The sequence below is a fragment of the Spea bombifrons genome, chromosome 2 (genome assembly GCF_027358695.1).
Source record: "Spea bombifrons isolate aSpeBom1 chromosome 2, aSpeBom1.2.pri, whole genome shotgun sequence".
Classification (NCBI taxonomy): domain Eukaryota; kingdom Metazoa; phylum Chordata; class Amphibia; order Anura; family Pelobatidae; genus Spea; species Spea bombifrons.
Window position 1 is genome coordinate 78,501,344 of NC_071088.1, and position 63,017 is coordinate 78,564,360.

General features: G+C 40.0%; 2 protein-coding genes across 3 annotated transcripts; one reads left to right on the forward strand and one right to left on the reverse strand.

Annotated features, from left to right (window-relative positions):
• The first annotated feature begins 4,343 nt into the window (after nucleotides 1–4,343).
• On the forward strand, nucleotides 4,344–18,035 carry LIG3 (DNA ligase 3). 2 transcript variants are annotated; one of them, XM_053454888.1, is made up of 21 exons: nucleotides 4,344–4,494; nucleotides 5,987–6,450; nucleotides 6,722–6,859; nucleotides 7,168–7,368; nucleotides 7,900–8,051; nucleotides 8,351–8,517; nucleotides 8,889–8,966; nucleotides 9,354–9,513; nucleotides 9,960–10,115; nucleotides 10,215–10,346; nucleotides 10,541–10,620; nucleotides 10,697–10,784; nucleotides 10,864–10,941; nucleotides 11,023–11,146; nucleotides 11,257–11,399; nucleotides 12,109–12,183; nucleotides 12,711–12,857; nucleotides 14,480–14,666; nucleotides 14,965–15,056; nucleotides 16,103–16,168; nucleotides 16,859–18,035. In XM_053454888.1, exons 2-21 carry the CDS (start codon nucleotides 5,994–5,996, stop codon nucleotides 17,093–17,095), a joined length of 2,958 nt encoding a protein of 985 aa, XP_053310863.1. In that variant the 5' UTR covers nucleotides 4,344–4,494; nucleotides 5,987–5,993; the 3' UTR covers nucleotides 17,096–18,035. The 2 variants fall into 2 exon arrangements, with proteins under 2 accessions (XP_053310863.1, XP_053310864.1); XM_053454889.1 differs by having other exon boundaries at nucleotides 4,360–4,557.
• A 4,289-nt stretch (nucleotides 18,036–22,324) lies between these two features.
• On the reverse strand, nucleotides 22,325–45,154 carry RFFL (ring finger and FYVE like domain containing E3 ubiquitin protein ligase). Its single transcript, XM_053454890.1, has 7 exons — nucleotides 45,036–45,154; nucleotides 28,623–28,798; nucleotides 25,716–26,036; nucleotides 25,260–25,319; nucleotides 24,319–24,529; nucleotides 23,587–23,607; nucleotides 22,325–22,876 (listed from the first exon to the last, which is right to left on the reverse strand). Exons 2-7 carry the CDS (start codon nucleotides 28,788–28,790, stop codon nucleotides 22,698–22,700), a joined length of 960 nt encoding a protein of 319 aa, XP_053310865.1. The 5' UTR covers nucleotides 28,791–28,798; nucleotides 45,036–45,154; the 3' UTR covers nucleotides 22,325–22,697.
• Nucleotides 45,155–63,017: the final 17,863 nt, after the last annotated feature.

The window sequence follows — 63,017 nt, forward strand, 5'->3', positions numbered from 1 at the left end:
TTTTCTATAGTCTCCCTCTAAAGGTGCAGGTGCTAAGCCCTTCTCACACTCTGCAGTGACAACTACAAACCAAAGGAATATATCAAAAAATAAAAAATAAATACACACACACTTAAAAAATTCATTTTATTTCCATAAAAGATTAAAAAGTTATTTAATGTGCCACATCAAGTCACTTGCCATTGGCTCAGCAAGACTCCATTTGTGATCGTGTGTAGCATTTTCCATACTTCCGTTACCTCCAAACTGGGATAGCAAACTTCACTGAGCTGTTAATGTGACAAAATAGACAAGGCAATTCATGCAGGACACACTGCTTGTCATATCCCACAGGTCTGTGCCGGTAGCTCACGTGGGGGTGTTTTGTGGCCATCAACTTGGAGCAGAAAAACACCACTTTACTACCAACAACAAGAATGGGTACTGCCTCTATCTTCTCCTTCCAACCATTTCACTATCCCTGCTCCCTGAAAATCAAATCTAGCATTTTAGCTTTTGTAACATTTTTACTCATGGTACGTAGACAGTGGAGGACCAACTTATAACATGCTTTCCTGACAAGCATAATGCGGTTCATAGATGCTTTTCTCATCCAGCTCCTCATCAATCTGTGAGTTGCCAAAGGATTTCAAGCAGGTTCTCCAGGGCACAACAGTTGTTCCAAATCGACGTAGCAGCTCATCCTGCATTGACCTCGAAAGAGGAAAATAGAAATAAGGGTAAGCACAAAAGGGAAGCCACATTCCAGTAAGATTTGAATAGCCCCAACCACCCTGAAGGCCTGATTCCAAGTTATGAGGGGTGCATGGTTTCATTGGCTGATGCTGGCAGAGTGACCCAAATCCCTTTGATGAAATCATGCAATTTTAATGCATGAACTGGCTATTACACATGCACTACTAAACACTTAGTAAGGTGTTTTCAAGGTCACCAGGCAGCTAGCTGTGATGTATCCCTTTAAAATGTATTCCAAAGTGGAGGGGGCTTATCCATGGTGAATGGTTTGCAGGAAACCATTTACTACAAACACTAAATACATATACCTTATAGGAGAGAGAAGGTGTGATAGAAAAATTGAAATACTTCAAAGGATTTAACAAAGTACAGGATGGAGGGGTTTTTAATTTTTTCAAAAGAGGAGAAATGTGTGAACAAGAGGTCATAATCGAAGAGAAAGAACTTGGAGGTTTAGACGTAATAAAAGAAAGTTAATTTTAATCAGAGGATGGAAATCAATGTAACATCCGGCCAGCAAAAGTGGCAGAGGCTAAAACAGTGGGGGAGCTTAATCATGCACGGGTCAGGCACAAAGCCATCTCCACTCTAAGACGAGATCAAGGACTTGATTAAGGTCAGAGTCTTTACATCAGGACAAATGGGCAGACTAGATGGGCCGAATGGTTCTTATGGAATCCAAGTTTTTAACAACAAGGGCAAGGGGCCTGACAATTTTAGGCTGGTGGTGCATTTAGCTGTAACATGGCCACTGAGATTAGAAGGTTAAGGGAAGATATAATGAATAGAGGGGAAAAATGTTACTAAATTGGCAATGCAATGTTAAATAAGGAGGGGAGAATGGGCAAGGGGCGGTCAGTATGGGTTGTTAAAAGTAATGCTTGGCAAAACAAGTGGCGAAGGGGAGTATCTTCCTTATAACTTCCAGGCAGGGAGGTATTGGAGGACTGAACCAGATTGGGTGAAGGATTGGTGCGGAAATAAGCAGAGAGAAAAGCATGCAAAAGGGGAATGAAACGGGGAGGCAAAGAAGACTGCACTTTTTCCCCCCACATAGTCTCCGAATATAGGCCGCACCCCCACTTTAAGTGTTTAAAGTGGGGGTGCGGCCTATATTCGGGGTTTAGCACAGGAATGCGCAATTCGTATCGCCCGACGCCCGGGACATGCAGTTCTGGGCGCCGGGCAGGCAGCAGGGTTAGGATACAGATCCCCTGCAGCGCTGCAGGGGACCTGCATCCTACTCTCTGATACGCTCAGACAGCCTCCCCTGCCAGCACTTTCCACGGGGAGAAGTGCCGGCACGGAAGATTGTGTAAGCGCATCTCGCAGACGCTCACCGGCTGCTGCGATGCGCGTTAACAACCTCCGCTGGCGGCACGTCTGCTCAATGTGCTTTAACAAGCTCCCTTGCCGGGAATTCCCACGGGGGGAGTCCCGGCAAGAGAGATTGTTAAAGCACATCTGCTTCTCATCATTGCCAGGGTCTCTGCCACATCTATGTGGAATCAACAGAGTCCACCACTGTCGCTTGTAAAGCAGAAAAAAGAAAACAAGTTAATGAGCCACCTTAAAAGGCCGCACACACTATTGAGGCAAGCAATTTGCCTTACCACAGAGCCCTCTTTTACCCAATAGTGCACTGACCCAGACAACAGCCCTATGCATAGATGACCATCAGCCTCACCTCCAGCCCAGTATCTGGTTGTTGTTTTTGCTTCGGGATGTGTTGTGATCATATGCCTGATTCCCTGGACTTTGACCTCTGCCTTGATACACCATTTGTGAACCCTGTCTGCCTGCCCTGACCTCTGCTTACGTTTGACTCTGCTTCTGGATATCCTGTACCCTGTATGTACCGCGTACCTATTTTGCCCCCGTGCACACGCTCACTGCTTGAGTAATTCCTCCATACTGTCACTCTGAGCAGTGTTATTTTGCAAGGGTGTACGCCATCTCCCGCAACTGGGCTCCAGCTCCTGGTAAATCCTGACATTGGGTGTCGGTGTGACAGAGCCTGTCCTGGTGTGTGTGTGTGTTTGGTGTGTCAGAGCCTGTCCTGATGTGTGTTTGGGTGTTGGTGGGGCAGAACCTGTCCTGGTGTATGTGTTTGGGTGTCGGTGTGGCAGAGGCTGTCCTGGTGTGTGTGTGTTTGGGTGTTGGTGTGACGGAGCATGTCCCGGTGTGTGTGTGTTTGGGTGTCAGTGTGGCAGAGCCTATCCTGGTGTGTGTGCTTGGGTGTTGGTGTGGCAGAGCCTGTCCTGGTGTGTGTGTTTGGGTGTTGGTTTGACAGAGCATGTCCCGGTGCGTGTGTGTGTGTGTGTGTTTGGGTGTCAGCGTGGCAGAGCCTGTCCTGGTGTGTGTGTTTGGTGGACGGTGTGGTAGAGCCTGTCCTGGTGTGTATTTGAGTGTCGGTGTGGCAGAGCCTGCCCTAGTGTGTGTTTGGGTGTCGGTGTGGCAGAGCCTGTCCCGGTGTATGTGTGTTTGAGTGTCGGTGTGGTCGAGCCTGTCCTGGTGTGTGTTTGGGTGTCGGTGTGGCAGAGCCTGTCCTGGTGTGTGTGTGTTTGAGTGTCGGTGTGGCAGAGCCTTGGCCTGGTGTGTGTGTTTGGGGGTCGGTGCACTGATTTATCTGCCAAGCATTGATGTCATCTTTATCAAGTACACATCGATGCCGAGGAGTTTAAATTCTGCCTTTATTTCAATAAAATGGCCACCAAAATCCTCAGCACCAGACCCATGATGCTCTTAATCCGGCCCTGCCTCCAGTGTGCATTAGCTACGGTGCGTTCCCACGGTGTGCTCCAGCCTTGTGCAGTTTTATTTGGCAAAACTTGTTTTAAATGGTTTGTGGACTGACTTTGTTTTACTGTTTAAGTAATTCAGTATTGATAGAACGACATTGCGGATCAAAGTTGATCAAAACAACGTTTCCACTGCTTTTTTCATTATCACCAAATTTACCCTGTATTAATATGCATTATAAAGCTAAGGCCATATCTCAGAGAAAAATTAGTGCGGCCCACGCACATATACATTTCCAAAGAAGTGGCCCACTGCAGAAAAAAACTGTACTGGACCTGACCACTAGGGGGCCAAAGGTCATTTTGCAGGATAGAAAATAGCTCACACACATTAAGCAAGCTATTTACAGTCACTGGAAAGGACTTGGCCCTTTTACCGGACAAGAACTAGAGGAACCATAAAAAATGAGAGGAAGGAAATTATGATTGGAAACGAGATAGCAAACGTGCAAAAACCCTTCATTCCTTAAGTTTAGGAAAAAAGCCTTAGTCCTTAAGAGGTTAAACATCGATCTCCGAACAAAATACTGTTACCAACATGCTTTTAATACTCCCCTCCATGCCCTTACATACTATACATCACTATACATACACATTGCAGGGCTGAGCTTTCAGTACTAAAAGATCATTTCAAGCCATTCCCTTAACATGTTAAAAGCCAGTACGGCTTTAGAGCTCATGAGCCACGCAGTGTTGCAAGGAAACACGGATAACGGAGTGTATCACTCCGCGGCGTCGACAATGTAAGCGCTGTTTCTCTCTTATTTGCCCTCCTATAATATATTCCACAAAACGAGTCTTTAACCGTGACGTCAGCTCCCCTGCTGGTTTACCGCCTCGCGCAGGGATCTTTCCTTTTGAGCACGGGCGCCTGGATTTAAAGGGAAAGTCAGCGCCGTTCACGGCGTTATAGGCCGCCCCAAACACCAGGACTTTTCCTAAAGGCGCCGACATTAGGGTGAGCATGCACTCTCTATTATAAGAGGGAGGGAAGTGAGCCACAGTGGAGAGGGCAGAAATGGTATGTATTGCCATGTATTCGCCATGGTTTTCGCTCCGTATTGTGAGCGCTGCATGGCCGGCTCGCAGCATTAGGCAGTGCCTGAGGTAATTAAGCCAGCGCCGTGAAGGAGCTGCAGTTGGTTCATACTGAAGGGGTGAGACGTGTCCTCATGTTCGGTTGTTGTGCAGTTCCCTGTAAACCTTACTCCCAAGTGTTTTGGAGGCATAGTCCCTTCTCGAGACCCAATTCCTTCGCTCCTTCCCTCACCCAATGGGACTCGTCTCTAGTGTTTAGAAGGCTTGCTAAGTGTTGGTGCTCTACTGTCCTAAAAGTAACAAATATGTATAAAAACGGAAAATGTCTTTATAAATTACATTGCGTGACTAAAATCTATTAACTTTTAAAAAATAGCTCTCAATCGGTCACATAAGTGTTGGTAAAGGCCTTCTCGCCGATACCCCCCCCCCCCCCGATTTCTGTTAACCTATATTATCAATTTATGATGCTTTTCCCCTTTAATGTGTTTAAAAGGTGGCACCTTAAATCCTCAGCACCTTAACAGTTGATCTAGAAACTGTGTGTATGCCACATCATTATGCAAATACACCGTCTATCTACAGGATGTTTTGATATATATCAGGCTTTTACTCTAAGATTATTGACATGAGTATGTTGTGGAAATCAGGCCTGTTACTCTTGACTATTACTGCAGGTTAACACTTAAATGTAAGCAACATGTAAAAAACATTGTGAATCTGTCCAGCAGCCATCTACAAGGTAATCATGTTGAGCCGAACTGTGTGATTGTGAGGGGGCCATGTGGACAAGGTAAAAGGATCATCACTATTCTCCTTAGCCAGCCCATTAACACTATGGAGGACTGTGCCGTGCATCCTTAAGAAGTGACGTCAGATGCGTGAAGGGGCAGCTGTTGGTTTCTGCCTTGCGTTGTGCTATAGATATATACACCACTGATGGGTATATATGTAACAATGTTAGAAAACAATGTGTAGAACAAATTATTTTGGTTATTCTAATTACTTAGTAGCAAAGAATTTAAGAACTCTTTCTCATGGTTATGTCGCATAATATTGTGCTTTGTAACTTTTTGAAATGCTCTAAATGTTATGTTTCTGAACATAGTGTTAGAGCTGCTGAAAATATGACCCAAGTGCGCTTTATAGAACAAACTTTATTGTAATAAAGTAGTGCATTCCCAGGAAAAACGGGAAAGTGTAACCAGTAACCCATAATAATTAGCGTTAACTGTGTGGCCTGCTTGTGGTCAAAAGTTGTTGTCTTAGAATTGTGGACTGAAATAGTGTCAATGCCAACTGGATATAAGATGAAACCATATAAGATTTTTTTTTTTTTTTTTTTTTTGTCCTTTTTTGACTGTGTCTTTTTTGTGGTCTGCAATAAAACATTTCTAACATTTTCTCCTCAGAATTTTTATGAAAGCTTCCTTTAAGTTCCTAATTCTTCAGACAGCACGGACATTTTATCAGCTGTCAGCAAAGGCGCCTACGAAATTTTCTGTTCCGCTTCACTTTCCAAGACATCCAGTTCTTCATCAGGGCATCGGTCGCTTAAATTGTGCTGTGAGGGTCTGCAACTGTCACAGTATGGCAGAGCAGCGGTACTTGGTAGAGTATGCCAAACGTGGCACTGCTGGTTGCAAAAAATGCAAGGAGAAGATTGGCAAGGGATTGGTACGCATAGGCAAAGTGGTTCCAAACCCTTTCAGCGAGTCTGCTGGGGACATGAAAGAGTGGTACCATGTCAAGTGCATGTTTGAGAAACTTGAGCGAGCAAGGGCAACCACCAAGAAGATTGATGATCTTACTGAACTGGAAGGATGGCAAGAGCTTCAAGACCCTGAGAGAGATCTGATTACTCAGCACATCAAAGGTGATTTTTATTATTATTTTGCTTTTCCTTGTCCTGGTGTGTTGTGGCTGATTAGCTGTGTCACGGTTGAAATACCACTCATTTGTGTTAGTAGTCCTTTCATATTGATGCAACTCACCCACCACCACTTGTGAAGGACTATTTTGGAGATGAAAATGCTGCCAGTGTGGTCCTTCCATGATACTAAGTCAATTTGCTGGGCATTTTATATTTAGTACACTTTTAGCATGTCTATTTAAAAATCTTTTGCAACTGTCTATTTTGTTTCCAGAACTTGCTGCCAAAGCAGGAGCCACACCTCGAAAAAAGACCCCATCGAAGGCAAACCAGTCTCCAGCAGCACAGGCATCGGCAACCAATAAAGCGCCAGCAACGAGCCCTTCCCCTCTCAAATTTTCAGGATTCTCTGGTAAAGCCTTATTTTACACAGTACACACATGGTTATTCCTATATCTTACTGGGCCATATGGTATAGGCCAATGCAAACGACTATGTATTGCCCCAGACCCTCAGCCTGTCCTTTAAAATCTTTGAAAGCTTTGGGTCACAATAAGTGGACCAGGTCTAGACCCACTAAGGAAATGTCCTGTGAATAAGAGTGGATGTACTTTTATATATTTGATGCAATAAATCTCAAAACGTGTTTTTGAAATATAAATTCATGTCTACTTTTTTTTTTTTTTTTTTATTTCCTCCGGTTAATTGTCCTCCTTACAGCAAAATCACCCCAGGCTCCAGCTCCACCCATACCCAGTTCTAGTAGCGGTTCAAGTCTTTCAACGGCAAAGTGTGACCCCAAACATAAAGACTGCCTTCTGCGTGAGTTTCGTAAGCTCTGTGCGATGGTTGCTGAGCAGTCAAGCTACAACACCAAGACACAGATCATCCATGACTTCCTCACCAAGGGCACCAGTGGTGGTATGTTGACAAAAGACACAAGCTATAATTATTGGATCTTGTACTAAAGGGGAAAGAAAGAAACCAAGTTCTAGAAAGCAATTAGAAATAGCATCTAGTTGAGCGAAACCTGGTGAATTTCAAAAAATCTGATGATTGAAAATAGCTTCATAGCAATGTTTAAAAGGACCAGATTGTGGCATTTATTTAGGTTCTTTTATCTTCAAAAGTTAACAAATTCAGTTTCGAGAGCGTGATTAAGAAAACAGTCCCGCTCGGGCTCTAGTGTGATCTAATTACAAAACCTTGTGTAAATCAGAACGGCATACGAGCTACCAATGGTTGTCTGTGTGATATAGAGACATTTACAAGCTTCACGTATGGCTTTTTAGCTCATGTAACATACAACAGCAGATGTCTCTGTATGTTATATTTTTTCTTCTGTGCAAAATGTACAGCATTACAAATGTGAGACCAAACCTAATATCTTGATAAAATAGATAATGCACATCTCTAAAGTGTTCATGGTGGCTTTTTTCCCATTTGGTGCAGATGGTTTCCATGGCGATACGTACCTGACAGTAAAGCTGTTATTACCGGGAGTCATTAAGAGTGTGTACAACCTGAACGATAAGCAGATTGTCAAGCTCTTCAGCCGTATTTTTAACTGCAACCAAGATGACATGGTTCGGGATCTTGAACAGGTATGTCACAAAACATGAAGGAATGCTTTTAATCTTGTGCAAGGCAGTAAACCAGCAATGAAGACATCTGGGTTGTTTGACACCTTGCAGCGGTCAAAAAGACAAAAATAGAAATGTGTGTGTGAACATTTTTTACCGTTTTTATATCTCCGTTCACACCTGCACTGATTTTGTTGGTCGTTTTTCTAATCAGTAAGTATTCATTGAAGTAGTGGAGGAAGAGCTTCTTTGCACCAGCCATGCCACAGAAGTTTTTTTTTTTTTAATTTCCTAATACTATATTTTGCTTTTATGATTAGGGAGATGTCTCAGAGACTGTTCGTATTTTCTTTGAAGACAGCAAACATTTCCCTCCAGCCGCTAAAAGTCTTTTAACGATTCACGATGTGGACGATATGCTCACCCAGCTCTCCAAGATGACCAAAGAAGAGGACCAACAGAAAGTCCTGGAAGACATTGCCAGCAGGTGCAATGTTACTGTGTAGTAGAGATTTGTATAAATGTTTGTTTAAAATATTTTTATGTAAACGTACATCAAGGTTAGTTTTAAAGCATCAAGCAGTAAAGCGATAAACGGTGAATGGGGGAAGACTTGATGATAAAAAATTATCTAGCATTCTAAGATTATACAATATTAACTGTACTGGAGTTTTTTTATTCTGTGTTTCAATTTCTGTAATTTTGGTTTTATTTTTACTTTTCATTGTATTGTCCCAAACAACTAATGCTGAAAAACCTTTGCCAGCAGGGTTCATGGTTTGCCTTGATAGGCATAGTTTTAGTTTACAGAATAATTTGTTGGTGAACCAGTGCACTTACAAAAAATTTTTTGTACAGGTGTACCAGCAATGACCTGAAATGTATCATCCGTCTCATCAAACATGACCTGAAAATGAATTCTGGTGCTAAGCATGTGTAAGTAATTTTGTTTGGTACTCCTCTAGATAGGTGTTGTGTGGATTTGTTCCTTCATCCATCTTGACCTGTGTAATTCTTTCAGCCCATTAATACATTCGGCAGGAGTTGAATATATCAGTTTTGTAATTAAATGTAGTGTTTGAGTGTATATTTCTCATTGTACTACTGTAACTTGAACCACAACCATAATAAACTTTATTATTATGAAAACGTCATAAAAAGTGAGTTGGAGAGGCAAGAGGTCAAAACTTGTCTACAGGGGACGGTTTATTCCAAAAATTCTGGATTTGAAAAAAATCCTTCTTGTGACTCGTTGCTGTAATCAAGCAAAAATGCCACCCTAATCATACATAACATAAACATCAGCTATGTTTTCCCTTTCAGATTGGATGCTCTTGATCCCAATGCATATGATGCATTTAAAGCTTCTCGCAATCTGGGGGATGTTGTGGAGAGAGTTTTACGCAACCAACAGGAAGCACCAGGAATGAAACGCACACTTAGCGTTCAGGCTTCCCTGATGACCCCTGTTCAACCCATGCTGGTGAGGAGCCCGCTGTTGCTATGATAACGTTAACCCATGAATAACTTACCAGGTGTTTAGTGCATTCATTTGTATATCAGTTAACATTTGTGTTTGAACTAAGTGCAGACATACCCAAAGGATAGCAATCAGCCTGATTTGGAATAGAAGCTTCTATGATTTTGATCTGTTTTTTTATTAAGTCTTTCACAATCACGTGTTTTCTAATAAATTAAGATTTAGTGTGCCAGCTGTTTGATTACATTTCTTCTATAAAACACTGGTTGTGCATCTGATAAAATAGCAACAGAATGTGTTTATTTTTTTTTTTGTTTTAAGCAGCATGGATTTCTACTGCTCTCTCATACAAAGCTTATACATTCTTTATTATGTATAGCTTTCTTGTGTATTAAACTGTTTTTTGGAGTGTTTTCACTTTTCACTTTTTCTCCTCCCCCGCACCATAGGCTGAGGCCTGCAAATCTATAGAGTACGCCATGAAGAAATGCCCAAATGGAATGTATGCCGAAATAAAGTATGATGGGGAGAGAGTTCAAGTACACAAAAGTGGTGATCACTTCAGCTACTTCAGCCGTAGCCTTAAGCCTGTTCTTCCCCATAAGGCAAGGTTTTTAGTTTGCAGTGTTTGTCTTAACTAATACACACATTTACATAATACTTTTTTTCATAAAAGCAAAACTCTTTAATTGTTTTTATTCTAGGTTGCTCATTTCAAGGATTATATTCCTAAAGCTTTTCCTGGCGGGAACAGCATAATCTTGGATGCTGAAGTTCTTCTGATTGATACCAATACAGGCAAGCCCCTGCCCTTTGGAACGCTGGGTGTTCACAAGGTACAGTTTGGATTCTAAACTCTTCTAGCCTTTTTCTCTATCGCTTTCTTTCCAAATGGAATGCTTCAGTAACACCTGTAACTATAGGAGGAGATGCAGGATGTTAACTGTATGTTTCACTTAATACTTTACATTAACGGCAATACAAACACCATGTATTTGGATATTTAAATAAGTTTTGTTTTCTTTTGCAGAAAGCGGCTTTCAAGGATGCAAATGTGTGCCTTTTTGTCTTCGACTGCATCTACTTTAACGGAGTTAGCTTAATGGACAGGTATTTGGGACAGGGTGCTAATCTGATAATAAAGCACTCTTCTGTACCTACCTCTGACCAGTATGTTCTTTCACAGGCCACTTTGCGAGCGGCGGAAGTTTATGCGTGATAATATGGTGGAGATTGCCAACCACGTTATGTTCTCTGAGATGAAACATGTCACAGTGAGTTACTCACCTTAAGTGCTTTTTGCTGTTAATTTTTTTTGGTCTGTATAGCTAACAAATACACTTGATTTTCTAGAAAGCTACAGATCTGGCTGACATGATCACTCGTGTAATCAGAGAGGGTTTGGAAGGACTTGTCTTAAAGGATTTAAAGGTAAGCATTACAGAAGAGGATATTTTAAACTGCGTGGACATAATTAGCACCGTCTTATGATGCTTTTGTTTTTGATAACAGGGGATCTATGAGCCAGGCAAACGCCACTGGTTAAAAGTGAAGAAGGACTACTTAAATGAAGGTGCAATGGCAGACACTGCTGACTTGGCTGTCTTGGGTGCATATTATGGAAAGGGAGCAAATGGTAAGTGTATTTGGAAATCTGAGTCTGTGCAATAGTGAAAGCATCTGTGTTCTAAAATGACAGGCAGTGTTCTATAATTCTAATTGTTACTACTTTCACCCTCATGTTAGGTGGCATGATGTCAATCTTCCTTATGGGCTGTTATGACCCACAAAGCCAGAAGTGGTGTACTGTGACCAAGTGCTCAAGTGGTTATGATGATGCTACACTTGCACGTCTTCAGAAGGAGCTGGACATGGTGAAGATCAGCAAAGTGAGATTTTTCAATTTTTTTTTTTTTTTTTTTAAGTTTCTTATAACTTTGTGATCATACTTTGGGTTAAGAAGTTTTTAAATCAAATTAATGTGTAGGCATCACCAAGTAACAAACTTCTTCGGTTTACATGAACATAAAGATTTCAGGACTGGATTTATTTTTTATGTCCAAAAGATTTTTTTAAACCATGATTTCCCTTTTCCATATTTGTACCCACACAAATTATATATAGTTTTTTTCAGGTTAAGTAGGACACCGTAGGCTCCACGCTAACCAATGACATAATTTACGTTGGTCAGCATCCCCTAATTAGTCACACCTCACATTCCTTTTTTTATGTTGAAGAGGGCCACGTCCATACTTTACTTAATGCCCTGTATTATATACTTAATAGTGCAGGGTCGTACCGAGCACTTTTATACTTGATCAGTTGGCAGTAAGCTAGCAATGCTGGCTCCAGGTTGTCAATGGACAGCCTGATTTTCTTTGTAGTGGCAGGGAGACGGGGAGACCTGTACGTCCATATGGGAGTGCTAAAGGTGTATGGTTTTAGGATTGTGCATGCCTTGGTATATATTACTACTACCACTACTACTATTCATGTAGCCTGACATTGTGTTCCTCAAAAAGATGAAAGGAACCATGGAAAGGTTGAAATCCTTTAAAGGGAGACACTTCAGAAATCATATGTAATCTTCCTTCATAGGATCCATCCAAACTACCTGTATGGCTGAAGATCAACAAGAATTACTACCCGGATTTTATTATACGGGATCCTGAGGTAATACAGTGAAATGTTTTAATAGCATTAAGTAATATTTCCAAAGTGATGTTTCATCGGTCAAGTATATTGCTGAGAAGCATTCATCAAAGTATTGTTGACAAAGTCAGTAATGTGTTATTCTTTGTCAAAGCTTAGATTGGGGATATTGGCCTAAGATTGCCGGTAAGCAATAGTTTTTGCACCCCTGAATCTCATTAATTTTTGTATTCAAGCAGGGATTTTGGATTTGGTCTTTCTTTACCAATATGTTTTACATTGCAAAAAAATGTGATGGTATTATATAAATCAATAGCTTGGGGGGGGGGGGAGTTTTGTGTTGGAAGGACGTATATTAACTCTACTATAAAATGCTTTAATACCGTAATCCTTCCAATTCAGTTTACAGATGCATAATTAACAAAATATGTAATGTTTTCTATGTACTTTGTGGAAACAAATTTAGGGGATGTTTGTGTATTAAGTTCTTTATCGGTATGTTATACAACAATGTTCTTTTTATTTTATTTTTTGTCATTCTGCTGCAGAAAGCTCCCATTTGGGAAATAACTGGAGCAGAGTTCTCTAAAGCAGAGGCCCACACGGCAGGTGGTCTCTCTATTCGGTTTCCGCGCTGCACCCGTTTCCGTGATGACAAAGACTGGAAAAGTGCAACGACCCTCCAACAGCTAAAGGTAGGGCTATGGCCCTCATTTATTTTGGTAGTTTAGGAAGATTTACAAAATACAGGTAAACAAGATTCAAATGTTGTGACAGCTATGGTGGAGAACACATAATAGCTCACTAATCATTTTATTGCATGGCATAAGGTTGTTAAGGTTACATTATTAGAGGGCTGCACAAAAGGTATATGTTTATGCATGATTAACTGTCACAGAAGGAATCATTACCACTGAAAAACAAAATCAGGCTTTTTTCTTTGATTATACTAAACATGTTATAGTGAACATCTGATTTTGTAGAAGTGTGGTATTGTGTGTGTGTGTGTGTGTGTGCTGTGCTGTGAACATTTTACCCCTTTAAAATATAGGCATTCTGAACTTTGTTTTTTAGCGGTTTTAAAGCTATGGAGACCACCTCTTATCCTTTAGGAACATATGTAGCTTTAACTAAACCTAGTAAACTCATTTGCATTCGATATCTCAAGAACATATAATAAGCCCTTAAATTTAAGCACATTCCATCATTCTTACTTTCTTAAGATTGTAACTGTAGCTGCTGTGCAATTACTTATCTAAATTTCAAGGCTGTTTGTTCACATCCAAATTACATGCTGTGAAATGCTTTTGAATGTTTTATGTAGGATGATTGAACTGTTTTGGAAAGCACATTTCCATTTGTGTTATGGTTGGTGTTCATGTATGTACAGGTTTTATTGATTTCACATTTGTTGTAATAAAAGCCATGCAGACAAACTTATGACAACAAAGGGATGCATGAATTAATGTAGGCTGATATTCTGCTTGCCATCGATCAATTATAATTATGGTAAAATAATGAAACAAGGGTATGTTTGTTTTTTTTCAAGGGGCTCATCAGCCAACACACTTGGTGTGTTTGATAGCAGAGTGTCACTTTTAAAAGACAAGTTTTTTATATTCTTATTTGTCTTGTAATACAACCTCAAGTAGAGGACTGACTATAAGGACTATGCTTGCAGACAACCTCTGCTGCTGCTCCCAGGGCTTCTATGACAGAGCACCTGCATGAAATGATCTTCCGGCACTTCGCCATATAAGCCCCGGCAGCAGTGGAGGTTGTCTACATGCATCATGCAGATGTCTACCGGCTTCCCCCACTAGAGATCAGGGAGTGCAGGGGGCGGCAGAGTGGGGCAGATGTGCATAACTTGGGGACAGGTTGGCAAATAAAAACAAGAAATGCATTTTTCTCAAAAATTTACATGTGAATTAATATTTTCTAGTTAACCCTTTTAATTATTGGGTAGTCTTATATTCAGGTTTCCTTTTTTTCTAAATTAATATTAAAATTTTAGAGGGTTGTGTAATTGAACAAATACGGTACATAAAATTCCCCCCCTTTGAAAATACATGGAGGCATTCAGATGCATCCTATACATGAACACACTTTCCCCACCCCCAACCATCTCCTTGGCATGCAGGAGATGTGTTCGGTCAAACATCTTTCCAGCTTGCTACTGCTTATGTGCCTTTACTCTCCATCAGCCAGCTCTCACGTGTGCAAGAGTTGCAGGGGGCTAAGGAGATACAATGTTGTGGTGATCATCTGGGTCAGTTTAACAACTCTGCCTTGTATAAACGTCTGTTTGTTTTAGGAGCTTTATCGTTTGTCTAAAGAGAAATCAGACTTCAGCATTGCAGCTACATCGTCTCAGGATGAGGGAGGGTCATCTGAGAGCAGCAGCCGTGAAAATGATGGCAATTCAAGGCCACCCTCTCCTAGTGGCAAAACTCCAAAAGCTGCTACTTCTAAATCCCCTGCCAGAGAAAAAAAGCAAGATAGTAAGTGGCTTATGTTTGATTTCTGTTGGCGTATTGGGCTAGCAGTTCCTACTTGACAAATGGGAACTTCACAAGGTCATACAAAAATAAAACTGATGTTAAATCGCTAAAATAACTCCTCGGCTTAATAGAGAAAGATACTTGGCAGGACTAACCAACAAATTGAATTGGTGGCTGTTTTAAAGCTTCATTGTTCCTTAGCTTGTCTGTACTGGGATGATCAGAGTTCTAGCTCTGTGGGTTGGTGCTTTACGGAATATAGCTTCTGTTGGTTATTTTTCTTTTTTGTTTCCGTTAGGTAAAAAACCACCTCCACCACAGAAAAAGGAAGAGCCACCCAAAGCAGAGAAGCGTAAATTAGAACCTCCAGTTTCTGTGCAGAGTAAAAAGGTTAGTAATTGACATATATATGTATAATATACATACATACCAAAAAGTATATGAACCCTTTGGGAATTACTTGGTTTTCTGCATTAATTGTTCACAAAACAAGTATACACAAATACAATGTGCTTAAGGTAATAACACGCAAACAGATTAATCTTTCATGTCTTTATTTAACACACCCATTAAACAGTCATTCTGACCCTATCCTGTATTATATCTTGATAAACTTGGGGCTGTACAGGCCCCAAATTGGCAAAGCATGTGGGGACTAAATATCAGTCAATGCTGTGCTCCAATGGAACATCAGCATTGAAAGCGTTAAAAAAATAAATAAAAATAAAATAAAAAAAACAACAAAAACCATCACTGACCTGAAAGTCCAGGGTGCTTCCAGGTCAAATGCTGTGAGTTTAGAAAGTGGGCTGATAATGATAAAAAAAAAAAAAAATTTTTAGCTGGTGCCTAGATTCACAACAAATTTGCCAAGCCCTGCTCTAGGGTGTTTTTTTTCTTACTATTTAGAGAGTAGCCACAGTACTAGATCATCTCCATTTATAAAGTTTCTCTGTGGACTGATAAATATGTAAGCATTTTTGAGATTACTTTGTAACACTTTTGGTTGTAGGTCTTCTGGGGCATGTCAGCAGAAGTTTGTTTTGGGGTTTTTGTACGTCAAAGTAGCTCTAAAATTCACCTCCAATCCAGTTTTCATTAACTCTAGATACGTTAGCTTATGTTGAAGTGATTAGCTTCAGGGTTCCCATACTTCTTCCAACCCACACTGTTTGAATTCAATATCAACACGAACAATACAATAACTTGTATGTTGGTTAAAACAGGCTTTGTTGTAACTTAGATGAGGATCATATCTCTTTACGTAAGACTGAAAAGTGAAAATCAACGGAAGTCAATTCTGCCTGCATTAATGGTTCAACTGGGAAATATTTTATTTAATTTCTTTCTGCTTTGTGAGGAAATAGGAACAAAAAATGTGTAAGTTCAAAAAGAACCACATTGTGCTTATTAAATATGTTTGCATTTCTCCACAGTCCAAAAGCTTAGAAGCTAGTCATAGCAATGGACACGGCGTGGCCCAGTTACAGTCTGCTTCCAAGGTATGAAACTATGTAATGTCAGCCCTAAATCCTTTAGGCATGTCCACTGTTACATATTTAGCTATATATAATGTGTCTGGAAGTGTCTCACTTTTAGCTTTATGTTACAGGGAAAGAGAGAGGTGTGAACAGCAGAGGCGAGGTAGATAATGCTTTATAAGAGTTAATAAACTTCAATTAGATCATATATTGTCATTTGATTTCTATCTTGACACTGTCTGGGGCAAGTCTCACTGCTCTTAATAGAATGTGATGAGACAGCTTGGTTTCTTTTTAGTGTTTGAGGCGGATGAGGACATTGGGACAAAACCCTCACAACAGACTTTAACTTCTGTGTTTGTGTCTTAAGTGATTGATAGCCTTGTTGTGGAGCTCTGCGTAACCGTATTATCTATTTAACCCCTTAAAGACAATGGGCGGTCCCTAAACCCATTGAAAACAATGCATTTTGAGCCTGTACATGTACGGGCTTTGTCATTAAGGGGTTAAGTTTTACTCTGAATGTAGTAAATGCACTAAATGTTTACAACATTAAGTTTCTACAAAACCCTGTGTTGGCCAAAGGAGTTCAGATATGCTGGCCATACTTGAAACAGATCATATTGCAAGTGCTTACCAGGAGAGTACTAATGTGCTATTTTGTTTTCAGACCCTTGTGACATTAATGTATAATTTTTAATCTTCTGTTAGACCCTCCTGGATATATTCACTGGTGTAAAGCTATATCTACCTTCCTCAATGGATGATTTTGCCAAGCTCCGTCGCTACTTTGTTGCCTATGATGGAGACCTTGTACCGGAATTTGATGCTCCTTCGGCCACACATGTAATGGGTGACATAGCGGAGAGTTCTCCAGATGCCAAACACGTAACACCACGTTGGATTTGGGAGTGCATCAGGCGCAGACGATTAGTTGCACCATGCTGATGCACATTAGACTTCTGGCCAGATATGACAGTTTGTCTACATTTTGATGTTTACAACAGTGGCATAGGAATAATTGAAAATGTTTTATGCACATGCTCTATCGTGTTGTTGGAGTCACTAGCTGGTATGTTTGTCGGTGATAGAAAAGGCGTAGCCAAAAGAGAAAAAAACACATTCTCTGGATTACGAAGACTGAACCTTACATCTGCAGTTTCATAGTACATAGCCCCTTCCCATTTACCCAAATTAACTTGGGTATAGAAATTTGCTTCTTTTTTCTGTGCCACCGACAACTGGACTGATGCGGCTCTTTGCCGCAGTTCTAAATGTGCTTTTTTTTTTTTTGTAATATATATGCCGGCAGAGGGTATTGACATGAAAGATTACTTTGCATTATTTTCAAAGCACATGTTTGATTGTGACATTTTATATTTCAACAAGGTTGTCTGTGTGGACTTTTAAAATCATTCTTAAATCGAAAAATGAATGGAAAAGCATGAATGTTGCTGAGGCCCCCAACAGTGGAATGGCCATCTGTTTCCTAAGCTGTAACAGGGTGCCCTTACTATTGAGTGATTTATAATTGGTTAAATTTAGCTCTGCAGTCCAATTTGTTAAATGTTAATGCCTATATATGACTGCATTCACAAAGCCATTTAATGAAATTCTGATTATGAGCTCGTGGGTATTTTAGATTTGGCCAGATGAGTTGAATGGCTGCTCTACCCCACTGGTTAACCTAATGTACTATATTAAGCCAATTCATATGGTATTTCAGTTTCTGTCTTTACTTTAAAATGCTTCTTCGTTCAGCAAATCAACGAAGACTGGTTAATCTGAATCGATCAAGGGCCTTTTCGCAACGATAGCATTTTTATACCCCAAAACACTGTAGCATTGTTTTGTTTGCTTCTGTTGAACAGGACCTGTCTGAAAAACACATCGTGTCTGTATTACTTCTTTGTTCAGCAAACCTATTGTATAGGTTTTTGTTTTTTTACTTTGGAGCATATAGGTGGGACACAGATGTCTTTTAGCTGATATTAATATATATATTTAGTTTTTTTTGGGAGGGACCACATAGTACCAGGAAGCGCATGCTAGAGGGGCAGACACTTAAAACTGTGGGATCACTGACAATATCTTCTGAAATGGGAAATCTGCAGTTCTCCCTAAAATTTGCTATAATTGGCGCTTCATAATTTACAGCAAATTGAGGTGAAATTACCTTCCAACAACTTTGTGAAAGTTCCTAAAATTGTAGTGTGTGTGTGTGTTTTTCCTAACCATGATTGGCACACACCCACTCCCATAACCTACCACAAATTCCCCAATTTCTTCTGGTGACACAACAAACCAAGCTGGTAAGGAACTGTATCACACGGAATAGGAAAAAAGCAAAAAAAAAACCAAACAAAAAAACAAATAAGCCCTCTCCTTCTATACCACCAAATGAATAGAAAGCATTAACTGGTGCTACTGGCTGCTTAATAGGTAAGTGGAAACACTTTTGTGCCATGGCAAAAGGCTAGTGCTGTCAGGCTTTATACGGCAAAGCCAGGTGTAAAAGAAAGTAAAGAACCATCAGAGGAAATGTGAAATTAAATTGTCTAAATATATATGTTAATACGCACAGAAAAATCTTGGCTGGTGCTTATTTAAACCTCAGAATCATTGTGCTGCTGTACAAATACACATAAAACATCTGAGAGAGATTTACTTTATTTGTAGCATGTACTGGCGGTATTAGCGTTCAACAAAGCAAGTTAATTTTTATGATTGCAATGTCTGTTTCTGACATCTATGTCTGTGGAGGATTTTTCCGTGGCAAAGAATTCTCACTAATGATCAATCTGTTGGTTTCTCTGATCCGTTGATCTGTTTTTTTTTTTTAAATCACTCCGTAAAGGAACCATGGCAAAAACTATTAAAAATTCCCGAAAAGGAGAAAAGTTATAATTAACTACCAAAGTGATACGTAATCACTGTTTAACTTTCCGTTAATGGATTATTGATGCACAAATGTCTTCACACAAATTTGAAGCTAATCATACCCCTGGAGAGTGTGACTGAGCTTGCTGCTTTTAACATGCTTTTAAAGTAAATAAAAAAAAAAAAAAAAAAAAAAGCTTAGACAGTGCTGATATTATGTCATAAATATTGTCAGCAGGTCACCTCACCTATCTAGGCAAAAGCATTATGAACTCCTGTAAATAATTGCAGATGCTTTTGGGTCATATTGTTATATAAAGACTGGAGCTTACTGCTGGAATTTGGTGAAGCCAAACATATCTGAGTCATTCTGGTGGCTTGAGTACTAATTTATAAAAGGTCTCCAGTCCACCATTGCCAACTGGTTTTATTTGATCATTTATTAAAACGCCATTAATAAGCGGAAGAGGATTCATTTTCCAGTAGGACAACCATCTCAATGACATCTGTCCTTGCTGAAGTCCAAAGAAGAGCAAAGAGTGGTAATTTGCATCGCTTTCCTACCACGATCACTGGACCCTTGCCCCACTGAACAATTTTAGGGTCATTTGAAAATGGAAAAAGCAAAGCGGACTACCATCTGACGATACTCTGGGATGCCGTAAAGGAGAGCTGCAATAACATGGATTGTGAAATTTTACACAAACTTGTAGTAGCAATGCCAGATGGTGTTAAAGTAGTCATTAAGGCAAATGGTAGCCATACCAAATATTGTGAAACTTATATCTTCAGTATGTACAAACATACTTGTGTTTATTTTTATTAGAGAAAATGATGCTAGTTTTGTCAAATTCAATTCTCAGAAATGCTGAAATAAAAGCAAGTTCAAGTCGCCCCCCTCCCCAAAAAAAATTCTTTACTAACACCATAATTATATAAAATTTGTGATTTCATTATGCAAATCCTCAGTGTGCTCTTTATGATCACCAGCTGATGCACCCATGAAGACAGCTTACGAAGGGCTGTGTTGGCAGGACTTATTTCACTATACAAATAAATATGTGGGTATTTCATGGATATCAATTCAAGTACATCTTATAAAAATAATAGAGGTGGTCAGCAGCACCAAACAATCAACAGGTGCAAGAGCCGGGCTCCCTTAACAACAAATAAACAGACCTAGAGGTCTAGGTGTGTGTTGCTTAACACATGGATGCATTTCAGAGTGGGCTATTTAAAAGATATATAAATATATATTATATTAATAATATAGTGTATTATAGATTTGCTACCATTCTTAATCACAAGTGCCAGCAGTTTTACGTTCTGAAAAACAAACTGGAATACCTATAGTACTCATTATTAGTAATTTCCATTTCTGTATTGCAAAAAAAAAAAAAAAGAGCCATTGCTACATTTATTGTAATGTTTCAAACAGCTGGAATGTTATACTGCTTGCCATGAAGGCAATGCTAGTTTGAAAACTTAGCACCAAAATTGCATTTTTAAAATAACCCCATATGTCTCTATTCAGCCAATAAATAAAGGCTACAATAAAACAAGATTTTTCCACATGCGGATATTCCAACCCATCCTAAAATAAAACAAATTTAAAATACCACTCAGACGCCATATTTTTTACAATCAGCTTATAAATTTATTAAACAAAATAAAGCATAACTCTTTTTTAAAAAATATCCCACAACACCTGTAGCGGGTTTAATAAAACTATTTATCTTGCAGAGCTTTATTTATATTTAGAGGCACCGAAGACCATGGTATCACTGCCCACGGAGGACCAACACATTTAGTTCAGTTGAGAATCTAGCCCTTTAATATCGAGTACATCACAGGTAGCAGCTTGGAACATCAAACATATCTTTAAAGTGACTGGCACATCAGATTTTACAATACGAGCATAAAAAAAATGGATTAAGCACTGCATTCACAGGATAAGTCATTACTCCGGAATATTTTATGCTTTAGTATAGTGTTGACTATTACAGTCAACACTATACAAAAGCATAAAATATTCCCGCAGAGAAACAGCATCCACAGCTATCGGATTTCCCAAACCACGTCCCCAGTTACTCAACCATAAAACCTGCCACAATGCAGTTGCTAGTTTCTCTCCAGTTTAGTAAGCAGCACACAATGTAGCGGTAAAATCCATTTAAAGTTATACATTGAGGCATCTCAAGTAGACAGGCCTTGTTCCCCTCAGATCCAACAATTGGGTTTTTGTTCACCTGTTGTAAATAAATTAATTTAAAAAGTACCGTATTGCAGCTCAGGCTTATTTTACCACCACATTTAATACTACACAGTATGTAAAAGAACGGTATTATTTATGACTATACCAAGATGGCATCTCATTGGCCATCTTTAGTGCCCCAATTCACAGGGTAATGATAAGACTTTGGTGATGTTGGAACTTAATGTGTTAGTAAAATAATTCCTGTACCATTGCTACATACAAGAATGGGAATGTTAAGGCAAATACCCGCATTACTAGAAATCTATACAATAAATACATAAAAAACAAAAAATTATCTAAAAGAGTAAGTAATCTAAGAAAGATATTGATGGGTTTAGGACCACCTCACTTTACACACCTGAGTGTTCATACTGCTTTTGTAAAGGGGTGAAGCACTGTGAATGTTGTCTATAAAAAGAGTTATACAAGTTTTGTGCAAAGTGATTAGATTGGTGAATTCACTTTAATAAGAAATTCTGCTTATGATAAGACCCCGTTTCATTCATTTCCCTGTCTTTACACGTTTTTGAATTGCCAATATAATTACAGAATGTTAAAAGATAGGAATATTCTTAAAATATGCCTGTGCTTCAAATTATTGCCCTCTAACGTTTCAAAATAGATTCTGTATACAGAGTTTGGTCTGGAAATCAGATCTTCAAGTGTGACCATGGCAGGGACCATCATTCAGTGGATATTTAACTATGTCAGTGACTTTAGCATCCTAGTCATATACCATTTTCACAGTGCAAGTACAAAACATCTTAACTTGGTACAGAATTTTGAGAAAAGCTCTCATCAATATTATCTTTTTGAAAGATGATGCTGATCCTATTCAGTGTGCAGTAACAAACACTGTTTGCTGTTTTATTAGCCTCTCAGTGTCTAATGATCTTAAAATACAGGAAATAAGATTAAATCATAATTTGTGTAATACATTGAATTATATATTTAAATGTTTTTTTTCCCTGGCAAAGCACTATAAACTCTTCCTCGGCAAAATTGATAAGGCAATAGTGTAAGGCACTACTTAGATTAAAATATATATATATTATATGTTTATGAAGTTAATTTCCTGCATGGTACACGAACACTTCACTTGCGGCAGAATGACTTCTTGGTCTCCAGTCTTACAGACCACATCTGGATCATTTGAGCAGGTAGATATTTTTGATTACAATCACATATGCGTTAGAAAAGCTTCTTGCAATCCCAGGCATACTCAATGAAAGGAGAGCCCACTTAAAAAAATTGCAGCTCTCACGCAATAAATAAATCAGGTTTCAATCTACATCTATGGTAGATGGATAAATGCCATTGCTTATCTCTTCCTGAGGCAGCCATCTGAAAGTGAGGCGGCTTAACACTGTCCGTCTGGGTTATTTATGTAAATAAAAACGTTGTAGAGGACAGTCAGGATCGGAAGACATGTACAGCCCGCACCACGTATTGTCGGCAGATGGGGCATTCACTCATGCGTTTGCCACACTTGGTGCAGGTCACCATATGGCCGCACTCCAGCAGGACACAGTCAATAGGGGAGTCCATGCATACCCTGCAAATATTCTCATCACCAGTTGCACCAAGCTTCCCTGTGGGTAGACATATAATATATATATTAAAACACACATGATTTACAAAAATTGGAGAATAATTTAAAAAGCACTGCAGGGTACTACTATATGAAAGCCCATGTAATCTCCCTCTATGAACATTACTGTGCTTTTATATTCACTGACATTTATAATTCAAATGGATGAAAATGGCAACATATCAATATGCACCAGAAATGATATTTAATCATAACCATAACCCATACCGGTTGTATCTGGGCAAAGCCCTGCTTCTCCTGGTCTATGGGAAAGTTTCTTCTTTACCCAGACGGGAACAATGTTTGGCCCTAACTATCCCCTCTCCACCTCTTTACAAAGCCCCCTGAAGAAGGAAATCTCCAGGTAACCAACCCTGGAACCTTTTTGGGCATGGGTATCAACGTCACACCTTTTTCTTTACGGGAAACGTTTTTGGCTACTCCAATGCCACACATTAACGCTCACTCAACTGGGTATATATCTTTCACATTATTCTCTCTTGCAAGATTCAATGTAACCCATTCAAAAGCATATATGTTTATGTTCCTAACTTTAATCTCCTTCAATCCCACGCTAAGCATCTCAAATCTTGCCCATACATTACATGGAAAAAAGTTTTGCAAATTATTTTACTATCCTTATCTAATATATCTTAGGTGACAAAGACTGATCAACAGTTAATAACAGAATGAGCAGATACTGATGCCTACCTCCTTCTTCAGCCGCAGAAACTGAAAAATATAAAAGAAAATTATTTAAATATACAATGAAAAAATAAGATACAGACAGTGCATTTACATTAAATTACTTTAACTTCAAAGTAATATTACTCTTTGAAGTTTGAGACACTGAATGTGTGAGACATCCTAATAACTGGAATGCGTGCTTTACTTAAACCATCAGATGGATATGAGGTATATGGATTTATATTTAGAGGCCAGAATTGACCTATTTACAAAGTAGCCGCAGGGGCTTCTGTTTAAGAGCTATATGAATAACTTGAAATGCAAAAGTATCTGAGATGGTACAAATAACGGTCCGTATTTATAAGACGTAAATCCTGGCCGAGAACATTGGTTTCCATGGTGAGATGTTGCCCAAAATTGCCCTTTATAAATATAGCTAAGGGTGTCTACAGATGGTGTTGGCTTCGCTACATAAAAGCTGCTTTCGCCGTGTTAAAATCTAGACAGATCCTGACCTACACCTCTGCGCTAAACACAGACATTGTATTCTTGCATCAGGTACAGCTGCACATCAAATCCCCACGCACTGTAATTATATTTCTGTTTTATACTGCACTGGTACTCATGCGCTTACTCTAAATATACATAGACTACAATTAAAAGATTTTCATTGCAGCTGCTTTGCTGATTCTATGCAAAAATAACTATAGCATTTCATTCTTTGCCATGGTTTACACCTGGGTTGACATGAGTTACCTTTTTGCTGGAGACCCTTTTGTTCGTTGTACAGTCTGGTGACACGTTCCATTAACTCCCATTTTTCACAGCAGCCCTTGTAGTCGACAAAGTTTCTGGCCAGGATCTCCTTCAGTTGACGCACAGAGAGGGCTTCAATATCATCTACACAACCGATATCCGAGAGGGAGGCCCTCCGCCCAGGGACCCGGATCTCTTCGGAGTCTGTGGACTATAGCAGAGCCATTCTTAGATCATCAGGGAACCTTTATGAAATCCACCGAAAAGTGTACCTCCCCCAAAGGAAAACAGACACACTTAAATGCATCACACCTTAAGCATTCAAAACACAACTCAAGGTACTTGGTAAAAAATGGTGTATAAAGATACAATCCAGCAAAAAAAAAAAAAAAATCAGTTTTGCATTTAAAATAATATTTTACTGTACTCTTATTTTGTTGGATTGCACATAGATACACACACACATTCATACATATACAAAGTGACATCATGTATCCTCATATACATAATAAACCCACACTGACATCACCTTCAAACACTGGTCTCTCCACATGGAACCCTCTGGATAGGTTGCACACACATGATATAATCCACCCCAATCATAAATATATGCAGATGTTTCCTTATTTTACAGACATGTATTTAAATTAAAAAAACCTCAAATGAAGTGTCATGATTTTGCTTAATGGCATATTATCGACATTCTTAATAGCTTTATTTGGCAATTTAAGATTGGATTAGATTCCATTAGTAATGAATGAGAAAAACCTCTTTATTCCCAAACCTTTTGTTTCAGGTGCAGACCTACTGCAGTCCGTCAGAAACAAGTATTTCTATATCAGTTACTCATGCATTATAAATGAAATGTATGAAGCACTGGATATGCCATCCACGCGTATTAACTCGGCAAGTTGAAGTTGAGAGTTAGAACATGTTATTACCTCATTGTCTTCCTCAAGATGCTCCTCTGACAGAATGTCTGCACTTGCGGTATTGTTTACCTGCAAGAAGAAAATGGTTAGTGGGAAACAACACAATTTAACTAATATGAACGAACAAGAAATCCGCAACCTTGGTTAGAACTTTCAGCGACGTATATTCTGGTCAGCGCTATCATAACCGAATGACCGCTTCCAAACTAGCTTTGATGTCTAAACCATTTACTCATCCGGGCAAAGAGAATTGATAGATCTAATGGAAACTTTATATGGAACAGTGTCTTTAAAACAAAAAAAAGTACAAGCTATATTCAAAGGGGGATATAACTCAAAGGACTTGAATAATAAAGCAAAAGGTTGGATTTACTCTTATTTGTATTCAGTAAGCACTGAACTGTAAGTTTTAAGATTTGGAGGTTCTCTTTAATATTTCAAACAGCAAAACCTTATGGTACTCACTGTTGGAATGGTTTGGGTTGGCTGGGAGGTAGTGGAACTCTCGCCTGGACTTGCACTCGGACTCATTCCACTCTGATTGAATATTGGGGGCCTTTGACTCAACACAAGCTGTACCAAGTCCTCCTTCTCCCGACACAGTTCAGTAGGTATGTTCCTCATAGATAAGTAGTCTCGCAGATCTTTCACTTTCATCTTTAACAACTCATCCCGTGTGAAGGAAGTAGAGCGGAACCTTCTGCAGAGTTGACACACGGGTTGTCCATCACTCAGTTGGGCTAAACATGATCCACAAAAGTTGTTTCTGCAGTCCATGCAAGGGCTCTAAAATAGAGGAAAATATAAGCAAAATAAAAATAAAAAAATTCCACATTCGTTCAATACTAAAAAGACTGACTAGTGAAAAAAACTGGGCAGACAAATACCACTGAGGTTAAAATTACCCTTCCACATTACCTCCAAAGTACAGGATGGAATGGAGCAGTGTTAGAGCAACCCTCACAATCCAAGCTAAAATGTCCATGTTGGAGCTTGGCTAAAGGAACAAACCTTCCAGACTGTATTAGTACATATTAGAAAGGCTTGCATTAATTAGAAAACACATTTTCATTATAAGTGTAGTACTATGAATGAATACCTATACTTTCTTCAGGGTATTTTTTTTTTAAATAGCTTATAGAATACATTTTATAACTATATACAGTTCCCCCATAAACACCACATAATGGAGGCCATGGAACGCATGAGTACATCCTAGCCGGTCAAGCTCAAACTCAAAAAAGGGACATGTTCACCCTGTTTGTTAGGAAACAACAGTGCAAACCGAGCACAAAGCATTTTCCATAAGGACTGTTAAACCAGTTCCAGAATATAATAAGGAGATTAAAGTAAAAAAAAAAAAAAAAAAAAAAATCTGTCAAAAGGTTACTATTCATTTTATAATAGATCAATTCTAAATAAATGACATTGATACAAACAGTGTGGAATTGTACATGAATCAGGAAGATTATTGGAGTTAACTCGTGCGACAGTACCCAGAATGCATGTTTGGCTTGAAAACATATGTCAGCAGATCACAAGTCAAACAAAGACTTTTCAGTACAGAATGCTGCTTGCATTATTACACGATTGACTCTCCTCCTGTCGTTAATTAATAATACATGTAAAGGAATGCTCACAGGACAGCTTACTGCTGTATGGAGTGTGGGAGTATAATTTGCTTTCTCAGAAAGGTGGCGTTCCACGTAGACAAGAAGGCTAATTGTGCTCTCTAGAATGCCAAGTAAATAAACCACAGAAAATCTGTCATTTGATTCTTTCTTCTAAAGGGTTCAACAGGGGCTTTAACCGTTTCTATGGCAACAACCTATTCATGCCCGCCTTGGTGCCCTGCGGCAGCAAAGCACGTCCAGCAAAAATTATGAATAAGGCAAAAGTGAAAAAAAAAAAAATGATAAAAATGTTTGTTTTCAAAGTTAAGGGAATCCAACAGGAATTAAGCACCGTGTGATATATAGTAACTTAGACATAAACAGACTACCTTCAAATATTTTTTTACACTGTAAACATGGATCTCTTTGCAATAACTGCTTTATTACATTACATTTTATTTACAGCACTCCAGCAGATTCACTGCTGAAAATGAACAGTAACATTAAAACTGACAAGAACATTAACAAACACTAAGATATGCTAGTACAGTAGGAGAAGAGGACCTTGAGGAAGAATGAGACAGAAGCAGAGGGACTGCTTGGATGAAGTAGCCAGGGTCATGTAGAGAAGTCAGTGGCGTGGAGCTTTTGAAGCTGGGGAGAACATATGGGTTATGGGTATCGGGTGGATAGATTGTATGCTTCTCTGAATCGGTGGGTTTTTAGTTAGATTTTACATAGGGGAGAGTATAACAGAAGAAGGTAGGGAATTCAAGAGAATAGCTGAAACGTGTCAAATTTTGGATATGCAAGTGATGATGTAGGCAGAATGAAGAAAGCAGTTAGAAGAGTATCTGGAGATAAGGGTATAGATATAGGGTGCAATCTGGTATACTGGGTCAACAGATTAAGAGCGCCAGGATAAAAAAAAAATTGATCAGTGGTGTTCAGAATGGATTGGAGCAGTGAAAGGTGTGATAACATAAGAGGAGAAAGACAGATAAGTGGAACTGGAATTTGTGGGGATGTGCAGCCTTCACCAGAGTTTGGTTAGAAGTAGGTAACATTCATGTGACATGAGCCGAGGTGATGGGGGGGGGGGGGGGAAGGAGTAGGTGAGATATGGATTTCAGTAATGTAGTTATGAGGGGAAGGAGAAGCAAAGCATATAAGGAGAAGAAGTCAATAGAAGGAGCGGAAGGGCCTTGCTCACTCAGGCCTTCATTAGTTGCTCGATTCTCAGTTGGTAATACCACTTGGTATGTTTTTACATAGAAACATATGTTTCGGCCCATCCAGTGTGGCCAATTTCTGAATATGTTCATTAGTCCCTGGCATTATCTTCTATGAAGGATTGCATTATGCCTATGCCGTGCATGCTTAAACTTCTCCACTGTACTAACCACTACCACCTCTGCTGCCACCTCTCAGTAAAGTAATATTTCCTGACAATATCTTTAAACCTTTGCCCCACTTATTAAGGACTGCGTCCTCCTGTAGTTTTTCTTCTTTTACATATACTCTCCTGCTTTATAGTGTTGATTCCCTTTATGTATTTAAATCACATCTTTCTACCAAGCTATACGTGCTAAGAACTTTTTCCTATTAAATACAGAATGTAGTGTGGACTTCATGTTAGCATCAGGCCAGGACAGAACAAGGTCCCTCAACTGCACTGTGTGAAGTAGGATAACATTTTAACATCCGTAAAGAAGCGACATATTGAGCGACATATTGAGCACGTTGTCCCATCGCTTACCTTTCTAAGCGGAAGCTGCAGCCGCGTACCACACGTCCTACAAGTGATCTCTGGGATGGTAGAGGAAGGTCTAAAGTAAGGGTTGGAAGCAGCCTGTGTTCTCCCACTTGGTGCAGTCTCCTCCGGCTGAGTATCTAGGCACAACCAGTTACAACAGGCAGCCCACATAATCACAACTGTGAAGAAGAGAAAGGAAAACAAAAGAGATAAATTATTAGAATATTGGAAAAATAAATTAATTGCTACAGATGAAGAATTCTTTTAAACAAAGGTGTCTGTGTTGGATTTGAGGCAACGCATGTCATTTACACTTTCAATTAACACTACCATATGGTAAAAAATACATAGCGGGGATTGACATTTTTGTACAGCTGTCCGTCGATGCTAAGCAATGTTGTAGGATTTAATTAGCAAGATATATTCAGTCCAAAAATGTCACAAAAAGTGAAGACAACTAAATATACGTACTCATTGAAGAAGAAAAAAAAAACTGGTTTCTGATATCTAGATGTTGTCGTCAGTATGATTTTTTTATCTCTGGCCCTTTAACGTCTTCTTATAACACAAATTAATTTAAAATTTAATAACTAATTTAAAAATATATATATATGTATAAAAAAAATCTAAAGAGCAATTTAGCCCATTTGGTCTACCACTTCTTTTCTTTGTATTGGAAAAGTTAAAAAGATAGCTTTTTCCTATCTTTTCATGTCAAGAGTAGGCTTAATGTATGTTTAAATTACAATACTCTATGAACCTCTCCTTACAGGGAGGGAGTACTTCCTTTCATTATGTCAAAGCTTGTAGTTTTGTCTGAATAACTTAATAGCAACATATAAAATACAATCTTTCCAACCAAAGCAGAATAATTGTACTTTGAATATTTTATGTGCACATGTACTGCTGTTTAATTGAACATTACAAATGTTAATACAGTGGTGCACAATGAACCACGCTAAGCCAGAAAAATGGAGATGCCAAGGTTGGAATGAATGATGGAGGGCCAAAAAAAAGAGGCGTGTAAATCCAAGAGGAGAGAATTTAATGGAGGTAAGTAGCACTGCCAGGGTTTAGTTTGAATGTTGGCTTGGATTACGCCAGAATATTTAGTCATGAAACCTTTGATGCCAATTCAATTAGCTGTAATGCAGAAAATAGAGAGATATACTATAGCTGGGATACAGTGCTCTTATGTGTATTTATAGTCTGTTCTACAGAAGACAAAATTATTCACAGGCGTTACATTCCTGTAGAAAAACGTACAAGCCAAATACAAGTGTACTAGATGTTCCCTACAGCTTGTGCCATTGACACATTATCTGAGGATCCCAGAGGCGGCTCCCACGAACCTTGAATATACTCCAACCTACACTGCACACATAGCCCAGCTAGCTCAGTCTGTAGCGCATGATGCTCTTCAACTCGGGGTCATGGGTTGGAGCCCCATGTTGGACAAGCATGTTTATATTCGCATATCGCCACGCTATATGCCAAAGCTATAATACTTTTGCTAGCTGATTTTGAAAAAGGAAAAGAAAAGCACAACATATTGGCAATAAGAAGTTTCTTATTATGCCTCAGATCAAATTGTTCATCATCAAAGGCAGACAGCAGACAACACTGACACCTTGTGGCCTGGATTACACTGAAAATATTTTTTTTCCCATCCATTTCTGTCCATGAGACAAGCAATCCTCTTCTTCAATAGGTGTTGGTGGGTTTATACCCGTTATTATAGCACGCTCAAAAAGGTATAAAAGCATAAATCATATAAACCAGAGGAAACACTTTTTCTGCAATATTTTAAAAGCTGGTATCATCCAACATGTCCAGAACACTGGGGCAGGTGATGATGTTGGCAAATACGCCGAATGCATTAAAAATGAGATGGCCCACAAGAAGGCAACATTACCATTAATAACACAGACAGTAAGTGCTATTTAAAAAAACATATTGCTTAGAAAATGACTTTAAAATTAGTGGTATATGGCTGGCCATTATCATGTACATGCTCAGTGGCACATGCAAATATCCAGACCCAGCTATCTGTAAGAGGCAAATCTAGTGAGTTTGAGACTTTTTTTTAATATTTGTGCTAGCAAATGGAACAAAGCTTAGAATAATCCAACCTTTTACAAGCAGGCCATGTAGCATAAACAGCAAATATGGCGGGCAAATATTTGGTTGACCAATGGCCATCGGCAACCCATAATCACTCAATCTTCCACTCCAGGGACGGATTGGGTGTTGCAGCGTGTGGCCAGAGGCATGCCCGGCTGCACTCTATGCAAGCTTAGAAACGGTAACAGAAGATTCCGTATACATTCACAATCTGTAGAACCCTCTACAAAATATACTCAAAACACTAAATGGTACGGTGAGTCTTTATTAGACAACGGCCCCAGTACTAGCATTAATTATACACAAGATCTATGGTCATTAACTACTTGTAAATAGATACTGGGAATTCCACGTCCTTGGTGCCAAAACACAACACTTTATCAGCGCCAGACTTACATTCTCAGAATGACTCAACAACAAAAAGATAATTTAGTAGACACCCAAATAAAACACTTTATCCCTGGATGAGGGCTTAAAAAACAGCACATGCATGCATTTCATCCTTGTTACAGGTCTTGTCTAAGTCAAATAAGTACAGTAGAGCCCCAAGTGGTTTTTTTAATCCCGCTTCCGCAGAATTTCTGACCATTACCGCCTGCTCCCGGAACCTGCAGGTACATTGTCTGACCGGCCGCTCCCGCGGGACCTGCATACCAATGCAGTCCTCTAAAGTACAGTACTGAATTTCACATTGACCCTGGGCCAAAGGTAAATCAAGAACACAATAATGAACTTGCTTTTTACATGTTGCCAGAGAAGAAGAGATCCAACCATAACGCAATTTCTCATAACTGGCAAATCCAATGGATCTACTTTATTACACTATAAGACTGCTTTATGTACAGCTTTGGGGGATAAGTAAATAGAATTCTAGACATTGGCCCATCTTAAGACAACTTCGGCTTTAACATTATGTAAATGCTGAAGGTATTATAAAAGAAACAACCGATATTAAAAGCTTTGCTCGGGGCCCACAGTCTTAAAACAGCTTATCCAGTTATCAAAATGGCTCAAGACCTATCAACAAGACCAATATCTACAAAGCATAGGCTTGACTGCCAAAGCTGGTATACACAACATCAAAATACGGAGAGGGGAGTTTCCGTTAAATATCTAAGCTGAAGATATTGTATATTAAGTGCTAGTGGTATTATACAAGAGAGGGCCCTGCATTGTTAATATGGTCCAGCATAAAAACACAACTATGTATCTTAAGAACCACAAGAGCAGACAGCAGCCATTTTCAAAGAAGTAACCTTACTACAATTGTACAGGTGTTGCTAAGAGCTCTGTTAAAAGAAGCAAAAATCACACACAATTATACACTAGCAACCGTCGTCACACGAGTGCCAGGGAGTAAGGCCAGAGGGTACCAGAATGAAAGATCAATTTCATGTGCTCGATACAGCCTAACAAGGCTATTATCCAGTGATCGATACTTTATCTGCGCCGAAAACAAGGCCAATTGCAGGTCTGTGCCAAATAATCTCACTTTCATAGTTTCCTCAAGTGTTCCACATCTCCAGTTCTATTCGCAATCACTGGTCAATTAGGAAAGCATGCAACGTTGTACTTAGTGATTGAACAATACAATACTCTTTTTCTAAGGCAGATAGCAAAGCATGAATGACAATAGCAAGGGCTATTTTGTACCAGTATAGAAAAAAATAGGGCAAACTGTTTGAAGAACTATGTCACAACCTGTTTGCAAGAATGACAGGCCTGGCAACAAAGGTAACAACTCCAATAATGCAACGCCAAAGGATCAGACAGCAGGAAGTCAATAAATGAAAGGTTGAGAAAGCAGTACACCCACTAGGCACACATGGAGCAGTCTTCAAGAAGAAACCTAGCAACTCTTGAGCTGGGTTTCAATAGCATGTCAAATGAGGTCTGACTATGAGACTAAGATCCAGATACTCCACAGCGCTGCAGGGGACCTGGATCCTCCTGTCTGGTAACCTCAGCTGCTGCCGGCACTTACATCGGCATCTATCACCGAGCATCAGCAGTGGAGGTTGTCTACGCGCATACCTTCCCCGGCTGTCAGAGAGGAGAATTTCCCTTAGCGTTGCGGGGAATTCTCTTCTCTGCCGGCCGGCGAACGTCTGCTCGATGAACACAGACAACCACTGCTACTGCTTGTGCTTCCGCCGTAGCTTCTATGATGCAGCACCGGCATCACATGACCTTCCAGTGCTCATAGAAGTTCCCGCAGAACACCCGCTGCCCCCACCAGACACCAGGGAGTCAGAGTGGCATATAGGGGTATAAGGCATGTCTGGAGGCAGACTGGCATATAGGAGGTTAAAAGGCATGTCTGGAGGCAGAGTGGCATAAAGGTGTATAAGGCATTTCTAGAGGCAGAGTGGCATATAGGGGGTTAAAGGCATATCAGGGAGGCAGAGTGGCATATAGGAGAGTATAAGGCATATCAGAGAGGCAGAGTGGCATATAGGGGGTATAAGGCATATCAGGGAGGCAGAGTGGCCTATAGGAAGGTATAAGGCATATCAGAGAGGCGGAGTGGCATATAGGGGGGTATAAGGCTTATCAGGGAGGCAGAGTGGCAAGCCTGGGGGCAGATAAAAGGACATAACCCCCCCCAAAAAATGTTTTTCTTAATAATAGCTCTTATTAAATATGAAAAAATTTTATACATCAATATTTACTAGTAAAACTTATAGGGTCGTCTTATATTCAGGCTTTTTTTTCTAAATTAATATTCAGATTTTGGAGGGTTGATTTATAATCGAGCAAATACTATAGTTTATATCACTGCTGTAGTTTGGGAAACAGGAAAACTGAAAAACCATCAGTCCTCCATTATATATATCATATAAAATCAATATAAATTCATTATAGTTAAAGCAAAAAACATGTATTTACAAAATTGATATAGCTAAAAGATAATTATTCCGGATATTTTTAAGTAAACTGTTTGGCAGGGATGTCAGACATGGCCCATAAAGGGCTACAATCCTGCAAGAATTCTTATGATTTCTCTAATTAAAATAGTGATTGCTACACTGCTCAGAGATGGCTGATGCAAATTGTTCAATTATTATTGACCTTTTCGTCCTCATATATTAAATTTATTGTAGTCTGCAAATCCAAATATTTAGTGTATTTAATCACTTTCTGGCTTTTCGATAGTTTGTTACCTATTAATTGTAAGCATTAGTTTTATACATCCTACCTAATATTTAATGGTTTACATTCTACCTGATGTTTCACAAACAGTGATCAATAATTCAAACTATTGTGATGTGAGGTTAGCATAACAGTTTGAAATAATAACCAGGCCAATACATTTTACCCATACGGTTTTTGTTTAAATACTGATTAAAGTAAAGGATTTTAAAGAAGAATATATTTTCAAAATTACATTAACATTTCTAAACATATTTTATACAATTTATATGCTAATTATTGTGGCAATAGGACACTACCATACACTACAATGTATTTGGGTCCTAACGAGACATTGTCCCTTATAATTAATAATGGAGCACTTAACATATAGATTAACGCATACATATATTCTATGCATAGGGTGTAATAGAAATTGGACGTTTTTATCTATTTACAGATTACTAATTATAGACATTGACATAAGTATACCACAAGCAAATGGTTATACATACAGTAAAAGAAAATGTCAGTGTTTACAACAGATTGCTTGAATATAACTTACAGCACAGAGGTCAAGTGAATTCTAAAATCAGTATTTTTTGTTGTCAAGGCCAACAATAGTAGTAACAGAAGTTGTTTAATATGGAGGATCCGTTATAGCCACCTACTAAGAATGGCCAAGAAAACGTTATTTATTGATAGAGTTTGAATATCACATTAATTGATCGTCTTTTTTTTTTTTTTTTTTTTTACTTTGGATCCTCTGTTGGATAAACAGTGTTAAAAAGGCGACAAAGTTTAAGAGGAGGTTCGTATAATAATGGCACAAAGGAAAGAAAATATTTCCCAAATTGCATCATGTACAGTATTTAGCTCATAAAAGGTTGGTTATCTAGAAACTGAGAATCAATACATAATGGAAGAAGTTGGAATGTAGCAATTTACAATATGTAGTATGGTAAGCCTCACATGTAACTAGTTACGACAGTGTTAAAAGCTCTTCAACAAGTCTATGTCGCCTATTCGCCATTAGGAAAGTTAGCAAGAGAGTTCAAATGGGAGCTGTGGTTTCAACTCCCTCACCTTACCATCCATTATGAAGGTCCAACACTGGCAAGTTTCTCCTGCATAGGTTGCTGAGCTGGTACTATATAATGCCTATTTCAATGGGTGGGGAGACTTTCGAGAAAATCTTGTTAACATAATTATGGGTTTTTACAAGGCCAACCAACACTTCAGCAGAAGTACACTGGGAGGGTTTGCAAGAGTTGCATAGCTGAAACCACATTATTAGCAAATAGACCCCCAAGACATTAAGCCACAACCCTCCTGTCCACTCTTCTTTTAGCGAACAAACCCCTCTAGGTCAATGCAAGACATCCACAAGCACATACATAAGTTCCTCAGGTCATCGCTAAACCTGTGGACTGAAACTTGTACTTCTCCGGTGGTTCCCAGCTAATAGGATACCTGGGTCAACACTGAAATCAGATTTTACATAAATTGCCAGACTGAAGTCTGAAGCACTATTAAAGTGAGCAAAGGATACACATTTAACAATAATACAATTAACAATAGATACAATAATAGAAACAAAAGTAAGAGATACCGGTGCAGAAGAAAAGAGCCCTGCCCTTGTAGGTTTACAATATATTGTGTGGTTGAGGAAGAATGAGACAGAAGGAGAACTGTTTGTTTGTGCAAGTATGATTTAATTGTTGCAATAGTCAACAGTCAGTAGCCTGGGTGGCTTAATGCACGAACAGAAGGTTAAGATGTCATAAAAAAAGGGGGGGGGAATCACAGTTGTATGGATTAGTTACCTTTGGGAGAGGAAGACATGACTGTGTTAATACAGAAAAGCAGCTATGACTGATATAAAGTAAAACCAGAAGAAAACATTATAGGCATTCACATCTAGATTGCAATTTTGCAGATTAATTTGTGAATGAATGAACTGGATACATAGTGTAGTCCCTTTACGTGGTATGTACACTTAGCATTACTGTAATTTAAAGCACAGAATGGGTTGCCTCATCTTTTTTATTACTCGTTAATGCAGAACAGATTGTGCAGGTAAAACCGATTCACTCTTCTTGGCAAACCACACTATGGAAATGTGGTCTCATGTAGGGAAATCACTTACATATTCATGTATTTGTTAGTTTTCTACTGCAGGTTGATAAATATTTTATCTATTTATTGGTTTTTAACACATTCTAGTTTTTCCATAAGGCTTCATTTCAGAAGTAACTAATGCTTTCTATGGATCTTTATGCCTCTGCAGTAACATTTAATTTTTCATGAGCTGGATACTCCACAGTCTATGCCTGCTGCTGTATGTCACTACGAATCCAAAAAACACCATTCTTTGTATGATGATTTGTTCTTCCCACAAAATGATCATAAATCACATGAATTTAAGATTAAACATGATTACCAGTCAGTTCCTGGAAGCTGTCTTATTGCAGAACATTAGAAATATTTTAGACTGTTGTTTTTAGGTGTTGTTATAAAGTTTAAAAAAAAATATTTGTGTCAACTAATGGCTCTGATTAGTCAGATTTTAATAGTAACCACAATCGAAGTAAAGATTACTAGCCTATTTAAAGCGTACGTGCGATGAAACCGGATGTATACGGTATTCGACTTCAGAATGTCCTTAGGCATGTCCATGTGGAGGCACAATAAGGCCAGCTGGCTGGGCTCACACTTTTTTACCATTGACAAGCCAGGTCGAGCCAGGCACTAGGCTCAACTGCCTATGAACCATACATAAATTAGTCCCTATGTGGGACTATCATTTCAGACACCATAAAACATGATTCAATGCTGGAACGACATGACACATCATTAGCATAATTATCTTTGGCCTGCTAGAGAGGAAGTAAAAAAAAAAAAAAAACACACACAACACAAGAAAGACTCTTCACCGGCTCTTCTCCACTCTGAGTTTAGTTCCAAAATGATTATTCATTCATTTGTTGTGGTCATGTTCACAGCGTTTCAATGGTTTTCCCTCTCGTTGGATATAACGTATAATTGTCTGGTGACACAGCTGTTTCTGTTACCATGTTATTTCAATACAGAGACCATTCAATTATCTGTAACATAACTGTACAGTAATATCAAGTTTCACAGAAACCCTGTAGGTTAGTCAATGCCGGAGGCCTGTAACACAAATGATCAGAGCCATGTAAAATCCAAGAAATCCTCAGGGTGTGGGGAATTCAGGTTAAACCAGTCAAGTAAATAATAGAAAATACATTCTTTCCAGTAATAGTATCAGCTATGTCTCTCCACAGAGACAGCGAATGTGCAAGTTCTAAAGAAAGGCAATTCTCCCCCTTCTGTACAACAGAGATATGGGGACGCAAAGTTCACAGTGACGAGCGACAAGAGGTTTAATACTGGTTTGGTAAGCTAATCACCCCCAAGGTGACACAAAAACACCAAAGAAGGACTAATCCTATAATGTGCTTATAGTCTCTGCATGTGAGCAGTATGTGCATGACTTTCGGACATACGTCCAATATAGGCTTCGGCCAATGTAGTATTTCAACAGGATTTTTAGTGCAATAAATGTGAAAAATAGAATGGCTTAAAAAATCCTATAGAATCACCCAAATAATTGTATATATATTACCACATGATTTGGCAATTCAGATGAAAGGCTTCATGCTCCTTTACATCATGACCCTAAAATCTTTATAAAACACCAAAAGCTAAAACGAACACCTGAGATCACTTACTAACGAGATAGCACGGCAACCTCCTCTCAGCATTCTGGGTTTCCTATGTGCTGCCAAAAAAAAAAAAAAAAAGGCATCGCATACAAATTTGGCAAAGTTTACAGCGCTGGAATTTTGCCTTCGTCCAGACAGGCCGCTGTTCTGCAGATCTCCACTCTGGCTACACAGAGTGAGCTTTGTGTGCGTTTATGTGCGAGTAATAGATAAAGAACCAACAAAATGTTGTTTTCTTTTGTTTCGTTGTTGGTCCCTCCTCATTTTGTGAGATTCATACTAATGTGGTAAATTGCATTAACATTGACATGCATACGCATCTGAATGCACAAGTCTACAAAAGTATGCTATGTAATACTACGTACGTGACATTTAACAGAATAAGTGACCAAGCATTATTTTTTGTTTAAAGACATAACATTTGCACACACATTTTCACACTTTTAGGAAATTGCTGAATTACACACTTCATCAAAATCTCTATTTAGCGCTTTAATCTGTGATATAACAGGATAAATCTCTCAAAGCCTTTCTTACTGAGGAAGCCATGAAAGGCAAAACGAGAATCTGTTCGCTTCACTAATCTAAGTAATTTAAACCTTTGAGCGATATAATTCCATAATCGTCTTCAGAACATCGAAAGAAATTAAACTTTGCCAGTATAGCTTTTCTGTGACCTCTACCTCACCTCATAAACTCATAAAACGTGTATGGTACCTAAGATGCATTACAGCATACATAGCTCATTGTTCACTGCAGGTACAAAGTTTCAGCCATCAAGCATAAGATAACCCTCAGGTCAAATAAAAACCCAGAAATAAGCTGTCACAGTTCTTGATGTTCTTTATTCCCAACATCCATAATTGATGTGTAGACACGTATAAAAAAACCCCGCACAGAATGCTTTAACAAAATCAACCTAGATCATTTCATACACCAGTGGCCATAAATTAAATAAAAGGCTAAATTCATAATTCTAGGTCATGTAGGCATTTTAACTAACCAAGAACAAAGTCTGCAGCATTATATTTTGTTTTAAACATAATGATTGAATAGTCTTTTAATTGAAAAGGTTTTAATAAGAAGCGTTACATAGTTACAGTGGATCTTCTTTTCTCTTTACCACAAAAGCACACATTTAGAGACCAAAGATGGGTTCCAATTTCATCTCTACACTATAATCAACAAGTGAAAAATACTTTCACATTTCTAAATAGAGTCAGTGACTATTCAGTAGAGTAGGAGTAGCAATGCATCCACCATCTGTATTCCTCAGTTAATATGGGAATCTTGTGGAAAAACTAGCATCTCCCAGACTGCAAAAATTGTTTAATTTATGAAATTGTCCCTAAAGTAGTGCAGTGTGGGCGCTGGGCATAGGGCAACTGTCCAGATTTGCCCAATATAATATTGGGCATGACAGGTATTCCACTTAAAACCATACTTGACCAGATCCCATAGGATTAAAGAACTGGAGGTTTTTGGTTACTTAAAAGACAGATAGACATGCTGCTTTCAGTAAGCCATAACAGTGTATGTCATCTGAGTTTGTGGCACAGTTCTCCCACTCCACCCACAGGGTGTAATTACGCTGTACCTCAGTATGATTCATGCAGTTGGTGAGGACTGAACAAAAGTTTATAATCCATTAATAGCAAGACAGTAAATTTTACTTGTGCATCAGAGGTCAGGAGAGTTCCTACACATCCTGTTTTCAGTTTGCGAAGAGGGTGAACATGCCTTTCAGGCCAGAAACCGTGACTCTGCAATAAAACTGTAAGAAAACCTCTACCTGACATCACATTGCTTTCACAACTTGCCTTTAAAACAGGTGAAGAACATGACAAAGAATCTTTGGTGGGCCAGTGATATCCTAGACTGATAGAAGCCTGGTAGATACCTTTGGATGCCTACATTGTGGAACTAAGCCAGAATTATTGCCTACACAACACCTCTCATAGATATGCGATGTAGAATCTTGCATATATGGGTCCGTTCACATTTTCATTAATTTTTTTTCTGTATCTCCCTGATCCTTTTAGAATGTTTGTTTTCACAGCTTTGACACTACATGAAAGCTTTGCAATATTTTTCTAATAAGTTTATTCTTCACATAAATGATGCTACGTGCGAAAGGTCAACAATATTTTATAAGGCATCATAGCAAATTAAATGTTTATTATGATTATTATTATATTATTGTCTTGTGCTTTGGTTGCAGAGCGAACCAGCTACAATACAGTAACAAGATCAGAATCCATAAGGAAATCTTGCATGCCTACAGAAATACCAAATGATTCTTGACCTCTGCAAGAGGTCAAGAATATGAAACAACAACTTACTTGTTCTGTATGCCGTGGTACTACCTTCAGTGTAGGTGCACCAACATCAATTTCCTACAAATCTATATGAGCGTGAATAATGAATTACAGAACACATGCCTGTTGTATTTTGTCATGCTGCATATATCTCTCATTAGTTACTTAAGTGTATATAGCAGAGAATTTGAAAGTATCAGATATAAAAATAAAATTAGCAAGTATCTACTCTGACCCGTACAAATACATTTGCAACATAAGGGCCACAGTAAAGACAAAATCAGAACATTTCTGTATTAATAAAACAACTATTCACAGCTTACAGTGATGAAACAGATCAAGCAGTACAATCTGATCCATTGGATCCAGAGAGCACACGCTTACAGAATTGTAATTATGATACTCATTACAGAAAAGCCCAGAAGAAAAAACTAAAGGCAATCTGCTGGATTCTTATTCATCACATGTGAGTGGATCAGAGACCAGCAAACATTCCTAGGCTTGATCATAAAAAAAACTTTTAAACTAATAAATGAAGGATACCGGAATATCCTGATGAGCAATTATTGTGGAAATAGACCAAAAAGCCCCTGGTGTGAAACTTTCAAGCATTTCAAAAATATGAAGAGCGTGATGTTTATATTCTATATAGTGTGCCCAGTACCCACTAAAATAATCTAATATGATTTTTCAATGGGTTATTGGATTGTTCTAGCCAATCAATATCATTCTGTACCTGTAAAGGAAGCCAAGAAATGGTTACAGAGGGTTGTATTCACTATTTCTGGTGCTAGCGGGAGAGCTAAACATCCCAACTCCCTCTCTTCTCTATACATTGTAAAGGACCAATTCTAGATAGCTTTTTGTACAAGAAGGTCTGACCAGGCCCAGCATAATTCTCATTTAAAGTGGGGAGAGTTTTTTCATTGCAGTTGACCCTTCATAATGCATAGTGAAACCACAGAGTTTACTTAATCCAGAAAGAGGGGTTAAAACAACAAGTAATAGAATATAAATGCAGGATTTACTACACAAGGTATAGCGCCGCAGTAAAATAATTATTCATTTGAAAGAAAAAAATACAAGAAGTACATGAATTGACTGATTTGACAAAAATCTAAAAATAAGTATTGTATACATGACATACATCTTTTAATCTCGTAAAACAATGTTTTCATTTAGCATGGCTGAACCTTTTCATAGAGCCCATTTATACAGCACTATAGAGAATTCAATTGTGGACTAAACTCAGTTATAATCATATAAAACACAATGAACACACTCATTTCCTCAATTCTGCAAGCAACCGAGCTGGTTTCTATCACAAATGCAAAAACAAGCACCATTAAATCACGGAAGGGCTTTGCAAACAGTTGAATGTCTTGTATAAGCAACCCTCTAACTCTTATAAAGTATTAACTGGATCATAAATCTGGTACAGACCATAGCTTGTTATACTGCTTGAGTTCCTCAAAGCACAAAGCTCTTAAATGAAGAATTTTATTTGTTTCTTCTAAAAACTATTACCAAATACAATCAACTTGGATTGCTCCCAAGCAATCGTTCATAGACACAAGAAAGAATATACAAATGAGAAAAAAAAGGGTTTGTACAAAGAATAGCAGTCTTGCAAATAAAACAGAACTAAGTGTTATGCGTATTCGGTAAACCTTATCCCAGGTGTATAAATCCTGTATGGTCTCATTACCAACCTATTCTCCCTCCAGTGTAACTCCGGGACATTAACATCTTTTTTGGTGCATTTCACTAGACCTATTCTTTACATTGCTGGTTCACTGCCAAAATATACTATGATACCAGTATTTCAGCCCTAGATTGTGTGCTAAACAGAGCCATAAAAACACCAGTGTACTCATTCACTTAGTTTGTTCTTTCCCTTACCCTGCACAAAGGGATCTATTCAGTAAGAGCCAAACTAGATTAAGAGTGTCCTTCAGGAGTTTCGCTCTTATTAAAGTGTCTTTACTAAAATATTTCAAGGGACAACTTGGGCTGTTAAGGGTGGAGGGCACTCAGTTGGGTCACTTGCAGCTTCAAACTGTGACAACTATGAGTTACTGAACTCCAGTTGTTAAATTTACAGCAACTCCCATGGTGATGGAGACCCAACTCTAGGAAACCTGAGCTCCTCGAATTGCCCCAAAGGATCAACGTATGTCATAATCCGAATGGATTAATGGACAACTCTTGAGAAGGAGCCAATATAACATGTATTCAATCCTTGTCCTGTCTACTGATGATGCCATCTAAGTGATAATAAGCACACTATAAAATGTAGGTATTTAGAGAAGAGAACTTGGTGACAACAGCAAGATCTGCGTAAAAGCAGGATCTTGACAAGATTAATGCACAATTTTGAGAAAGTTCATTATATACAGAGTAGTTAAAGTCATTTAAACTTTTAAATAATTGTCTGTATAGCAAAGTGGCAGAGACGTTTGGGGGTATAACAACTTGGTTCACGGATTTCTTTAGCCTTGCTTCACTATTACAAATGCAATCACGCATATCACAGTCAACATGGCAAATAAATAGATCCAATTATTGACAAAAAAAATACATCAAAATAGGAAACAAAGAACGTGTGAGAGTGGGAAATCACAAATGAGAACAAAAGGGCCTCTAAATGTCATAGGATCTTAATATTTTATCAAGGCGATCAAAGCAAGGAAGACTCTGGGAGCTGTTAGCTATGTTTTTAGCGTGTCCAGGTGTAATAATCTTCATGTCTGTTTTAACGATTACAGTGCATTCCTACTGGTGTGTCGGCCCTAATTACAAGAATACCTTGACTCCTGTGAATTTCGGCACACTGCCCATCATTAGGTCATGCAAATGTTTGATCAAAGTTGGATAACTATGTTTGTCTGGAACAGTCACAGGGGTTTTGTATGGCTGGAGAGCAGGGGCAGATTATGATTGGGAACATGGAGATGGATTAAAGGAGAAGATCAAAAGGTCACATACATTTGTTGACTTTAAAATGCATCATCCATGTTACTGGAGTGAATTAAATTAAAGCAGTTGTGAGATAGCAGGGCAACAAATTCTCTCTGACACTGCACTTCTGATGACATCACAACTTTTTCAGGTACAAAAGCTACCGCTGACTGTTGCAATGAAGTGTAAACTGCCTGTCAGCTCTGTCTGTCTGTATGCTTATATGTATGGGTTGATGCTTTGACCTCTGGACCTGCTGTCCTAACATGTTTCTTGTCATAAGCTTCAAAGCAGATCTAAGTGAGCAAAGTGAGATTTCTTTGTATAAACTACATACATCACACGCAAAATATGAATTTATGCAAGGTGATTCAAAACAAAAGTTTATTGAATCACCCTGTATTTATAACTATCACTAGATGTAATTATATATATATATATATATATATATGATCTGCATTGCCTGCGAGTCAGTGTACGGAGATAGGCACCCTTCACCTCTGCCTGCTTGCTTTGTCTCAAGACTGTTAATATTTAACAAAAAACAAACCTTAATGACCCAGGAATTTGTAAATGTGCATTGCCAGGGTAAAACAACCCGTTTTTGCTTAAAGGAAGTCAGCATTCAAGGCTACCTCTGATGTCACTAAGGTGCCAGTGATCATTTTAAAGTCTACACGGATTACTTATTTCAACACAGTAACCAGTAGGACAGTTATAATTGCCACCTACATGCCAAACCACATCATTTTATGCAAATAGTCTGTTGGCACATCAGATCAAATGTTACAAGCAACGGTACGATGGATATAGCAACATTTAAAATGGTACATGTGTGTTGTGATCAGCGCTGATCCACTCCCCTACAGGTATGGCATCAAACAGCTACAACAAAGTATAAAACTAGTAATGTGTACGATGAATGATTAATAACTATTAACAATGAGGTAGTACTGGATGTCATAATCGTAACTTCATCTTGAGGACACCTGAGTGCCGTTTCATAGGGCAAAGTGACAGCTTTCAAACTGAGTGACAATTAACAGACCATGAAAAGGAGCCATAATATTATTAATGTGTAGAAGTAAAAACTTGGCGTCTGGTTCCCCCGTTAACCAGGGGCAACAAGCGTTACCTTGTTGGTCTGGTCACAATGCACAGGTTGCTTGTCTGACTTGTTGGTTATCAGTAGTCATTAGGGTCTAGTCACTACCCAGTGTGCAGCACTACTAAATATGATGGCGATATGTAAAACAATAAATAATAGAGAGAGAGAGTGTTGGCGTTTCAGCCCCTTCACGATTCATTATAAAAGGCCAACAGTGCGCTTCTGCCAGCCCTGTATAACGTATAGCCAAATCCACAAGATTAGGCTCCTCACTCATTGAACTATTTATTCTACAGGGCCAGATCAGCCCAAACAGGAGACACTTGCCATATGACATAATGCATAGTGAAGTGAAACCACTCCCTTTAGCGAATAGACCGCAGTGTTTGGTTACTTTGGATACTTTTGCGGAAGACAACTGGGAAAAAAAAAAGAACGTATTCTTTGTTCTCAGGGACCCTTAATGACTTCTGTACCTGTTTAGTAACTGCAGTAACTGCACTCTGGACTTCCCTGTTAGCTAGGAGACACAACACACAATAAACTTCAGCAAGTGCCACATGCCAGCACAGTACTCAGCAAGCCAAGCCTATGTGATCAGTGACATGGGGCTCACTAGCCATTATTACAGGGATCATGGGTTGGCCTGTTCGAGATAAACACCCGCATACAGTGCTTTGTAAAGAGAAAGTGAAAGATCCTACACTCCTGGTTTGTTTCCTGACCTATCATAAGTAACAAGGTGGGATCTCCTACACCCGCACTCCCCATTGAGGCTGTTGAATGAATACTAACCGTATTCTCAACGATGCTACAATAAACATGGGGATGCTCGTTAACTTGCTTATTAAGCATTGGTGTAAGCAATCGTTACCGGATGTGTAGTCGCAACACCTTTTAAACACACGGTTTAGTACTTAACGATACTTTATGTCTGTGAAAGTGCTTTTACAGTCATGTTAAGTGAACATCTGGAAGAGCTCGTTATACAGACAGTGAGTATATCGCGACATCATGTATATACCTGTTCACTTCTCAAAGTCTGACGTTCTCCTCACTACCCCTCCTCCGTGGGTCGCCCCACTCACTGCTCCCGATGCGGTTCCTGGAGCGGCATGATCTGGTTACCAGTAAAGCAGGAAGAGCCGGAGCTGAGGGAGGCTGGGCCAGGGACACGCCTTCTAATGTACTATAACCCAATGAATAGGGAGCCAGCGCCTTGACCACGCCCCTAGGGAAAAAAACGCCGGCTTTCTGCTTTTAAACGACCTCCTGAGCTCGTTATAGATTAGCATATAATCCCCGCCCATCGCTAATCACGTGACTGGCGGTTCTTGACACGTCAGTGCACGATGTCATATTTGAAGTCAGCGACAGTTGCGACGGAGACTAGGGGAGGGGAAGGGATATTCCAGCTGTGTCACCTAGGCACCCAGGCAACCGGCAGATATCATAGTGTATTAACGTAGACAGTGTCTAGTCTACTAGATACGTTTAAATGGGTACAGCAACAGGTTTCCATGCATCACAGTATTTCTAATTGGGAAATTTTTTTTTAATTGGCAAAAGGGTAAAAATATATTTTATGAGCATATTTTTTTTCGAATTATATGTGCAGTGTATTTGGTATGTGTATATGAAGTGTTTGTATGATATATATACGTAATTTCTCACATTTTTGTCCATGAGATAAAAAAAATCTTACAATCTTTTGGGGAGATTGAGAGCATCATGGGCCTGGTGCTGAGGATTAAAATAGAAAGAATCTAAAGTCCCCGGCATCCATGTGTACTGGAGAACGATGACATCAATGCTTGGTAGATAATATAGGACAGAACCTTATGTGATGGGATTGGGAGTACATCAGTACACTAAAAAAATGTCATCATACGTGGAACACCTGAAGTCACAATTTAGTGCCACTAATCCACGTAAATTCACGTAAATTCACATGACTCTGCTGGGTTCCTGCTTCCCCTGGGCACACATACTGTGCAAGCAACGGCCTTTTATCCGGGGACATCATTTCTCTGTTCTCTATTTTAGGGGGTTCGGTTAACGTCCACCAAAAGGACATAATAGGAATGACAAGCCCTTGTACCTTTAGTACAGCGTGTCATGTGACTGCGGGGATAGGTGTCATTAAAAGTTAAGCTACATTAGATATAGGAAGGGTCATTAGGTGAATAATAAAAAAAAAATGAATACCGCTATTTTAAAGAAAAAAATATTTTTAAAGAAAAAATACATATTAGTGGCTGTATCTCTAATGCCCGTAGAAGCAAGTGAGTCAAGAAGAAGGTGGTGATCAACAGTATCAAAAGTAGCAGAGAGATCCAATAGTATTAGAATGGAGAAGTGACCTTTTGCTTTGGCAGAGACCAAGTCATTGGAGACTTTTGTTAGAGCTGTTTCAGTAGAGTGAAGAGGTTTGAAACCAGACCGTAGGGGGTCAAGGAGGGTGTGATGGAGTGTGTGATGGAACTGTCCATCACTGGGGCCCCTGGAGAGGAGTGAAAGCAAGCCTGCTACCCGCAGATTATGGACCCTGTCTCCCTGCCCGGGCGAGTAGGACTGTTGTCCTCGTCTGGGACCCGAACTCCTCAGTCTCTAAGTGCACCCCAGGAGGACTGGTTAGTGGGACAGGTGCCTTTTGCCAGCCCCCTGCATCCACAACTCCAGGAGCGACGGAGCTGTGCTGTCCGACTGAACTGGACGCAGACCCGGTTGGGGTCTGGCCCCAGTTCAGTGACAGAATGACCTGTCATACAAGGCCCCAAGGTAGTCAGAGATGGCTCCAGCCTGGCTGCCAAACAGGCAGGAACTCCATTGTTTAATTAATCCCATCAATAGGATTGCTGACTGGGGATTAAAGGTTGGGTTGAATACATGTATCTGTTAATTTATGTTACTGAAGTTCTGTGGCTATATGAGTCTATGTTTTACTACAATAAACTGTTCATTCCTGCTGTACTCGGTTCAAGGTAGTTGTGTCTACTTATTGGGTACACATAGCAGGGTTCCAAGGTGCGCATGCTGACTGGTGCTGGAAGTGATTCCAGGGACAACAGGAGGATATGGATTTTGTGAGGTCTGATAGAATGGGGTCAAGGGGACAGGTTGTTGGGTGAGAGGAAGAAAAAAGAGTGGCTATGTCTTCTTCAGTTGTAGGGGAAAAGACAGTATGGGATGAGTGGAATTCAGTGCTCCCTTTCCATAGGCGTCGCTACAGGGGGGCAAGGAGGGGCAATTCCTCTTTTGCCCCCGCCCCTACCAAATTTGGAACCCCATCTAAATGTATGGGCACACTGGGCAGTTGCAGGTGAACCACAAGCCCCCAAAACTGTAGCGTATCTATAGGGGAGGGGGCGGGTGGAGGGGCCGCCTCCCCTGTGTTGGTCTTTAGGGCCGTGCCAAGGCAGCTGCAAGATTGTGAGGGCTGGTTGGGGAGATCACAATCCCCCTCTAACCAATGCAACATTAGGGAGCAGACCTCGGCTCCCTAATGGCGAGCGCTGGATATGACGTCATCCCCGTGCTCTGCATCAATAGCTGGCCATATTGATGAGGGAGCGCTAAAGCAGAGTGTCACTGTCCCGGCTCCGGACGCCGCCGGGAGTGTCACCATCCCGGCTCCGGACGCCGCCGGGAGGAGGTCTGGCCGCGGTTCCCGTACTCCACTCGCGGCACTAGTAGCGGGCGAAGGGTTGTCCGCGGGTCCCGGGAAAACATCTCCCCGGACAGCGGACGACCCTCCGCCCGAGGTATTGGGACATGGGGAGTATTCGGCCCCGGGAACAGTAGTTCCCGGAGCCTGTGTACTTACCCGTCCTCCGGTCGTCGGTCTACCTCCCGGGCACGCTGCACATTGCAGGAGGAATGATGGACGGCTGGGGGGCGTGGTTTTGGTTCTGCTCCGGGAGGGGCTTGTGGAATGGCGCCAGTTTTAAAAAGCCGGCTGTGCCTTTCACAAGCACCCTGTTGTGGTCTACAGTTTGTGTATTTGGCTCGTGGAATCAAGTTTCCTGTTTTTGACCTTCGGCTTGCCTGACTCTCCCTTGCTCTACGATTCGGTACCTTTGCTTGTGATCTCTGGTTTTGACCCCTGGCTCGTCTGACTATCCGCTCCGTGTATCTGACCTCTGGCTTGGCTGACTACCTGCTCCGTGTATCCTGGACTGCTGCTGCCGGGAATTCCCCTCTCAGTAGCGGTAGTTTGGGCAGAAGAACTTCTGCAGGGACGACCTTCCTTAATAGTCCAGTGAAACAGTGACACAGAGGTCTGAAATGAGAGACCCCACGCTCCCACGACAGGATGGAAGATAAGAAAGGTAAGAGAAGGGGAGAAAGGGGTGCAAGGGCAGTGAATGTGTGTATATATGTGTGTGTTTGTAATCTGGCGTGTGTTAGGGCAGTGTATGTGTGTGTAAAGTTTGTGTGTGTATGGGCAGGTATATGTGTGTGGGCAGGTGTGTATAAGAGCAGTGTAGGTAAATGTGTATTTGTGAGCTGATATGTGTATATGTGTGTTAAAGCATGGGTGTGTGAGGGCAGTGTATGTGTATACATGTGTGTGTGAATGGACAGGCTTATGTTAGGTCAGTATATGTGTGTGTTTGGGCAGGTTTTTCTAAAAGCAATGTGTGTGGGCAGTCGTGTGTAAGGGCAGTATATGTATATATGTGTTCATGGGTAGGTTTGTGTGTAAGGGCAGTGTATGTGTGTGTTTATGGGCAGGTGTGTGTGTAAGGGCAGTGTCAGGACCTGGGCAAGTAGGTGGGGTAGGAGCCCAGTTCCAGGGGATACCAGGGGCTCTGTCTGTACCCCTTGATGCATCATAACTGGTAGGTAGGTACAGACAGGCACAACACAGATAGAAAAGCAGGACTGGAATCGAAGAATAAAGGGGAACTGTAGCGAGGACAGGGGAACTCAGAGTGGCAGGGCACACAGCTTGGAAACGGCTGGACAGGTAGGTAAGTCTGGGACACATGGGGTCTGGTACACAAATCGTGAACGTAGCCAAGGTCATACACAGGAGATCAGAATGAAGTAGAGCTGCAAGCAGAGGTAACGTGGCTCAGCTGTCCCAAGTAATTCGAAAGGGGTGCTGCTGAGAGGGAAGGGTGGCCACTAGTGGCTGTAGGTAGAGATGACAATGTTATGATTATCACATAGTCTTGTCTTTTAAGTATTATGGTAATCAAATATAAAGGTATCATTGTATACTGCAATACTGTGGTATTTTGGCATCTTAATTGTACATATTTATTTAATTTTTCAGTGGCATGATTTAGTGGTGGAACTTAATAGTGCACCCAGTTGTGACTGTGGTATCTTATGTGCCCCCCTATATATAATTCATAGAGTTGACCACAGCTCCCTTCTCTAAGTGTAATAATGTTTAACGTATCATGTCTACTCAATATTTGTATTGCATTTTAGATGGAAGACTAGATTTTTACCTGATAGCTTAGCAGTGTCATAACTTCAGGGGTCACAACTGCGTCTTGTCTCTCTAGGGGCCTGGGCGACCCCTACAACCAACAAAACAAAATTGTTTAGAAAGGGCCCTTCCAACCTGGACTGCAGCGGGTTCACGTTTTGTAGGGAGAGGTTACAGGGGTGCTCTCTCTTTTTGGAGATGTGCACAATACTCAGGGTGAGGCCTGTAAAGTGGCATAGACACCTCCCTCCTCCTGCTACTAATGCCTCTCACTATAAAACCAAGCACCCTGCTTGCCTTTTCCAGTGCTTTATTGTATTATAATTACTCCTAAGTCCCTCTCTTCTGTTGTCACTGACAGAATAGTGCCTCCAATGCTTTATTCTGCTTTGAGATTTATTTACATTAAATAAGTGCATTATTTTACATTTAGCAACATTAAACTGATACTCTCGACTGTTCTAGTTGACTTCAAACTTTAAATATTTGCCATTTTACTTGTTCCAAAGTAGTGACGTGATCCCCAGGAAAAATAAAATGAATACGTTAACACAGGGCTTGACAAATCCCAGGCGCCAATTCACCATGGCGACTGAGAATTTTGTCCTGGCGCCTAGGTCAGGAGCGTTCAACGTGCGGCCACTGACTTCAATGTGGTCTGCCTGCCCACAGACCAACGTTCACGAGGTGAAGAGGTAAGACTGCCGCGTGTGCACACCAGCCGCTTTAATTTTTTTAGGTGGCCGGCTTGCACACACCGTGCTGCTGAATGGCAGTGCCTCAGTGAGGCTCTTCGTCCCGCACCTTTCAAGACGTGACGCTCAAGGGGGTGGGTTCACAGAAGAGTTCCTTGTGACGGGGAGAGGATCGCCACGTCAGAGGAGAGCTAAGAAAAACAAAACTGTAAGTATTTACAAAAAATAGGGGTTCGAAGAAAGAGGAATTCCCTTGAGACATCATTAAAACTTAAATAATACAAAAGGGGGGTGGCTGGGTTTTGAAATTACAAAATCAATATTATTATTATACTTTATTTATTAAGCGCCGACAGATTCCACAGCGCTGTACAAGATGAAAATTTTACAGATAACGACAAGTACAATACAGCAATTGGCATACAGATACAAGAGGAATGAAGGGCCACATTCTAGGTGAATAAGGGGTGAGAAACAGGAGGTGAGGACTGCGTGATAGTGAATGATGTTAATGTAGGGCGAGATAAGGGTTGTAAGTGGGTGAGAGAGAAAATATAAACGGGTGTGTGTGGCTGGGGCTAATACACGTGGCAGTGGGGGCATCAATAGACAAAAGGGTGGCTGGGCATCACAAATTAATACTAAAGGGGGGCATCACATTAACCACTATAAAAGGGGTGGGGGCATCAATACACTAGGGAGGAGGGTTGCTGGGGGCAACACATAAATCAATGCAAATGGCTGTGGTGGCATACATGCACAAAGGGGGCAATACACAAGGTTGTGGGGAGGAACACATTTATCAATACTAAAGGGGGGCTGGCTGGGGCATTAATACACAAAGGGCAATAGCAAAGCAGTGACAAATACAAGGCATGTTCATGGCCACAAAAAGCCTAATATAGTGAAAAACACTAATATATTATATAGAAAATGTGGTGTGTCACATAAGAATATATTAAATTATCTGCATAACTTAAATGACGTTTGGTTCTAGTCTTTTTTACGTGTAAATTTAAGATCTGTTATTGAAAATAAAACTTTGTTAGTTTAAAAAAAAATCCTGGCTCCAAACTTTTTTAGCTGGCTCCTAGATTCAAAACAAATTTGTCAAGCCCTGCATTAACATCCTACACATCCACTTCCTTTCTGTCATTTCCATTTCTTTTAATTCTAGTCTCTAAACCACACCATTAAAAAGGAAACGCTGCATCAGATGCTTTTTCTGGTTTTCCTTCCTGTCTATTAATGTACAAATATGTAGAAGTTACAAGGATGTGTAAATGTATGATGTAAAAAAAAAAACAAAACTAAAATAAAAGTTTGTTTTTTAGCTTTTCTGTGCAGAATGCATGTAACCATCCTAGAAGGTTTCAATAAAACAGTTTAATATCATAATACCTACTCGGTTTTAATGGCAAACTATATCAATAAAAATCAAATTCTATTGCACTGCTAATATGATAGTGTGATTGACAGGTAAGAAAAAGTGTCAGCTTGGCTAATCTGTCTGCCCTAGACCAGAAATAGTGATAACAATATCCACCCTTCATACCACACACAATTAACTATAATGATATAACTAATATCATAACTTTGCCACCACCAAGACAATTTATAAATGGGGTGCCTTGGTCCCCCAAGTGAACTAGACTAAAAACCACACACAAAAGACTTTAAACACAATAATTATGCGATTTCAAATTACCAATAAATTGGTCTAATAAGGTAACTTGAGTTTTTACCAGACAAAGGCAGAACTTAATAAAGGAATATTTATTATGAACAAAAAATAGTCACAGTGCATACAAAAAAAAACAGATAATAAACAGATTATTTACACCAAACAGATAAAAATAAATTACAGAAAGCCTAACTACTCGCTTGAATGGTAAAGTAGCAGTTTTTCTGTCCGTAGGGCTCCGGCAAGGAAAGATGGCGACTTACTCAAAATTAGATCTTGGCCCCTAGTAAGCACACTGACCAATTTCCTATAATTAAATGTATACTTTTTCCAGTTCATCTCAAGTTTCCAAGCTGGCCCAGAGGTGGTTTAAGCGGAGAGAACGTGTACCTATAGGAACCTATAAGTGACCTCCCCTTTGTGTTGTGGAAACATATCAGTCAAAATAACTCATTTTCATTTTATTGTCACTCCTATGCTCGCCAAAGCCATAATTCTTGTGTTTATGAATTTCTTGCAAATTATGATATGTCACACTTGCTACTTATGACCGAATGTCACAGACTTCACAATTTTCTTCCAAACAGCTTAAGTTGCACTAGCCATATTTGTATTCTTTTTGTAGGGTGTGCTTTCCCCGTTCTAGATATGCACAAAAGGAGGTATGATTATGAGTCTATGGGTTATTATGGATGTATGTGTTGGATATGACCTTGGAAGAAATGGTTTTCCTGACTGCTAGTGGTCACATAGCATATCAAAAGAATCCACTGTCTATGAGAGAATACAGGCATATAGTGGATCTCTCAGCAAGTAGACATAGAGGCACATCCGCTGTAAGATTTCACACCTTTCAGAGGGCCCTGGTTGGAGTCCGAGCTTCAAAAGACAAATTCATGGTGGTGAGAAAATATTTTGGGTAACAGATATTATTTGAAGGAAAACTTACTGGGCAGTTCACTAATGTCAGAGAAAATGACAGGGAATGTTAAAGAGCTTGTAAGAAAGTGAAAGAGCCAGTGGTGTATTCTGGCCTAGGTAAACTAGACCTAGGCCTATGGAGGCATATCCAGGGAGGCAGCCCCTCTACTGCAAAACCAGTGTGGATAACCCTATTGACCAATCAGACTCCCCCATGCGTTTCTCCTCGATAAGCTTGTACAAGGTATATATCTGATGTCCTCAACCAGCCAATTGATCTTCACAATGGCTGGTAGTTAACTCAGGGCAGTGTCCAACATAACATTACATTACATTGCTGGAAAGAGCTCAACTCCCATTGCCTACGTCATTGCGTGTTTTTTATGTACAGAATAAGGTTTTGTCTACCTCTATTATACCTGGCACATTTCCCCCTATTACAGCCCATTTAAGGCTGTAGCAGCAGGGTTAGCCTTCACCCCATGCATAGGTGGCTTCACGCCAGGGGCGTACCTAGAGTATTTGGCACCCGGGGCGGATCCTGTATGTGGCACCCCCACACACACACACTTTAAAACTACCTGGCCGAAACTGAATATGACCCCCCACGCCCACCATAAAAAAATCTAACACTTTTATTTAAAGTAAGTAACATACCAAAATAGGACAAAACAATTAAATAACAATATATATATATATATATATAATATAATACACACACACCAATCCACACACATACCAATCCACATACACATACCAATCCACACACATACCAATCCACATACACATACCAATCCACACATATACCAATCCACACACATACCAATCCACACACATACCAATCCACACACATACCAATCCACACACATATACCAATCCACACACATACCAATCCACACATATACTAATCCACATACACATACCAATCCACATACAAATCTACACACATACCAATCCACACACATACCAATCCACACACATATACCAATCCACACATATACCAATCCACACACATACACCAATCCACACACACATACCAATCCACACATACACCAATCCACACACAAACCAATCCACACACATACCAATCCACACACATACACCAATCCACACACATACACCAATCCACACACATACACCAATCCACACACACATACCAATCCACACACATACACCAATCCACACACATACCAATCCACACACATACCAATCCACACACATACCAGTCCACACATATACCAATCCACACACATACCAATCCACACACATATACCAATCCACACACATACCAATCCACACACATATACCAATCCACACATATACCAATCCACACACATACACCAATCCACACACACATACCGATCCACACACATACACCAATCCACACACACATACCAATCCACACACATACACCAATCCACACACATACCAATCCACACACATACCAATCCACACACATACCAATCCACACACATACACCAATCCACACACATACACCAATCCACACACATACCAATCCACACACATATACCAATCCACACACATACCAATCCACACATATACCAATCCACACACATACACCAATCCACACACAAACCAATCCACACACATATACCAATCCACACACATACCAATCCACACACACATACCAATCCACACATATATACCAATCCACACATATACCAATCCACACACATACACCAATCCACACACATACCAATCCACACATATACCAATCCACACACATACACCAATCCACACACAAACCAATCCACACACATATACCAATCCACACACATACCAATCCACACACATACCAATCCACACACACACCAATCCACACATATACCAATCCACACACATACACCAATCCACACACATACCAATCCACACACATACCAATCCACACACATACCAATCCACACATATACCAATCCACACACATACCAATCCACACATATACCAATCCACACACATACCAATCCACACATATACCAATCCACACACATACCAATCCACACACATACACCAATCCACACACATACACCAATCCACACACACATACCAATCCACACACATACCAATCCACACACATACACCAATCCACACACATACCAATCCACACACACATACCAATCCACACACATACCAATCCACACACATACCAATCTACACACATACCAATCCACACATATACCAATCCACACATATACCAATCCACACACATACCAATCCACACACACACCAATCCACACACACACCAATCCACACACATACCAATCCACACACATACCAATCCACACACATACACCAATCCACACACTCCACACACATACACCAATCCACACACATACCAATCCACACACACATTCCAATCCACACACACACCAATCCACACACTCCACACACATACACCAATCCACACACATACCAATCCACACACACATTCCAATCCACACACACACCAATCCACACACACATACCAATCCACACACATACCAATCCACATACATACACCAATCCACACACATACCAATCCACACACACACCAATCCACACACATACCAATCCACACACACATACCAATCCACACACATACACCAATCCACACACATACCAATCCACACACATACCAATCCACACATATATACCAATCCACACACATACACCAATCCACACACATACACCAATCCACACACATACACCAATCCACACACATACACCAATCCACACACACATACCAATCCACACATATACACCAATCCACACACATACCAATCCACACACATACACCAATCCACACACATACCAATCCACACACATACCAATCCACACACATACCAATCCACACACATACACCAATCCACTCTCACTGAATGCTTTTTCTCCAAGGGAGATCCTTGAACCGGCTTAAAATCACTCAAGGGAGCCGGAGGTCTGTTAAAGACCTCCGATAGCGCTCCCTTGCGAGCCTGCTCCTCCAGCGGCGGACATTACTGTCCGTCTCTGGAGGGGTGCCGGGTGCCGGCAAGTTGGCACCCCCCTGATGAGCGGCACCCGGTGCGGACCGCCCCCCGCCCCCCCGCTAGGTACGCTACTGCTTCACGCTTTCCATGTTGAATGACCAAGTATTATGTTAGTCCAATAACAAAAGTATCATTCCATAGCACATTACTTTTGACAATATATATATATATATATATATATATATATATATATATATATATACATATACATATATACACCATATATATGTTTTTTCAGTGGTATGATTTAATGGTGGAAATTGTTAATACCCCCCCCCCAGTTTTGGCAGTGGTATCTAATGCCCCCCCCCCTATATATTGTTTCTAGAGTTACCACTGCTGAGAGCACACTGATGGCTGCCCTAATATTTGGAGGCCAGTACCACTGTAGCAGGTATAAGCACCATAAGATATATAGTGATTATTGTCAATGTCTGACTCAATGTATAGTGATGTATAGTGATAGGGATTACGCTGTACCTCCGTTAATGTATATAATGTCAGTATATAATGATAACAGTTATGCTGTACCACCGGCAATGTTTGCGCTAGTATATAACGATAGAAGCTATGCAGTAAAGTGTGATTGTGTGGGGGGTGTGCCACATACAGGATCTGCCCCAGGTGCCAAATACTCTAGGTACGCCCCTGCGGGGAGGAAAGGTTGAAAAAGGTTGCCTGGAAAAAAAATTATTTCATCCAAATCGACTTTAGCCATGCACAAACTTATTTGCTTTGACTGGGTTTTTAAGCGCCAAGGAGATGTGCTGGACTGCATGTTTCCTTTTGGACTCAACTTTCCTAACATCTGTTTATGCAAATGTTGGATAGAAAAAAAGAGGCAATGGAAACTTTAGGGATTTTCCACTCAATGTAATCTTCAGCAGTGGGCAGTCACAGGAAATGGACAGAGTGGTTTGCTAAAGCTGTTTAGTGCTGAAATGAAGAAATAATGTACATTTTTCATTTTCGGTTAAGATGTATGTATTGTACAGCACAACATGAATTCTTAGTAAAAATGTAAATGTCTATATATACAGTATATATATATATATATATATATATATATATAATGATTGACCATAACATTACTTTGTGCATTTTAACCCCTTCAATCCCAGGGGTTTTAGGTACCTCAAAGCCCAGAGCAATTTTGCCATTTTTGGGGTATGTCGGTTTAGCGATTATTCTCTGTTCCTGTGAATAGTGTACCCATGTAAACTATATATTGTTTTTTCAAGGAGAGATAGAGCTTTCATTTGATACCATAGTTGGATGATTAGCTGAAAATTTAGAATGAGAAATTTAGTAAAAACTAGCGAAGATTAGAAAAATAAACTAATTTTTTTTTACATTTTCCCTCTGAATCCTCACAAAATTAGGTAAAGTGATGGAAAATGCCCTCCAAGTTTATTAATTCAGGTGTCCTGATTTCAGAAATACCTATATATAGATTTATATAGATTTTCCAGACTTTCCCAGCACCAGGGAGCATACTATTAGGTGTACAATTTTGTATAATTTTTATGCCTATGGCTTAACGGGTTTGGGGGTTGTGAACAGGGGCAGGAGGGTTATACTGGCTATATGTTATGCTAGGGCAATGGGATGTAAGGTTTTTTTAAGAATTTTTTTTACATTTTTTTGTATTTTTTATATATTTTTTTTTTACACAGTAATGGTAAGAAGTCCTCCTAGGGACTTCCTGAACATGCCAGTGATGTCACAGTGACATCACAGCTCACATTATAATTTTTTTTAGTATTATTTATATTATTATTTTAATGATTTATTTAATACTATTTTTAAATCACTAACCGTTTTTTTTTTTCAGCTTTTCTGTTACAGGACGGGAGGGGGAGTGAGAGAGATGGTTTCTCACTCCCCTCCCTGCTATCCCCCTGCACTGATCACACTGTGATCTCTATGCAGGTCCTCACAGACTTGCATAGAGATCGTAGCGTCTCTGTGCCTCATCGGAGGGCAGGATGTCCTCCGATGACCTTCCGGGTTACGTCAGCAGTGACGCAACCCGGAAGGGAATGCCCGATCGCGCGTTTGCAACTGCGCGATCAGGCAGTTTACAGTGTAACAGCTTACTGGCTTTCATGCCGGAAGCTGTTATAGGCGATCGGACAGCAGAAAGCCGCCAAAGCCGGCTTCTGCTGTCAGTGGGGAGTCCAAGCTGTCAAACGACAGCCTGGTCTCCCGTGCAGCAGCAGGGATGTGTCCCTGACGCTGCACGAAGGGCCGTCCATAGGGGTTTCTTAGTGGGCGTTTTTTGGACGTCCCGGTACGTCTATAGGGGAACGAAGGGGTTAAATAGATTCTTGCACTCTTCCAAGTCTTATCCCTTTATAGACAACATTTTAGACCATTTGTCGCTGGCCTTTACACCTCAACCTGCAACTAAAATAAAAAATTTATTTAATGATGATTTTTTTGCCCAATCTACACAAGTAGTCCATAATCTATTTATTTTACAAAGCATAATAGATATAAAACATCTTGACTGTATATGGATGTATGCCCTTTTCTGTGGCATTTCTGTATACGCTCAGGTGCAACCATTTTCCTTCAGTTGTCAATTAGTGAATGAAAAAAACATTTGTTTATACCGTATTTGCTCGATTATAAGACAAGGTTTTTTCCAGAGACTAAGATCCAGATCCCCCGCAGCGATGCAGGGGACCTGGATCCTCCTGTGTTATGCCCCCCCCAACTTACCGGTGCTTCTGAGTCCCCGGTGCTTAGTCCGGGCAGCATGTAGAGCTCTACACGCTGCCCGGACTAAGCACCGGGGACTCAGATGCAGGGGACCTGGATCCTCTTGTGTTATCCCCCCCCCAACTTACCGGTGCTTCTGAGTCCCCGGTGCTTAGTCCGGGCAGCGTGTAGAGCTCTACGCGAATCGCCTTTGAATTTTCTGTAACTTATTTATGTCCTTTGGAAGCCATGGTCTCCAGAACTTTACACCATATAAGGGTATATGATACATAAAATGGCATTTCAATGTCTTTTTTTTCCTGCTACTGATAGCTAATCTCATACAACCGAGTATCCTACTTGCTTTTCCTGCTGCTTTATTGCACTGCTTTGCTCACCTTGGTAATTCTCAAGATCTTTTCGTTGTACGTAGTTGTCCGAAACTACCGTTAAGTCTGTATAGTGTGTTTGGATTTTCTGTCCAAAATGCATTTTTTACACTGGCCACTCAAAACTTTAGGTATGAAACATTAGTCCATTCCTCTAGATTTCTTAAATTATTTGTCAATTGATTTACAGCACCAGTGCTGTCAATCCATTTATAAAACTTTGTGTCATCAACATACATGGGTGAGGATAGCTCCAGATCGTTTTTAGTAGGTGGGGGGTAGGAGGGGAAGTGGGTAGGGAGTGGGAACGGCTATATGCGGCACCGCTGCCCAAGAGATTTCTCAGGTTTGGTCATCAAACGACAAATACTGTAAACACTATATTAAGAAAAACATTGGGAGAAATTGTAACTTGACAAAAATGTTCAGATCAGTATGAAGAGGGTTTTTTCTGAAAGGTGGAAGGTCTTTATATTTTTTTGCATGTTTAACAAAATTGAAAAAAGTGATACAGCAGTTCGATGCATGACACAGCTGTCATCTAACCAAGGTTTTTTTTTTTAATAACTTTTTCTCTGGACTGCATGACCTATTGATCAGTATTCACTATGCAAATGTGAAAATGGGCCAAAAAAATTTTTTGGTTCACTTTCTGGCAACAAGTTTAGTTCCCTGCCCATTCGGTTCTGCTGAAAATTTTGAGGTATTTTTCATTCGGGAACAAAATTCTTTGCCCAGTGCCCACATTCACTCTCTCACACTCATTCTCCTTCACTCTCTCACACTCCAAATATTTCCCTACCTTCTCTGCTGACCACTTACGCTTCTCCCAGACATCTCCCAGACATAACCCAGTGGGAACTACCGCCAAAATGGCTGCACTTGCACTGGCATCCTCTCCCCAATCCTCCAAGTGGAAGTGGTCGGCAGAAGTCCACTTGGAGGTCAGCAGAAAAGGTGGGGAAAGAGAGAAAGAGTGGATGAGAATGAGATTGTTCTGTGTTTTTTTTGTTTTGTCTGATTCGTGGGGGGTCTGGCCTCATTCTCGGGGCTTCATATGAAATGCTGAATTTACCAAAATTTGCAATTCATATGTATACATTGTCATGTCATCAAAATATTGCATATTTGCCACCATACGAGTATTAATGTTTACTCTTGTACCATTGTGGCTCTGATTGTTCAGGCACTGCTCTTTTTTCAGATATGCAAGGTCACAGTTCCACAGTTCCACTTGGTGTAAAATAATTCCCTTTTATCAAATTTTAATTTGCATTTATTAAATGGTGTCTGCATTCCCTTTTGACAGGACTCTCCTTAAAGCAACTTAAAAAATAATAATAATGATAACATATCATTCTTCCAAATGGGGCACACATCCACATAGGGGAAAAATATATTTTTGACAAAAAATAGTGTGACTCATATTTCCAAGGACATAAATTAGCTCATCATAAAATATTCTTTAATTCTTCGTAGCTAAACAATATAAAAACACAGCAGCAATGGCACAGTATCACTGGGTCATGTGGATAAGGTAAAGTATTGCAATTACAACAGACGCAATGTACAAAAGCGTGTACAAGGTAATCAGGTTTAAACCAGGCACAGGAAAGTCCACCGTCCAGCAGCAGGAACTTCCCAATATATCCCTCTCTCTCTCAAAGCGTTTCCCTGGACAACCGGCTTCCTCAGGAGATGAATCAGGATTCATCTTCCTTATGACTCAACAAATCCAGAGTGGTTCAGACTGGTATCTTCAGGCAAGCTGCAAAAGAAAATCATTTGCATACAGAGTCACACTATTTTTTGTCAAAAATCTCTTTTTCCCCCATGTGGATGTGCGCCCCATTTGGAAGAGTTGTATAGATTATTAAGTGTTGGAGGAACGCTTATTTGGGTGCTGCTGCCTAATTAGGGAAAGTATTATTTATTTATTGACACCAGTGGTGTGTGTTTGCTTTTCTTGTGTTTTTAATAACATATCATGACAGAAAAAATGTTCCATTTTTGTATTGTTATTATATTATAATATCTTGCACATTTCTGCATGTTTTTATACAGCAGTTTAAAATGTTATTGCCCATTTTTAATGTGTGCTTTAATGTTTATTCAATATAGAGCATGCTTAATGCAATGGACTTTATTCATGTTGGATATGATATGTGGGATTGTAATAGTTATTTTTAAGGCTCACTGATGCATGTTGGGGCAAAGGCTGGCCCGTGTGGTCAAATCCAACAGATGAGCTACTGTAGCTCAAATTGCTGAAAAAGTTAATGTTGATTATGATAGAAAAGGTGTCAGAACACATGGTGCATCGGTGCATTTGTTGCGTATGGGGCTGCTTAGCAGCAGACCAGTCAGTGTGTCCATGCTGACCCCTGTCCACTGCCGAAAGCGCCTACAATATGCACATGAGCATAAGGACTGGACTACAGAGCAAAGGAAGAAGGTGGCCTGGTCTAATGAATCACGTTTTCTTTTACATTGCATGGGTGGCTGTGTGCATGTGCGTCGCTTACCTGGAGAACACATGGCACCAGGATGCATCCATGGAGGCCCCATCTCACAACTTAGAGGACTTAAAGGACCTGCTGCTAACATCTTGGTGCCGGATACCACAGCACACCTTAAGAGGTCTAGTGGAGTCCATGCTATTTTTCCAAAAGTAATTTTTTTCATTTTGAAGAAGATAATGGGGATGTCCCATGATAAAGAAGATAGAAAATAGAGTTAAATACAGCATAATACATGTGTTTTATAGGGGGTGTTAAACTCTAGGGCTTAAGGGTCCTAACCAGGCCAGATGTTTTGGATTTGCCAAAGTATTGGCAGTTGAATCTAAATGGTTGGACATTGTTAAAAAGTAAGGGTTTACCAAAATCCTTCAAGGTGTGGATTTTTATACCACTGATCTAAAGGAAAAATCATGCTCATTTCTTTTACTACTGAACTCACACTTTAGTATTTGAGATCTGGAAGTCACTCCAAACCTCATATTGCATACTTGCCAACTGTCCTGATTTTCCCAGGACAATCCACGGATTTGAGAGCTTCTCTCAGTATTTCAGTGTCATTACCAAGGTATCAGCAGTTGGGGGTGTAGGGCCTGTTGGGGAACATGTGTTTTTCTGGGTATGTTAGTATGTATCTGGGTATCGTGTGTGTACTGGGTATACTGGTGTCTGTGTGTGTTTCTTTTTGTGTGAGTGCCCCTCCCGAGGTCAGGCTCTAGATCCGCCCTTGTATGCAATGTCATCAGGTAATATCTGCAAGCTTTCCTTGTCATGCACCCTGGACAGTGCTTTATATACATTGTAGAAGTATCTGTAGCTCACACATGAAATGCTGCTGCATGGCTGTGTTGTTTTTATTAATTATATTACTTATATTGAAATGTATATATTAAGGTAACATATATGTTTCGTTTTTGGCTTATCATTAACATTATCATTAAGTTTTTTCAAAATTGTCATTTATTAATATAGTTATTGGGTGTATATATATATACCGTATTTGCTCGATTATAAGACGAGGTTTTTTTCAGAGCAAATGCTCTGAAAAATACCCCTCGTCTTATAATCGGGGTCGTCTTCTAATCAGACCTCAAATAGAGGTCTGATTAGGAGACTAAGATCCAGATCCCCCGCACCGCTGCAGGGGACCTGGATCCTCCTGTCGTCGCCCCCCCCCCACACACTTACCGGTGCTTCCGGAGGTGAAGTTGGCAGCGGGGGTTTGTATGCGTCCGTCGCAAATACCTTCCCCGACTGTCAGAGATTAGAGTTCCAGAGTTCCTGATCTCTGACAGCCGGGGAAGGTATTTGCCACGGACGCATACAAACCCCCGCTGCCAACTCCACCTCCTTCCGGCTGCCGCGGAATGAGATGTCAACCCGCTGCCCCGGCAATACAACAGGAAATTGGAAGCACCGGTAAGTAAGTAAGTGTAAGTGTGTGTGTGTGTGTGTGTGTGTGTGTGTGTGTGTAGGGCATTTCTGGAATGCCTTACACCCCTATATGCCACTCTGGCACTTAGGGGGTTAAAAGGTATATTATGGGGCAGAGTGGCATATAGGGAGGTATAAGGCATTTCAGGAGGCAGAGTGGCGTTAAGGGGGCATTTAATAGTGCAC

Coding starts and splice junctions, on each gene's coding strand:
- LIG3 (XM_053454888.1), top strand. CDS start 5,994: ATGAAAGCTTCCTTTAAGTTCCTAATTCTTCAGACAGCACGGACATTT. Junction 12,184..12,710: donor TTATTATACGGGATCCTGAG/GTAATACAGTGA, acceptor ATTCTGCTGCAG/AAAGCTCCCATTTGGGAAAT. Junction 15,057..16,102: donor TTTCTGTGCAGAGTAAAAAG/GTTAGTAATTGA, acceptor ATTTCTCCACAG/TCCAAAAGCTTAGAAGCTAG.
- RFFL (XM_053454890.1), bottom strand. CDS start 28,790: ATGTGGGCTGCCTGTTGTAACTGGTTGTGCCTAGATACTCAGCCGGAG. Junction 23,608..24,318: donor AAAGGGTCTCCAGCAAAAAG/GTAACTCATGTC, acceptor TATATTTTTCAG/TTTCTGCGGCTGAAGAAGGA. Junction 22,877..23,586: donor TTCTGCGGCTGAAGAAGGAG/GTAGGCATCAGT, acceptor GTCTACCCACAG/GGAAGCTTGGTGCAACTGGT.